The 72,089-nt window shown below is 39.2% G+C and overlaps 1 protein-coding gene across 1 annotated transcript; it reads right to left on the bottom strand.

The window, feature by feature from the left end:
- Positions 1-39,195: 39,195 nt before the first annotated feature.
- On the bottom strand, positions 39,196-39,822 carry LOC145094964 (auxin-responsive protein SAUR32-like). Its single transcript, XM_079032920.1, has one exon. It carries the CDS (start codon positions 39,707-39,709, stop codon positions 39,368-39,370), a length of 342 nt encoding a protein of 113 aa, XP_078889046.1. The 5' UTR covers positions 39,710-39,822; the 3' UTR covers positions 39,196-39,367.
- Between the last annotated feature and the right edge of the window lie 32,267 nt (positions 39,823-72,089).

Below are 72,089 nucleotides of genomic sequence, written 5' to 3'. Positions count from 1 at the left end.
GCGAAGACGTTAGTGGAGTGTGTGTGGTTAACCGGCACACTAAATGGTTCTAAGAAAAGGTAGCAAAGGGTGACTCAATGTTTGTCATAGTTCGGTGGAGCGTGTGTGGTTTACCGGCACATCGAATAGGTGACTGTAACATGTGAGGGCACCATGTAAGTTTGCATGGTTATTCACACCTGCTTTGTGATCCTTGGCATCCCAGTCACAAACTAGAGGGGCATATGGAGATTTAAACATGCCATTGAAATTTCAATGAATCTCAAAGGATCTAGGAGTTTTCATAGATTTAAAACTTAAATTTCTTTTTCGTTTTTCATGGTGGAAATTAGTGAATCGTCATTCACTTACCTTCAAATATTCTGCAATTAGGGTTACGACATCCCTTTCCCGAGTTGTAGAATATTGTGTTGGGTCCTAGCCTTAGTATCTCATTTGGGTGATTTACTAAGGACTCAATCAATCAACTAACGTGAATTCGTTTTCTCCCGTTTTGTAGATGTCAAAGTTCGACAACTATGGTCTTCCCAAATCCCGTGGAACAAGCTTTCCACATGAAGATGATATTTCACGATTCGATCGAGGAACAAGAGATCATACTTCACTTCCTCCTCCTCCTCCAATTATTCTCCCTAACCCACAAGTTCAAAGGCTTGAAAAGTTCAAGATCACTCAAGCCCTTTTGGCAAGTAAACAAAAGAAGGAAAGCCGGTGTGTGCACACGTCCTAGGGATGAAGTCACACATTAAGAGGTTAAGAATGATGGGATCCGTTGTTTGTGAGGAAATGGCTGTTGATTGGGTTCTTCAATCACTTCCTAACTCATATAGTGAGTTCGTAAGAGAGTACTATATGATGAACCGCGACGTGACCCTTATAGATCTCACCTATATGCTTATTGCTGCTGAATCAGCAATGGTTTGGCGCAATAGAAAAGCAAAGTTGATTGGTGAATCTGCGTTCAAGACCTCTATGGATATAGACAATGGCAACGAAAGACATGGTATGATCAAAAAGTTTGATCATAAGAGAAAGGCAATGTCTGAAGTAGTTCCATGTCCTATTCCGATAGAGTCAATTTGCTTTTATTGCCAATAGAAGGGACATTAGAGACGAAGTTGCCCTATTTACCTAAGAGATCTAAGAGATGGGAGAGTCAAAACGTATGGCTTTGCTTTAGGTAAAATCCATTGACTAACTCTTTTAAGCTTCATTCTAGATTCCAAATACATAATGTGATAAGATTGCAATTGATGTTTTGTAGGATCAAAGAAAAGAAAGGAAGCTTAAGTGAAGAAGTGAGCAGAATCTAACCGTGAAGGAATGGATTTCGATCACATTTCTCGAAGATTAGATTCTTGAGCTACTACTTAGAGTTAGAATTAGATTGCTAAGAAAGATGTATTAGCATAGTTTTTCAATGAATTGCATTGTAAGGACAAAATTTTTCCGCAATAAAATAAATTTTGATTTTTATATTATTTATTTATCCTTGCAATGGCGTATATGAAAAAATTGATGTTTGAATGTTTCTATTATTAGCAATAATGGATTTGGTTCTTATTGTGTTATTTATGGAAAGTCGAGAATTTACCAAATAGGGAGAGTTTCTCATCGCCCAAAGTTTCAATTGGACAGAAATTTGGAATCAAGCGACTTGGTTGCATGATGAATGATAAAAATTCATATTTGGGAAATTAGACTAATTCGTTGACAAAGCGTCAAGTGAAGGACTAGGAGATCGAGTACACAAAGTTGCGAATTGATCAAGTCCACAATAAGAGTAACAAAGATATTCGTCATGATTTACTAAAAGTCTAGTAAATATGATTATACTTACAAGATTAAGTGTAATTCTGAATTGATTAAAAATGTTTAAATCAATAGCAGAACGAATAAGAAGAATCAAGTAGGCAGAAAGATAAAAGTTTCTCCATTCTAAGAAGAAGGGAGAGTAGCTTTATGCTTTATGATAGGTCTTAGTGATTAAGAACCATATCTCAATTGATCCTCTAAGTGAGTCTTAGTAGAATTGTATGTTTAAGAAGAGGAATCAAGGATTGAAGAAATGGTTAAATCAAGAAGTCAATCATACTTCGTTCCAATAACAAGTCTTAAAGTTAAGATTGTGACATTGAGTGAAAAGTATTAAGAAGGTTTGTAACATTCATCAAATGTGGAAAGTTGTGATGTCTTGAATAAGACAAAGACCAACTAGGACCAATTTATGAAGAGTTTTGATAAAAGCTACACTAACTCTTGAATATTTGTTTGTCAAGAAATGTTTTGACAAGAGAATCTTATATGTCAAGGAGTCAGTGGGAGTCTTAATGGTCTTGAAAGGTTTCAAGAACAAATCAAATAAACCTTATCGATCATCACTAGCACACGAGTTGAGGTTTACAACCTATCGTGTTGACATTGTTTAGTTTCTGTGCCAAACCAATTGAGTTAATTATGCATGTGAGTCCTATGAGTTCTCATTTGAATGCATAAAAGGCAAGGACCTTGATCAATGGAAAGTACATTGATAAGAAAAGGTGAGTTTCTTAACTACTTGGAAGACATGGTGGGCAGCTGTGTTACCATAAAGGCAAGAAATCAAGATCAAGAAAGTTCGATCCATATGAGTTGAATTTGTCGTAAACTTTGGTTTTGACAAATTCACATGGATAGGAACAAATACACCGTTTAAATCTAAGTGTCATACGATTTCCTCCTTCATGAAAATGATTGTGAGGAAATGCTTTCACTAAGAAAGATTTTAAGAAGATAGTGATTGTAAAATTGCATTCTCGAATTCGATTATGGTTACGGTATCCCTTTCCATGATTTGAATTGTGAGGTTTGGCAATTAGTCTTAATTGTTTAGACATACATATGAACTATCTAAGGCAAAGGTGTATAAGTTTAAGAGGCCTTGATAAAAGATTATCAAAGCATTAAGTATTAGAAACATGGACGTAAGAAATTCAATAGGTATTGTCTTTCTGGAAGTTAAGATGTTTATGAATACATGTCGAAGCTAGTGGGAGCATAAGTGTTATGTTTTATAATAATCATCATGATAGTGGGAGCATAAATGTTATGATTGTATGATTATTAAGGAAAGTATTGCAAGGCTAGCAATATTAATTATAGAAAACAAGAGTCATACTTTGCAAAGTTGTAAGAGTTGAAAGGTTGTTTTGCTATAATTAAGGGAGAGAATATTATGCTTCATTTCAAATCTAAAGGCTTAGGTTGTGGAATGTTAATAAAATTTAGTCAAAGGTACATAGTGTGTTCTTAAAAATTTCGATTATGATTACGGCATTCCTCTTCACAATTCGAATTTTGAGAACATAGCAAATAAAACATTATGCGTCGTGTCCTAAACGCTTCGGGTATAGGATCGATTGCAAATGCTTTAATGTTTGACCATTCTAAAATTTTTCCAAATGTCGAGCGCATTTAGAGGGAAAATGTACTAGAATTGGTTTTTACTAAAGTAATTAAACAACTATCAAAGGACAATCCAAAGTTCGACGAGGATTGGTCGCTTGTGAGTAGTTGGAAACATGGTATTGGATGGACCATATCGACATTGTTATGAATAGAAAATATTCTATTAAGAATAAGTTGTCATATGGAAAATATGGAAATGTTTCCATATTGGATGGACCATATCGACATTATTATGAATAGATAAGATTCTATTAGGAATGAGTTGTCATATGAAAAATATGGAAGCGTGTCCATATTGGGAATTGAATATTGAAAAATCTTTGTCTAGATTAGAAACTTTTATGCAAAAGGATGTTCAAAGGAATGTACTTTGAGTGAGAGAAATCATATGTAAGGAATTGTCTTGTAACAATGTCCGGTAGAGGACTTTGTAATATCATTGGCAATAGTCTTTGTGACTTTGGTGCAGTGACATTACGAAAGGATAATTGCATAGAATGTTAGAATCTAGCATATTCTATAAGTGGCAATAATTTGATATTCTTAAACTTATGAAAAAGGATTTGGAGTTGTGAAATGAGAATGATTGGAAATGTGTTCAATTTGGTCTATTTCACAAAATAAGAACCATAGGTAAACATTGTGTGCATGCTAGGAGCATGGGACAAGTGTAAGAATTCAAGGAAGAAGTTGATTACCCGAAACGACAAATAATGAGTAATCGATATGGTGATAAATGAAAGGTGTTTTATTTATGCTCAAGGGTTTGAGGCCATATGGGATTAGTATTATTCTTGTGTTTCACATTTGCATGTTTTGACTTCCAGAATAATTGAGTTTATTAAGAATAATCGAATTATTCGAACGGGCCACAGTCGTTCATATGTTGGAAGTAGGTATGAATGAAGACTGTCGTGAATTGGTGTGTGGATTGTCTAAAAGAGTATTAGACATAAGCAAATGTTTGCTGCAACGTTCATGAGTGTTTGTTGGGTCGTGTTTTGAATGTTGCGTCTATTGGGCTCGTTTGTTAGTCCGTTTTTGTATCTCCGGTATGGGCCTGACCATTCGTGAGTATCGTAGGGTTTATTATAAATATAGGTGCTTGCATGCATCTTAGGTTAACGATAGAAAAGGTAGAATAGATTGATCAAAGAAGTTTTATTATCGTTCTTGTAACCCTAAATCCTCTACAGCGGAAGTTCTTAGTCGAGCTCTGCTGAGGATTGTTTGAATTAATCACCTCCATCCTCCATCCTCAAAGGCAACTCACACAACCGAACCTCCTCCAGTAGGCCAAGCCTCCGGTTCTGGTGTGAAAGATAAAGGCAAGAACATTGCTGAGGAAGAAGATGAAGATGAAGACACTATCGCTGATATTTTAAAGTGAAAACGTCGAAATAATGATGCTGATATCAGTGCTCGTGTGGCTAGAGAAGCTGAAGAAGCAGAAAGAAAACAGAAGGAAGCCCACGACCTACTTGAGAGTAGGAAAACTCTTTTTCCTGCTTGGACTCTCGAGAGGATGATAAAAGAAGCAATCGACACTCCAAGTATCTTGTGGCTGGAACCTGTAATATCGCTTGATTGTTCCAACACTGTCAACTCTCAATTCGACATGCCTCTGACCCGAAAGGCGTTCATCTTTCACGCCTTCGCCAACGTTTCAGAGTTCCCTCATCCTCATCCACAGGTTGATCGGGACTTGATCAGTTTTTATCTGAAGGCCGCTCACCCTCAATATCAGACTTGGAGCACTCAGAAAATTGTAAACGTTCGGGTCTTGAAGCCGTACAGTGAAGGGAACTTCATCAACATTCGGTTCAAGGTACTTCGGGGATCTGCCAAAACCGAACATGCCATTTCTCTTGCAGATCTTCCGAACCTCAATCCCCATGATTGGATAATATTGCACAACATCCTTCTAACCAATGAAGCTGAATACGGTCCGATCATAGACCATTTAAATGAAGTTGCGCTGATGGATCAGGAGATAGCAAGAGTATTTAAGAAGAAACCAACAATATCTCTTGTTGGCTCTATCAGTGATCTGAACCAAATGCAGATGGGCAAAATTGACTCGAGAAGGAATTCGGTCATGTTCACCAGGAACGAAGGATAGAAATGTCTTTTTGCCTTGGCTGACAAACATCTGTACACTACTGCTTGCTTAGAGCATGTTTTGGGGATCATCCATAGGTCCAAGCAAAACTCAGCGGATGATGTCAAGTACTTCGATGACATGATACACTGGTACATTCGGTTCAGACAGACGATCCTTTCGCTAATCACTCGTCTGTTTGACACCACAAAGAAAGTTCCCGCTGCTGGCCCAAGCAAGAAGAAGAAGTAGTCTCGCTCCAATTTGACGCAAAGGGGGAGATTGTTGGGTCGTGTTTTGAATGTTGCGTCTATTGGGCTCGTTTGTTAGTCCGTTTTTGTATCTCCGGTATGGGCCTGACCATCCGTGAGTATCGTAGGGTTTATTATAAATATAGGTGCTTGCATGCATCTTAGGTTAACGATAGAAAAGATATAATAGATCAAAGAAGTTTTACTATCGTTCTTGTAACCCTAAATCCCCTACAGCGGAAGTTCTTAGTCGAGCTCTGCTGAGGATTGTTTGAATTAATCATTCGACACATTGTGATTCAATCTTGTCTTGTTTATTGTTTTATGTTCTTCGCACTACCTGTTACAAAGATCTAATCGATCTTCAAGTTTATTTAATATCTTATCAATTGGTATCAGAGCAGGAGGCTGTGTAATTGATACACTTCTTTTCTGTGAAAAAGGTTGCGATTAGGGTTATTCTGCATTTACTGATATTTATTGAGCCGTCATCCCATAATTGACATAACTCAACATTTATTTGTGTTGCCCTAATTTAATATATTACAAGTCTGATCTTTTAAACAGGTTTTTCGATCAAGCATGGACGAGTCACAATCTAATCCCATTAACATCTCAAACAACATTGGATCAACGACAAAGATTCCTATCCTTTACACCAGGATTACGAGGTCTGGGCACATCACTTTGAAGATTATGTCATCGGATATGAGGACAATGGATATCTCATCTGGGAAGCAATCGTATCTGGACCATTCGCTCATTTAGCAACTTCAAGAATTATTAAAACTCAGAAGGAGTATAATGATCTTTTGAAAGATGTTAAAGATATTGCTCAAGACGAAAAAGATAAATTTCAGTGCAATATTAAAGCATTGAGACTAATCAGATTCGCTCTTCAATCTGACACTTTCAGGCTGGTGAGTTCATGCAGCACTGCCAAAGAAATATGGGATAGGCTACGAGAGTTATATTCTACGGACGAAGATCACGAGCATTCCATTCAAACCTTGCTTTTGTTCGAATTTGGCGAATTCAAGCAGAGTCCTAAAGAAACTGTAACTCAGACGTTCGATCGCTTCAATCATCTTCTTAGTAAGATGATTAAACATGATATTGAAAGGAAGTTGATTGAACAAAAGGCTACATTTTTAAACGGTCTCAGATCTGAGTGGAGGGCGGTTGTGTCCACTGTTAAAGCGCATGAGCAATTCAAATCTTACTCTTTGGCGAAACTAGTAGGGATTTTGAAATCCCATGAAAAGATTGTGTTACAGGAGAAAAATGTGGTTTCAAGCTTGGGATCATTGGCCCTTCTGTCCAAAAGCAAAGCTGTGATGGAAGATGAAGACCTCAACCTAGAGGATTATGACCTTACCTCTGAAGACTATGCAATGTTGGTGTCGAACCCAAAGAGGTTCATCAAGAAAAGGTTCCCTACAAATAAGAACCAAAATTGGTAGGGAAGTTACAGTTCTGAAAAGGTTAGGGATGAACCGAAGTCAGAAGAACCAAAGAAGGAACTGAAAGTTGAAGGAGATTCGGGTGTGAGCTGCTATTATTGTGGAGGAAAGAACCACTATGCCAAAGATTGTGTTCTCAAGAAAATGGCAGAAAAGGATGAGGAGAAAGACGAAGAAACTGTGTTGTTGAAAAAGCTGGAAGAGATCAAAAGAAAGAAATCCACTGCTAACCCTTCTATGAATGCTTTAATTGTGCAGGGTTCGGTAGCGAATGATGAGTTCGGTGGCATGGAGGTCTGGTCAACCGATTCTGAGGACGATGAAGTCAGGAAGCCATCTCATGGAAAAGCCTATGTTGCAAAAGGTGAAGGGAGCGGTGGAAAGTGTTTAATGGTGTCGGACGTGTCTCAGATGAGGGGATACAACACAGATGGTGGGAATGAAGACACAAAGGAGCGAGAGGACTTGTGCTTCACAGCAAAACCTCTCAGCGTGCAGTTTAACGAGCTTGATGAATTAATCAAGAAGGTACAATCAGTTTTTGTTTCATTCAAAGTCCCACAAAGTTCATATGAAAAGTTATTAAAAAATGTTAATTCAAGAATCTCTCATCTAGATAGCAGTTTAACTCAAACATGGGTCACCAATTCTAACCTAACTGACCAAATAAGCAAGGTATCTTCAAAGAGTGAGGAATGAAGGATGTGGATCGAGCTAAAGGAGTCGGAGTTAATCAAATCCAAGGTTGAAAACATTTATTTACAAAGAGACAATTTAAAACTTTTAAAACAGAGAAATGTCTTTTGTTTAATTGCTAAGCGTCTTTACACTAATATCACTCAACTTCATTTAAACTGTGAAATAGGGCAGAAAATTCATCGCATGATTTTGCCCTTCCTTGAGTTTAAGGAGGATGAAATTGACGCTGAAGCATATAACTGTGAAAGTGTTGTTTCGTCTGAGGATGTTAATCCGACATATATGTATGGTCTAGACAAAATCGAATCTTTCATAAAGTCCAAGGACCATAAAGACATGCTGAAAAATCTTTTGGATGAAAATGATAAACTAAAACTAAGAACCGAAATCATACAAAAGTTTGACTCATTGAATGCCAACCTGAGCTCAGAAAATAAAATTGATGTTGAAAATGCATCTGAGCTCAATGAGGACGATGATATGAGTGAAATTTCTGTTGAAGACACAGTTGACTGTTCAGAGTTTGTCAAGAGTGAACCCAAAAACCACAAAAATCTTATTTCAGAAAATTCTGTGGAGTTTGCTCGTCTGTCCCAACAAAAGTCCCTGATCCTTGAAGAAAAGGCTGTTGTATACCAAAAAGTGAGAACAACTCCAAATCAGGTGTATAAAGTCACAGGCGTAACAGAACATCAGACAGCCGAACTCACAGCTATTGTAAATGAAGATAATGTTGATGGTTGTTCATACTCAAAAACCTAAATCATCAACAGATATGAAAGGAAAATCAAAGTTTTCATCAGTTGAAACAAATCAAAATAATCCCAGAGTCCAAATACCTAAACCAGAATCCAAACCGAAAGAAACAAATCCCAATAAAATTATGGTTTTCACCATTAAAAAGAAAGATGAAACAACGTTAATAAAAAGAACATATCTTGTTGACATCTCTCTTACTATTCATGTTCTCGTGAAAGGCTCACGTGGACCCAAGAAACTTTGGGTTCCTAAATCTGCTTAATTTTTGCAGGTTATTAGTGACGAGCAGTTTGACGAAGAATGGTACATTGACAGTGGCTGCTCACGTCACATGACAGGAAGGAAGGAAGAGCTGAGGGAATTTTGATCTCTTTCAAACGGTGGAAATGTCAAGTTCGGGAACAACTCCTTCGGCACCATAAAAGGTTATGGAAAGATTACAAATGGTGATTTTACGATTAGGAAGGTTGCATACGTTAAAGGACTACAGCACAACCTCATCAGTGTATCTCAGCTTGTTTGAGGTACCGGTCTCAAGGTTTCATTCGATGATGAGGGTTCGGAAATAATTGAGAAGAAAACAAAAAGAATCATCCTCAAATCGGAGTGCAAAGGCGAAATGTTTCCCCTGAACCTCAAACCCATCAAAGGGAATCCAACTATCTGCTTGTTATCCAAAGCACAATCTGACGAAAGCTGGCTGTGGCACCGAAGGCTCTCTCATCTCAACTTTAAGGACATCAACAAACTTGTCACCGGAGGTCATGTTCGAGGTCTTCCATTGCTCAAGTTCGATAGAGAACATTTGTGTGCTGCATGTGAAATGGGGAAGCAGAGTCGTCAAAGTCATCCATCTATTATAAACACTAAAGTTGTTGAACCACTAGAGTTAATTAACATTGATCTGTGTGGTCCATCGTCTATCGAAAGCATCGGCGGTAGCAAGTACATTCTTGTCATTGTTGATGACTTCTCGCGTTTTACATGGGTGTTCTTTCTAAAGCATAAATCTGAAGCAACTCTCAAGCTAAAGGTGTTCATCAAGCAGGTTGAAGTACAGCTGAAGAAAGTCGTTCGCAACATTCGGAGCGACAATGGACTGGAGTTCAAAAACAAAGAATTCGAAGAATTCTTGGCCGACAAAGGAACCAGTCATAACTTCTCAGCTCCCTACACTCCTAAACAAAATGGGATTGTTGAAAGACGAAACCGATCTTTGTGTGAGACGGACCGAACCATGCTAAGTTTTGCTTCTTTACCTTTATATTTTTGGGCTGATGCTATTGCTGCAGCTTGTTTTACGCAGAACAGGTCATATCTCAATAAGCGATTCACTCTCACTCCTTATGAGATCATCAACAACAGGAAGCCAAATGTCAAATTTTTCCACGTGTTCAGCTCACGGTGCTTCATCTTCAATTCTAAAGAACACCGTAACAAGTTCGATGTCAAAGCCGATGAAGGGATATTTCTGGGCTATTCTCTCACTTCTAAAGCGTACAGGGTATTAAACAAGCGATCAAGAAAAATAGAAGAGACTTATTACGTGACTTTTGATGATAGCTATGTCAAAAAGCTAAAGGCCAACGAAGACGTAGTTGGAGAAATCTTTCCTCAAACAGGCCAAGTCACAGCCACGATCGCAAATCTATTTGAGAAGTTTGTCGAGTTATTTGATGAACCAGAAAAGGCTACTCTCTCGGAAGTCAGTACAACAGATAATAAAGTAGATCATTTGAAGTAACTCATCGAAGATGCTGCCAAACAAATGAATGAAGGAGGATCTTGTTCCAATGAACCTCTACAGCACAATGCTTCAATCGAGGGGGAGGATCCATCTTCTTCATTACAGAAGAGTTCACATGTTGAGGGGGAGGACAGTTCTCAAGCTACTCCCGAACGATCAGCAGTACCCGAAGGTTCTACAATACCCGAAAGTGTTACAACACCCGAAGGTGCTACAACACCCGAAAGTGCTACATCACCCGAAGGTGCGTCAACACCCGAAAGCTCGATACCGCCCGAAACCCCTGTAGCTCAAGAAACTCAAGACATACCTAAAAGCTTATCTGTTGAGGGGGAGAATGTTGATATGCTTTATAACGATGACAGTCAATCTGAACTAGAAGAGATGGTAAACGCTGAATTGGATCCATCCTATGATCCAAATTACCCTCCTCTTGTCAAATGGACCAGAGATCATCTTGTCTCCCAGGTTGTCGGTAATGTCTCTGAAAAGGTTCTGACCCGATCACAACTTAAGGCAAAACAAACGTCCTTGTTTTCAAAAGTAGAATTCTGTATGTTTAACTCCTTCGTCTCAAAAGTTGAACCAAAGACAGTTAACACTGCTCTTGATCACTCCGATTGGGTTCAAGCTATGCAAGACGAATTGAATGAATTCGAAAGGAATAAAGTTTGGCGCCTCATTCCAACTCCTCAAGATGCCTGAGTTGTTGGTCTCAAATGGGTCTTCAGAAATAAAATGGACAAGGAAGGCAACGTGATACGAAACAAAGAGCGTTTGGTGGTGAAAGGATACTGTCAAGAGGAAGGAATTGACTATGAAGAAACTTTTGCTCCTGTAGCTAGGCTGGAATCTGTTAGAATATTTCTTGCCTATGTCGCACACAAAAACTTTGAAGTCTACCAAATGGATGTCAAGTGTGCATTTCTAAATGGAGAACTTGAAGAAACCGTGTACGTGGAGCAACCTCCTGGATTCGTAAATGAAAGGTACCCTAATCATTGTTACATTTTGGACAAAGCCGTATATGGACTGAAACAAGCTCCGAGAGCCTGGTATGAAACGCTTACCAAGTTTTTAAAGATGTCCAAATTCAAACAAGGTTCGGTTGACCCAACCTTCTTTTGTAAGAAGGAAGGTAACCACCTTATGATTGTTCAAATTTACGTCGATGATATCATCTTTGGCTCAATGAATCCTAGCTTAACGGCTGAATTCAGAAAGCTGATGGAGACTAAATTTGGAATGAGCTCAATGGGTCCAATTAACTTTTTCCTTGGTTTAAATATTAGACAGGGACCCGAAGGCATCTTTATTGATCAGGAAGCTTACACTAAGACTCTCCTTGCAAAATTTGGCATGATGGGAGATTCGAAGGTTAAAGTTCCAATGGCGTTCGGCACCAAGCTCACTCCATCCTTGGATAAGCCAGCAGTTGATATTACGCTATATCGCCAGATAATAGGTTCTCTGATGTATCTTACTGCTAGCAGGCCTGATATAATGTTCTCTGTATGCTACTGTGCTAGATTTCAGGCGAATCCATGAGAACCTCATATGCTTGCAGTGAAGAATATACTCCGTTATCTCAAGCGAACTACCTCTTTAGGCCTATGGTATCCATCCAACTCAGGCTTCTTCGTTCAAGCCTACTCAGATGCAGACCTTGGAGGTTGTGGACTAGACAGGAAAAGCACCACGGGAGGCTGCCAATTCCTTGATGGGAAGTTGGTTAGTTGGCAATCAAAGAAACAAACCTGTGTGTCTTTATCTACAGCTGAAGCGGAATACATTGCAGCTGCCTCCTGTACTTCTCAAGTGATTTGGATCCAAAGTCAACTCCGGGACTATGGACTCAATATGAAAAAGATCCCACTATATTGTGACTCTGAGAGTGCAATTAGGATCTGTCATAACCCAGTGCAACACTCCAAGACCAAGCACATAGCACTGAGGTATCACTTCATTAAAGATCATGTGGAAGATGGGAACGTTGAAATTCATTTTGTTCGAACCACTGATCAACTGGCTGACATCTTCACCAAAGCTCTTCCTAAAGCGTCGTTTAACAAAATTCTACAAGGGCTAGGTATGATGGAATCAGAGTCCGTACCAAAAATTACCACTCATTCTCAAATGTAAAAAGCGAAATAGACCGAACGTTCGGGTTCGGGTCTTGCACTAATGTACCAAAATGAACCGAACGCTCGGGTTCGGTTGAATCATCTGGTTTTCGCTCCTAAATCAAAGGTAGTTCTCTTGGTTGTAAATCTTTTGTATCATTGTTCCAAATGCATTTCTCTTATTGTCAAAACTATTCTCTTTTTGAAAATCTATTTTCTTTGGTAACCGAAATAGACCGAACGTTCGGGTTCGGTTTCAAAATTTTTCTCACCCAAAATAGACCGAACGCTCGGGTTCGGTTCCAAAGTTTTTCACAACCGAAATAGACCGAACGCTCGGGTTCGGTTCCAATTTTTTTTCCTTTGTTTTTTTTATTATCAAAAACTCCAAAAATATTTTATTATTTATTTTCTTTTTGGCTTTAATTTTATTTGTGTGTTCGTTTATGGGGAAATTGTTGAAATTAACTAAGTGTCCCTAGAAGCATGCTGCTGTATGTGTCCAAAGCCTCACCTGATTCTGAATAATAGCCTTAATGACTTGGTATACACAAACCTTGTCTTCCCAATTAGGCTATCATATTTATTCTAATCATGAGCTACCTAACTCTCTTCTCACATGAGATAAGAGTTTTCTACTTGGTCCTATTTTTCGCAGCAGAGGTACTTTGATTTCTTACACCATCTACATTTCATTTCTCCATCACAATCGTTTCACAAACGTAACCCTTGAGACTCTCAGAAATTACCACTGAGGTTTATGGTTACACAATAACTGTGTTCATGATCTTAGTTTCGTGCCACTACGAGCTAAGTGAACCCCAAAATTCAATACCCAATACGAATTGACGGTGAACAATTAATTTGCTCTAGTTTTCACCATTGAATTGACAGATGTATCTTAATGCTATCTCAAGTTTTTTCTTTTGTGATTCCTATGAAATTTTTACAACCAATAACATTTCTTCCCTTGGGATCCAGTTTTAATTTTTTTTGAGATTTTATATTCCCAGCCAGTTTAAATTATTCCCAACTTACTTGTTCAACAGACTACACTGGTCTCACAAGTACTTCGTTCACTTTCTATCTTATATCAAGATTAGGAATGTTGAATCGAAGCGAAAGCCACCCTAATAAGCCTAGTTAAAAGGAGCCTTTCAACACTTCTTAATAAGTGTTTGATCGTTATTCAACGGGAAACCACACAAACACTTTAAGGTCTCTCTTGACTTTGGAGGAAGAGATTTGTGCCCGGGATCATTTGTTTCGTGTCTTTATTGACATCACATTTTTCCTAAAAATTATTGCTTTATTTCTTTTCTTTTACACTCTTAGCACGAAAATCTTTCATTTTCCAAAATTCAGGTTCTATTAATTACAGGTATTTTCATTGGATTAATGGTTGATTAAAGGCTGTGGTTGATTTTAATCCACATGGGGGATTTTTTTTCGATGGGAGGCGTGTTCTTAGGGGTCTGACACTCTCTCTCATGCGTGATCATCGGCTACCCCAACTGTCACGCATCAGTCAACTCCGGAAAACTCTTCGCTTTTCAATTGAAGATTTGGGAAGATCTTTCTCTCTCCGAAATCCCCAGTATAAAAGGCAACATAATCCTTCATTTACCTGTTTACCGCAATTAAAATTCCCAGAGAGCAAAAATTCCTTAATACTTTCCTGTTCATCATCTTCTCAACTCTCTTCAAGCAATGGCAGATTCTTCTTCTATTCACGCAACATCCCACATACTACCCGTTCGTCCACAACAAAGCCTCATCATTGATTTAAATCCTCAGGCTTACGACGCCTTCATGTTCCCCATTGTCGAGTGCTTGAATTTTTCTCCGATCGCTCCTGCACTTACAAGAGCTGAATCTGTTCCGATGGAGTTCTTGTCGCAAATCTTTGCGACTGCTCATTATGACAAGGCTATTGACAGAATCTTCTTTGATGTTTTTCAGCACAAAGCCTCAATTTCAAAGCAAAGGTTTTGCTCCCTGTTAGGGTTTGAAGCTGATTCTACGAGGGTTAACCCTGAGACGATTCCACTGGGGCACTTGTTCAACATGTTTTACAATATGGGTTATACGGAGGTGCTTACTTCAGTCGCGAAGTTCAAGAAGTCGTCCCTACCTCCACAGTGGAACGGGATGTTCAATGTTCTATTCAAAGGGCTTTCTAAAAGAAGTGCTGGATCTGATGGTGCCAGTCGGTTATTTTTATCAATAATGTATGGAATCTACAATGGCATCAATGTAGATTATGGGTCTGTTCTGTGGCAACAACTCATCCAAAGTCTCTCCTCTACTTCCAGGCATTCAGAGGTTTCTTACGCTAGGTTCTGGACCTTGATCACGAAATGGGTGATGGACAAGTACCATGTCCCCATTGTCGCTGGTACTCCAATGTCTTCAATTGGTACATTCCATACCACGAAGATCATTGTCTCGGACGCTTCCAAGTTTCCATTCAACGGTTCAATTCCGGAAACTATGTATGGCGACGTTCCTGCTGATAGCCGGATTATCAGAACATACAAAGAATTCAAGCGTTCTGGTCCGAGGGATCTCACTCCGGAGATGTTGAAGTCCATTCATGACGCCGACAAGCCTGCTCCAAGAGGCAAGAAGGCTGATTAAGGGAAACAGGTGGCGAAAGGGGCTAAAGGCCCTTCTCCAAAGAAGAGGAAACCAACCAAGGCTGCTCAGTCTCCGCAGCAAAAGCGCCGAAAAACTCAGCCCAAACGAAAGTTGATCATCGCTTCCTCCTCAAGCGAGTCTGAGGGTGAGAGTTCGGATTCTGACGAATCTCCACGAGGCAACACTCCACCCAGATCTCCTATACCAGAAGTTCATGTCTCTACTTCTCCCATTAATTCTCCACCTAGAACCATTCCTTTTTCTATTCCCCCCATAACTTCCACTACTTCAATACCATCCACTTCGATCCCCATACCAACACCAATATTCACCGAAGCAACCACAACATCCACTGCAGATGTTAGAGCCAACGTATCTGATACGGGGGTTCATACTGATGCACCCGAACCTACTCCAGCACCCGAAACCACAAAAGCACCCGAACCTACACCAACGCCCAAAACAACCCAATCCGAACCTACTCACACTTCAGCTCCACCAGCTTCATCCCCCCCACCCTCTCCTGATCATGCTTCAGAAGGAGAAGAACCACTCCTTGGCGGAGAGGATATGACGTTTGACTCGGTCTACTACAGTCCGTTTCAAGTTCAGAGTGACGACGATGACGATGCTCCCGTAACCAAGCGACATCTCAAGGAGCTCCATGCCAAGATTGACTTGCTCATCGCCTCCTCTTCCACTACTCAGTCATCCCTTTCTGAAGATGCAGTTCAGAAGATTTTTGATGCTTTCTCCAAGGCTCAGCAAGATTCCATTGCGTCTGCAACCTCCGCCATCGACGCCTCAACAAAAGCTTGTCAGGATGCGACCGAAAAAGTCGATAAACTATTTTCTGATGCCTCTGTCTTGTTACAGTCTTTACAGGAGAGTGCAAATGTTGCTAAGACTACGTTGGAACCAATTGTTCAACGGTTGACAACGTCTGTCTCAATTGAGTTGAAGTCCTTCGCTTCATTTCGTCAAACGCTTTCCGACGACAACTCAGCAGTTCGTGCAACCATTGACGAGTGTCTATCGAAGCTACAAGAAGATTTGGCTGCTGAGAACACTTTGATGGATGTTCTGGCCAAGAAGACCACTGCTCTGAAGGTCAAGAGTGTTCAACTCTCTCACTCTCAGCAAGAGATTGACTCTCTTCGGTCCGAAAGGGAGGTGATAAAGTCGTGTGTTTCGGATGTCCACTCCGCCATCTCCAACATCCTCGAAGCACATGATCCCATCCTTAACTACACTATGCGGCGTGGCCTTGCAGAGAAACTCGCTCCAGCCCTTGCCCTGCTAAGCAAACTTGAAGGGTTACTTGATTTCGTGTCCATTCCGAAACAAGGGGGAGAGAAGGACTCCATGTCTCAACCACCTCCATCCTCAAAGGCAACTCACACAACCGAACCTCCTCTAGTAGGCCAAGCCTCCGGTTCTGGTGTGAAAGATAAAGGCAAGAACATTGCTGAGGAAGAAGATGAAGATGAAGAGACTACCGCTGATCTTTTAAAGCGAAAACGTCGAAATAATGATGCTGATATCAGTGCTCGTGTGGCTAGAGAAGCTGAAGAAGCAGAAAGAAAACAGAAGGAATCCCACGACCTTCTTGAGAGTATGAAAACTCTTTTTCCTGCTTGGACTCTCGAGAGGATGATAAAAGAAGCCATCGACACTCCAAGTATCTTGTGGCCTGAACATGTAATATCGCTTGATTGTTCCAACACTGTCGACTCTCAATTCGACATGCCTCTGACCCGAAAGGCGTTCATCTTTCACGCCTTCGCCAACGTTTCAGAGTTCCCTCATCCTCATCCACAGGTTGATTGGGACTTGATCAATTTTTATCTGAAGGCCGATCACCCTCAATATCAGACTTGGAGCGCTCAGAAAATTGTAAACGTTTGGGTCTTGAAGCCGTATAGTGAAGGGAACTTCATCAACATTCGGTTCAAGGTACTTCGGGGATCTGCCAAAACCGAACATGCCATTTCTCTTGCAGATCTTCCGAACCTCAATCCCCATGATTGGATAATCTTGCACAACATCCTTCTAACCAATGAAGCTGAATACGGTCCGATCATAGACCATTTCAAGAGGATGCTCGTGTGCTACATCATGGAAGTTGCGCTGATGGATCAGGAGATAGCAAGAGTATTTAAGAAGAAACCAACAATATCTCTTGTTGGCTCTATCAGTGATCTGAACCAAATGCAGATGGGCAAAATTGACTCGAGAAGGAATTCGGTCATGTTCACCAGGAACGAAGGATAGAAATGTCTTTTTGCCTTGGCTGACAAACATCTGTACACTACTGCTTGCTTAGAGCATGTTTTGGGGATCATCCATAGGTCCAAGCAAAACTCAGCGGATGATGTCAAGTACTTCGATGACATGATACACTGGTACATTCGGTTCAGACAGACAATCCTTTCGCTAATCACTCGTCTGTTTGACACCACAAAGAAAGTTCCCGCTGCTGGCCCAAGCAAGAAGAAGAAGTAGTCTCGCTCCAATTTGACGCAAAGGGGGAGATTGTTGGGTCGTGTTTTGAATGTTGCGTCTATTGGGCTCGTTTGTTAGTCCGTTTTTGTATCTCCGGTATGGGCCTGACCATCCGTGAGTATCGTAGGGTTTATTATAAATATAGGTGCTTGCATGCATCTTAGGTTAACGATAGAAAAGATAGAATAGATCAAAGAAGTTTTACTATCGTTCTTGTAACCCTAAATCCCCTACAGCGGAAGTTCTTAGTCGAGCTCTGCTGAGGATTGTTTGAATTAATCATTCGACACATTGTGATTCAATCTTGTCTTGTTTATTGTTTTATGTTCTTCGCACTACCTGTTACAAAGATCTAATCGATCTTCAAGTTTATTTAATATCTTATCAATTGGTATCAGAGCAGGAGGCTGTGTAATTGATACACTTCTTTTCTGTGAAAAAGGTTGCGATTAGGGTTATTCTGCATTTACTGATATTTATTGAGCCGTCATCCCATAATTGACATAACTCAACATTTATTTGTGTTGCCCTAATTTAATATATTACAAGTCTGATCTTTTAAACAGGTTTTTCGATCAAGCATGGACGAGTCACAATCTAATCCCATTAACATCTCAAACAACATTGGATCAACGACAAAGATTCCTATCCTTTACACCAGGATTACGAGGTCTGGGCACATCACTTTGAAGATTATGTCATCGGATATGAGGACAATGGATATCTCATCTGGGAAGCAATCGTATCTGGACCATTCGCTCATTTAGCAACTTCAAGAATTATTAAAACTCAGAAGGAGTATAATGATCTTTTGAAAGATGTTAAAGATATTGCTCAAGACGAAAAAGATAAATTTCAGTGCAATATTAAAGCATTGAGACTAATCAGATTCGCTCTTCAATCTGACACTTTCAGGCTGGTGAGTTCATGCAGCACTGCCAAAGAAATATGGGATAGGCTACGAGAGTTATATTCTACGGACGAAGATCACGAGCATTCCATTCAAACCTTGCTTTTGTTCGAATTTGGCGAATTCAAGCAGAGTCCTAAAGAAACTGTAACTCAGACGTTCGATCGCTTCAATCATCTTCTTAGTAAGATGATTAAACATGATATTGAAAGGAAGTTGATTGAACAAAAGGCTACATTTTTAAACGGTCTCAGATCTGAGTGGAGGGCGGTTGTGTCCACTGTTAAAGCGCATGAGCAATTCAAATCTTACTCTTTGGCGAAACTAGTAGGGATTTTGAAATCCCATGAAAAGATTGTGTTACAGGAGAAAAATGTGGTTTCAAGCTTGGGATCATTGGCCCTTCTGTCCAAAAGCAAAGCTGTGATGGAAGATGAAGACCTCAACCTAGAGGATTATGACCTTACCTCTGAAGACTATGCAATGTTGGTGTCGAACCCAAAGAGGTTCATCAAGAAAAGGTTCCCTACAAATAAGAACCAAAATTGGTAGGGAAGTTACAGTTCTGAAAAGGTTAGGGATGAACCGAAGTCAGAAGAACCAAAGAAGGAACTGAAAGTTGAAGGAGATTCGGGTGTGAGCTGCTATTATTGTGGAGGAAAGAACCACTATGCCAAAGATTGTGTTCTCAAGAAAATGGCAGAAAAGGATGAGGAGAAAGACGAAGAAACTGTGTTGTTGAAAAAGCTGGAAGAGATCAAAAGAAAGAAATCCACTGCTAACCCTTCTATGAATGCTTTAATTGTGCAGGGTTCGGTAGCGAATGATGAGTTCGGTGGCATGGAGGTCTGGTCAACCGATTCTGAGGACGATGAAGTCAGGAAGCCATCTCATGGAAAAGCCTATGTTGCAAAAGGTGAAGGGAGCGGTGGAAAGTGTTTAATGGTGTCGGACGTGTCTCAGATGAGGGGATACAACACAGATGGTGGGAATGAAGACACAAAGGAGCGAGAGGACTTGTGCTTCACAGCAAAACCTCTCAGCGTGCAGTTTAACGAGCTTGATGAATTAATCAAGAAGGTACAATCAGTTTTTGTTTCATTCAAAGTCCCACAAAGTTCATATGAAAAGTTATTAAAAAATGTTAATTCAAGAATCTCTCATCTAGATAGCAGTTTAACTCAAACATGGGTCACCAATTCTAACCTAACTGACCAAATAAGCAAGGTATCTTCAAAGAGTGAGGAATGAAGGATGTGGATCGAGCTAAAGGAGTCGGAGTTAATCAAATCCAAGGTTGAAAACATTTATTTACAAAGAGACAATTTAAAACTTTTAAAACAGAGAAATGTCTTTTGTTTAATTGCTAAGCGTCTTTACACTAATATCACTCAACTTCATTTAAACTGTGAAATAGGGCAGAAAATTCATCGCATGATTTTGCCCTTCCTTGAGTTTAAGGAGGATGAAATTGACGCTGAAGCATATAACTGTGAAAGTGTTGTTTCGTCTGAGGATGTTAATCCGACATATATGTATGGTCTAGACAAAATCGAATCTTTCATAAAGTCCAAGGACCATAAAGACATGCTGAAAAATCTTTTGGATGAAAATGATAAACTAAAACTAAGAACCGAAACCATACAAAAGTTTGACTCATTGAATGCCAACCTGAGCTCAGAAAATAAAATTGATGTTGAAAATGCATCTGAGCTCAATGAGGACGATGATATGAGTGAAATTTCTGTTGAAGACACAGTTGACTGTTCAGAGTTTGTCAAGAGTGAACCCAAAAACCACAAAAATCTTATTTCAGAAAATTCTGTGGAGTTTGCTCGTCTGTCCCAACAAAAGTCCCCGATCCTTGAAGAAAAGGCTGTTGTATACCAAAAAGTGAGAACAACTCCAAATCAGGTGTATAAAGTCACAGGCGTAACAGAACATCAGACAGCCGAACTCACAGCTATTGTAAATGAAGATAATGTTGATGGTTGTGATGAGTTCTTCTGGTCTGCTCCTATCGACAATGCTGACGAAACAGTTGGTCTGTCAGAAAGGACTTCATGGAAAACCAAAGGCAGATATGTGCCAGAACCTTTGAACAAGCCTGATAGCTTCGACGTGCCAAGTACGAGTGGTACAAAAAATGTTCCTGAAGAAAAAGGAGTATCAGCAAAAGAAGTCACTCCGTCAAACGACACATCATCAGTTCAAAGTGAATCAGCTGAAAGAAAGCAAAAACAAAAAGAGAATGTCCATCGTCAGCCGAAGCAGGTGAGAAATCAAAAACAGCAAAGGAATCAGAGATACAAGAAGAATCTCTCTGAAAGAAAACAGTTCTGGCAATCTCAAAATGCCCATTTCTCTTATCATGACAGAAATTTAAAGTCAGAGAACAACACTGTTAGGTCACAAGAGAGTCATAACAACCGAAGAGAGAGGTTCGGTTATGAAGGTCAAAACAACCGAAAGGATACGTTCGGTTCTGAAAAATTTGACAACCGAAAGCAAAGGTTCGGTTCAGAAAACACTATCTACCGAAAGCAGAGGTTCGGTTCCGAGAGCAAAAGAGACCAAAGATCTAGGTTCGGTCCCACTAATGATCAAAAACAAAAGGGTCACTTAGAATCTCAAGCCAAGAAATCATCTCAGTCTAACTTCTCTCGTTCCTCTTCTTCTAATTCTTCTAATTCCTCTCAACCTCTTTCTAAATTCAACTATGTTCATACTCAAAAACCTAAATCATCAACAGATATGAAAGGAAAATCAAAGTTTTCATCAGTTGAAACAAATCAAAATAATCCCAGAGTCCAAATACCTAAACCAGAATCCAAACCGAAAGAAACAAATCCCAATAAAATTATGGTTTTCACCATTAAAAAGAAAGATGAAACAACGTTAATAAAAAGAACATATCTTGTTGACATCTCTCTTACTATTCATGTTCTCGTGAAAGGCTCACGTGGACCCAAGAAACTTTGGGTTCCTAAATCTGCTTAATTTTTGCAGGTTATTAGTGACGAGCAGTTTGACGAAGAATGGTACATTGACAGTGGCTGCTCACGTCACATGACAGGAAGGAAGGAAGAGCTGAGGGAATTTTGATCTCTTTCAAACGGTGGAAATGTCAAGTTCGGGAACAACTCCTTCGGCACCATAAAAGGTTATGGAAAGATTACAAATGGTGATTTTACGATTAGGAAGGTTGCATACGTTAAAGGACTACAGCACAACCTCATCAGTGTATCTCAGCTTGTTTGAGGTACCGGTCTCAAGGTTTCATTCGATGATGAGGGTTCGGAAATAATTGAGAAGAAAACAAAAAGAATCATCCTCAAATCGGAGTGCAAAGGCGAAATGTTTCCCCTGAACCTCAAACCCATCAAAGGGAATCCAACTATCTGCTTGTTATCCAAAGCACAATCTGACGAAAGCTGGCTGTGGCACCGAAGGCTCTCTCATCTCAACTTTAAGGACATCAACAAACTTGTCACCGGAGGTCATGTTCGAGGTCTTCCATTGCTCAAGTTCGATAGAGAACATTTGTGTGCTGCATGTGAAATGGGGAAGCAGAGTCGTCAAAGTCATCCATCTATTATAAACACTAAAGTTGTTGAACCACTAGAGTTAATTAACATTGATCTGTGTGGTCCATCGTCTATCGAAAGCATCGGCGGTAGCAAGTACATTCTTGTCATTGTTGATGACTTCTCGCGTTTTACATGGGTGTTCTTTCTAAAGCATAAATCTGAAGCAACTCTCAAGCTAAAGGTGTTCATCAAGCAGGTTGAAGTACAGCTGAAGAAAGTCGTTCGCAACATTCGGAGCGACAATGGACTGGAGTTCAAAAACAAAGAATTCGAAGAATTCTTGGCCGACAAAGGAACCAGTCATAACTTCTCAGCTCCCTACACTCCTAAACAAAATGGGATTGTTGAAAGACGAAACCGATCTTTGTGTGAGACGGACCGAACCATGCTAAGTTTTGCTTCTTTACCTTTATATTTTTGGGCTGATGCTATTGCTGCAGCTTGTTTTACGCAGAACAGGTCATATCTCAATAAGCGATTCACTCTCACTCCTTATGAGATCATCAACAACAGGAAGCCAAATGTCAAATTTTTCCACGTGTTCAGCTCACGGTGCTTCATCTTCAATTCTAAAGAACACCGTAACAAGTTCGATGTCAAAGCCGATGAAGGGATATTTCTGGGCTATTCTCTCACTTCTAAAGCGTACAGGGTATTAAACAAGCGATCAAGAAAAATAGAAGAGACTTATTACGTGACTTTTGATGATAGCTATGTCAAAAAGCTAAAGGCCAACGAAGACGTAGTTGGAGAAATCTTTCCTCAAACAGGCCAAGTCACAGCCACGATCGCAAATCTATTTGAGAAGTTTGTCGAGTTATTTGATGAACCAGAAAAGGCTACTCTCTCGGAAGTCAGTACAACAGATAATAAAGTAGATCATTTGAAGTAACTCATCGAAGATGCTGCCAAACAAATGAATGAAGGAGGATCTTGTTCCAATGAACCTCTACAGCACAATGCTTCAATCGAGGGGGAGGATCCATCTTCTTCATTACAGAAGAGTTCACATGTTGAGGGGGAGGACAGTTCTCAAGCTACTCCCGAACGATCAGCAGTACCCGAAGGTTCTACAATACCCGAAAGTGTTACAACACCCGAAGGTGCTACAACACCCGAAAGTGCTACATCACCCGAAGGTGCGTCAACACCCGAAAGCTCGATACCGCCCGAAACCCCTGTAGCTCAAGAAACTCAAGACATACCTAAAAGCTTATCTGTTGAGGGGGAGAATGTTGATATGCTTTATAACGATGACAGTCAATCTGAACTAGAAGAGATGGTAAACGCTGAATTGGATCCATCCTATGATCCAAATTACCCTCCTCTTGTCAAATGGACCAGAGATCATCTTGTCTCCCAGGTTGTCGGTAATGTCTCTGAAAAGGTTCTGACCCGATCACAACTTAAGGCAAAACAAACGTCCTTGTTTTCAAAAGTAGAATTCTGTATGTTTAACTCCTTCGTCTCAAAAGTTGAACCAAAGACAGTTAACACTGCTCTTGATCACTCCGATTGGGTTCAAGCTATGCAAGACGAATTGAATGAATTCGAAAGGAATAAAGTTTGGCGCCTCATTCCAACTCCTCAAGATGCCTGAGTTGTTGGTCTCAAATGGGTCTTCAGAAATAAAATGGACAAGGAAGGCAACGTGATACGAAACAAAGAGCGTTTGGTGGTGAAAGGATACTGTCAAGAGGAAGGAATTGACTATGAAGAAACTTTTGCTCCTGTAGCTAGGCTGGAATCTGTTAGAATATTTCTTGCCTATGTCGCACACAAAAACTTTGAAGTCTACCAAATGGATGTCAAGTGTGCATTTCTAAATGGAGAACTTGAAGAAACCGTGTACGTGGAGCAACCTCCTGGATTCGTAAATGAAAGGTACCCTAATCATTGTTACATTTTGGACAAAGCCGTATATGGACTGAAACAAGCTCCGAGAGCCTGGTATGAAACGCTTACCAAGTTTTTAAAGATGTCCAAATTCAAACAAGGTTCGGTTGACCCAACCTTCTTTTGTAAGAAGGAAGGTAACCACCTTATGATTGTTCAAATTTACGTCGATGATATCATCTTTGGCTCAATGAATCCTAGCTTAACGGCTGAATTCAGAAAGCTGATGGAGACTAAATTTGGAATGAGCTCAATGGGTCCAATTAACTTTTTCCTTGGTTTAAATATTAGACAGGGACCCGAAGGCATCTTTATTGATCAGGAAGCTTACACTAAGACTCTCCTTGCAAAATTTGGCATGATGGGAGATTCGAAGGTTAAAGTTCCAATGGCGTTCGGCACCAAGCTCACTCCATCCTTGGATAAGCCAGCAGTTGATATTACGCTATATCGCCAGATAATAGGTTCTCTGATGTATCTTACTGCTAGCAGGCCTGATATAATGTTCTCTGTATGCTACTGTGCTAGATTTCAGGCGAATCCATGAGAACCTCATATGCTTGCAGTGAAGAATATACTCCGTTATCTCAAGCGAACTACCTCTTTAGGCCTATGGTATCCATCCAACTCAGGCTTCTTCGTTCAAGCCTACTCAGATGCAGACCTTGGAGGTTGTGGACTAGACAGGAAAAGCACCACGGGAGGCTGCCAATTCCTTGATGGGAAGTTGGTTAGTTGGCAATCAAAGAAACAAACCTGTGTGTCTTTATCTACAGCTGAAGCGGAATACATTGCAGCTGCCTCCTGTACTTCTCAAGTGATTTGGATCCAAAGTCAACTCCGGGACTATGGACTCAATATGAAAAAGATCCCACTATATTGTGACTCTGAGAGTGCAATTAGGATCTGTCATAACCCAGTGCAACACTCCAAGACCAAGCACATAGCACTGAGGTATCACTTCATTAAAGATCATGTGGAAGATGGGAACGTTGAAATTCATTTTGTTCGAACCACTGATCAACTGGCTGACATCTTCACCAAAGCTCTTCCTAAAGCGTCGTTTAACAAAATTCTACAAGGGCTAGGTATGATGGAATCAGAGTCCGTACCAAAAATTACCACTCATTCTCAAATGTAAAAAGCGAAATAGACCGAACGTTCGGGTTCGGGTCTTGCACTAATGTACCAAAATGAACCGAACGCTCGGGTTCGGTTGAATCATCTGGTTTTCGCTCCTAAATCAAAGGTAGTTCTCTTGGTTGTAAATCTTTTGTATCATTGTTCCAAATGCATTTCTCTTATTGTCAAAACTATTCTCTTTTTGAAAATCTATTTTCTTTGGTAACCGAAATAGACCGAACGTTCGGGTTCGGTTTCAAAATTTTTCTCACCCAAAATAGACCGAACGCTCGGGTTCGGTTCCAAAGTTTTTCACAACCGAAATAGACCGAACGCTCGGGTTCGGTTCCAATTTTTTTCCTTTGTTTTTTTTATTATCAAAAACTCCAAAAATATTTTATTCTTTATTTTCTTTTTGGCTTTAATTTTATTTGTGTGTTCGTTTATGGGGAAATTGTTGAAATTAACTAAGTGTCCCTAGAAGCATGCTGCTGTATGTGTCCAAAGCCTCACCTGATTCTGAATAATAGCCTTAATGACTTGGTATACACAAACCTTGTCTTCCCAATTAGGCTATCATATTTATTCTAATCATGAGCTACCTAACTCTCTTCTCACATGAGATAAGAGTTTTCTACTTGGTCCTATTTTTCGCAGCAGAGGTACTTTGATTTCTTACACCATCTACATTTCATTTCTCCATCACAATCGTTTCACAAACGTAACCCTTGAGACTCTCAGAAATTACCACTGAGGTTTATGGTTACACAATAACTGTGTTCATGATCTTAGTTTCGTGCCACTACGAGCTAAGTGAACCCCAAAATTCAATACCCAATACGAATTGACGGTGAACAATTAATTTGCTCTAGTTTTCACCATTGAATTGACAGATGTATCTTAATGCTATCTCAAGTTTTTTCTTTTGTGATTCCTATGAAATTTTTACAACCAATAACATTTCTTCCCTTGGGATCCAGTTTTAATTTTTTTTGAGATTTTATATTCCCAGCCAGTTTAAATTATTCCCAACTTACTTGTTCAACAGACTACACTGGTCTCACAAGTACTTCGTTCACTTTCTATCTTATATCAAGATTAGGAATGTTGAATCGAAGCGAAAGCCACCCTAATAAGCCTAGTTAAAAGGAGCCTTTCAACACTTCTTAATAAGTGTTTGATCGTTATTCAACGGGAAACCACACAAACACTTTAAGGTCTCTCTTGACTTTGGAGGAAGAGATTTGTGCCCGGGATCATTTGTTTCGTGTCTTTATTGACATCACATTTTTCCTAAAAATTATTGCTTTATTTCTTTTCTTTTACACTCTTAGCACGAAAATCTTTCATTTTCCAAAATTCAGGTTCTATTAATTACAGGTATTTTCATTGGATTAATGGTTGATTAAAGGCTGTGGTTGATTTTAATCCACATGGGGGATTTTTTTTCGATGGGAGGCGTGTTCTTAGGGGTCTGACACTCTCTCTCATGCGTGATCATCGGCTACCCCAACTGTCACGCATCAGTCAACTCCGGAAAACTCTTCGCTTTTCAATTGAAGATTTGGGAAGATCTTTCTCTCTCCGAAATCCCCAGTATAAAAGGCAACATAATCCTTCATTTACCTGTTTACCGCAATTAAAATTCCCAGAGAGCAAAAATTCCTTAATACTTTCCTGTTCATCATCTTCTCAACTCTCTTCAAGCAATGGCAGATTCTTCTTCTATTCACGCAACATCCCACATACTACCCGTTCGTCCACAACAAAGCCTCATCATTGATTTAAATCCTCAGGCTTACGACGCCTTCATGTTCCCCATTGTCGAGTGCTTGAATTTTTCTCCGATCGCTCCTGCACTTACAAGAGCTGAATCTGTTCCGATGGAGTTCTTGTCGCAAATCTTTGCGACTGCTCATTATGACAAGGCTATTGACAGAATCTTCTTTGATGTTTTTCAGCACAAAGCCTCAATTTCAAAGCAAAGGTTTTGCTCCCTGTTAGGGTTTGAAGCTGATTCTACGAGGGTTAACCCTGAGACGATTCCACTGGGGCACTTGTTCAACATGTTTTACAATATGGGTTATACGGAGGTGCTTACTTCAGTCGCGAAGTTCAAGAAGTCGTCCCTACCTCCACAGTGGAACGGGATGTTCACTGTTCTATTCAAAGGGCTTTCTGAAAGAAGTGCTGGATCTGATGGTGCCAGTCGGTTATTTTTATCAATAATGTATGGAATCTACAATGGCATCAATGTAGATTATGGGTCTGTTCTGTGGCAACAACTCATCCAAAGTCTCTCCTCTACTTCCAGGCATTCAGAGGTTTCTTACGCTAGGTTCTGGACCTTGATCACGAAATGGGTGATGGACAAGTACCATGTCCCCATTGTCGCTGGTACTCCAATGTCTTCAATTGGTACATTCCATACCACGAAGATCATTGTCTCGGACGCTTCCAAGTTTCCATTCAACGGTTCAATTCCGGAAACTATGTATGGCGACGTTCCTGCTGATAGCCGGATTATCAGAACATACAAAGAATTCAAGCGTTCTGGTCCGAGGGATCTCACTCCGGAGATGTTGAAGTCCATTCATGACGCCGACAAGCCTGCTCCAAGAGGCAAGAAGGCTGATTAAGGGAAACAGGTGGCGAAAGGGGCTAAAGGCCCTTCTCCAAAGAAGAGGAAACCAACCAAGGCTGATCAGTCTCCGCAGCAAAAGCGCCGAAAAACTCAGCCCAAACGAAAGTTGATCATCGCTTCCTCCTCAAGCGAGTCTGAGGGTGAGAGTTCGGATTCTGACGAATCTCCACGAGGCAACACTCCACCCAGATCTCCTATACCAGAAGTTCATGTCTCTACTTCTCCCATTAATTCTCCACCTAGAACCATTCCTTTTTCTATTCCCCCCATAACTTCCACTACTTCAATACCATCCACTTCGATCCCCATACCAACACCAATATTCACCGAAGCAACCACAACATCCACTGCAGATGTTAGAGCCAACGTATCTGATACGGGGGTTCATACTGATGCACCCGAACCTACTCCAGCACCCGAAACCACAAAAGCACCCGAACCTACACCAACGCCCAAAACAACCCAATCCGAACCTACTCACACTTCAGCTCCACCAGCTTCATCCCCCCCACCCTCTCCTGATCATGCTTCAGAAGGAGAAGAACCACTCCTTGGCGGAGAGGATATGACGTTTGACTCGGTCTACTACAGTCCGTTTCAAGTTCAGAGTGACGACGATGACGATGCTCCCGTAACCAAGCGACATCTCAAGGAGCTCCATGCCAAGATTGACTTGCTCATCGCCTCCTCTTCCACTACTCAGTCATCCCTTTCTGAAGATGCAGTTCAGAAGATTTTTGATGCTTTCTCCAAGGCTCAGCAAGATTCCATTGCGTCTGCAACCTCCGCCATCGACGCCTCAACAAAAGCTTGTCAGGATGCGACCGAAAAAGTCGATAAACTATTTTCTGATGCCTCTGTCTTGTTACAGTCTTTACAGGAGAGTGCAAATGTTGCTAAGACTACGTTGGAACCAATTGTTCAACGGTTGACAACGTCTGTCTCAATTGAGTTGAAGTCCTTCGCTTCATTTCGTCAAACGCTTTCCGACGACAACTCATCAGTTCGTGCAACCATTGACGAGTGTCTATCGAAGCTACAAGAAGATTTGGCTGCTGAGAACACTTTGATGGATGTTCTGGCCAAGAAGACCACTGCTCTGAAGGTCAAGAGTGTTCAACTCTCTCACTCTCAGCAAGAGATTGACTCTCTTCGGTCCGAAAGGGAGGTGATAAAGTCGTGTGTTTCGGATGTCCACTCCGCCATCTCCAACATCCTCGAAGCACATGATCCCATCCTTAACTACACTATGCGGCGTGGCCTTGCAGAGAAACTCGCTCCAGCCCTTGCCCTGCTAAGCAAACTTGAAGGGTTACTTGATTTCGTGTCCATTCCGAAACAAGGGGGAGAGAAGGACTCCATGTCTCAACCACCTCCATCCTCAAAGGCAACTCACACAACCGAACCTCCTCTAGTAGGCCAAGCCTCCGGTTCTGGTGTGAAAGATAAAGGCAAGAACATTGCTGAGGAAGAAGATGAAGATGAAGAGACTACCGCTGATCTTTTAAAGCGAAAACGTCGAAATAATGATGCTGATATCAGTGCTCGTGTGGCTAGAGAAGCTGAAGAAGCAGAAAGAAAACAGAAGGAATCCCACGACCTTCTTGAGAGTATGAAAACTCTTTTTCCTGCTTGGACTCTCGAGAGGATGATAAAAGAAGCCATCGACACTCCAAGTATCTTGTGGCCTGAACATGTAATATCGCTTGATTGTTCCAACACTGTCGACTCTCAATTCGACATGCCTCTGACCCGAAAGGCGTTCATCTTTCACGCCTTCGCCAACGTTTCAGAGTTCCCTCATCCTCATCCACAGGTTGATTGGGACTTGATCAATTTTTATCTGAAGGCCGATCACCCTCAATATCAGACTTGGAGCGCTCAGAAAATTGTAAACGTTTGGGTCTTGAAGCCGTATAGTGAAGGGAACTTCATCAACATTCGGTTCAAGGTACTTCGGGGATCTGCCAAAACCGAACATGCCATTTCTCTTGCAGATCTTCCGAACCTCAATCCCCATGATTGGATAATCTTGCACAACATCCTTCTAACCAATGAAGCTGAATACGGTCCGATCATAGACCATTTCAAGAGGATGCTCGTGTGCTACATCATGGAAGTTGCGCTGATGGATCAGGAGATAGCAAGAGTATTTAAGAAGAAACCAACAATATCTCTTGTTGGCTCTATCAGTGATCTGAACCAAATGCAGATGGGCAAAATTGACTCGAGAAGGAATTCGGTCATGTTCACCAGGAACGAAGGATAGAAATGTCTTTTTGCCTTGGCTGACAAACATCTGTACACTACTGCTTGCTTAGAGCATGTTTTGGGGATCATCCATAGGTCCAAGCAAAACTCAGCGGATGATGTCAAGTACTTCGATGACATGATACACTGGTACATTCGGTTCAGACAGACGATCCTTTTGCTAATCACTCGTCTGTTTGACACCACAAAGAAAGTTCCCGCTGCTGGCCCAAGCAAGAAGAAGAAGTAGTCTCGCTCCAATTTGACGCAAAGGGGGAGATTGTTGGGTCGTGTTTTGAATGTTGCGTCTATTGGGCTCGTTTGTTAGTCCGTTTTTGTATCTCCGGTATGGGCCTGACCATCCGTGAGTATCGTAGGGTTTATTATAAATATAGGTGCTTGCATGCATCTTAGGTTAACGATAGAAAAGATAGAATAGATTGATCAAAGAAGTTTTATTATCGTTCTTGTAACCCTAAATCCTCTACAGTGGAAGTTCTTAGTCGAGCTCTGCTGAGGATTGTTTGAATTAATCATTCGACACATTGTGATTCAATCTTGTCTTGTTTATTGTTTTATGTTCTTCGCACTACCTGTTACAAAGATCTAATCGATCTTCAAGTTTATTTAATATCTTATCAGTGCTTATGAATATGATTTGAGCATTGGATTAAACCCACGCTCACTTGTATCACTCCATGAATTGTATCACGAGTAATTGGTAAGACGATAACATCTTATATTCTTGAAACCGAGATGTGTGAGTTGTATCTTGCGAATTGGTTGCACATTGATAATATGTAAACGCACTAGTAACTTGGTGTTATAAAACATATTGTTGTCTGTGATTCGGTGCGTGAGTGCAAGCAAGCATTGTATCAAAGTTTATCCGTTCCTTTTATCCAAAGTAGGATAAAAGCGATATCTTTGGGCCCCTCGATGATTTAGTGATGACAAACGTAAATGCTCGGCCGGGCTAGAGCTAATTTGATTTGTTCAATTAGTCAGTCGTCATAAATCGGGAATCGAGATATAGTACAAAGAGAATGATTTGAAATCATATCTCATATGATATCTAGAATGGAGGAATATATGATCCCTTATCTAAGGACACGCGTATCTGATAAGATCGGAGTTGACAGCGGCTTTGGAAAGCTACGATTGCAGATCAGGATCTGAAGTCATATGCAGAATAGTTATTAGACTATTTTTGGTATGTACTTGACCCGATGGTGCATGGTCCTTTTGGGTTGCCTTCACCAAAGCAACTTGATAGGATGAATTATGGAGAGAAAGGATTAAATATGATTTATTAATATATTATGAGAATAATATATTAAAGGAGAAATCATATTGTTTAATTAATATTAGTCAATAATTAATTGGTAATTAGTTTTGTGACTAAAAGAGATTAATTAAACTTAAGGGACTGGAATTGTAATTATAAGATAATTGCAATTTGGGCCATGGATTGCCTTTTATTATAAGGTGAACGAATTCTATGGGGGAAGCCCATATGAAATCGTCCAAGGCTTTAAGAAAGGGCTCCATGGGTTGCTTAGGGCTTAAGCATCCAAATTAGGGTTTCCTTGTTAGATAACCCTAATTGCCTCAATATATATAGATCCCTTAAGGACCAAAAATGGGGCTAAGCTTCTTGCTAGGGTTTCACACGTTTTTGGGCAGCCTCTAACCTCTCTCCTCTTCATCCTCTTGCTTATGGTGTTTGTGAACCATTAGAGGAGTGACACTTGTGACTCTAAGCCTTCCAAAGTCAATACAAGGAGATTTGGGATTGTTATTGCTACATAACAATCAAGGTAACATTATAAACCTATTCTAATATCTAATATGATTACTTGTATGCTAGAATTAGGGTTTATAGTCTTGGATAACATGTATGTACAATAGAGAAACCTAGATCCAAACATTAGGGTTTTTATGAGCACATAGGGTGTCTTATGACCAAAACCCATCAGCAACAAGGACCAGCGGTATGTTCAGTAGCAAGAGCTAGGCGTTACCTTCAGCAGGGTTGCGCAGGATATGTCGCCTATGTTATGGACACCTGGGAGGCGGGTAAGGCGACGGTGGGCGATGTGCCCATGGTGCGTGAGTTTATAGACGTATTCCCCGAGGAGTTGCCTGGGATACCTCCGGAGAGGCAGGTGGAATTCAGGATCGACCGAGTTCCCGGTGCGGCTCCGATAGCCAAGGCACCCTATCTGCTGGCTCCTCCTGAGATGCAGGAGTTGTCTATACAGCTGCAGGAGCTGTTAGACAAAGGATTCATTAGACCCAGTAGTTGTTAACTCTGCACCGTAGGGTGTGGGTCCCGTATCACGGGGGTGTGTGCTAGGTATTGATGGAGGAGGCGCACAAATCTCGATTCTCCATTCACCCCGGGGCGACGAAGATGTATAGGTATCTTCGTCTGGACTATTGGTGGCCCTGCATGAAGCGGGATGTGTCATGGTACGTGGAGCGGTGCTTGACCTGCAGGAAGGTCAAGGATGAGCATCAGATACCTCACGGCAATATGCAGTTGTTGGATGTTCCGCTGTGGAAATGGGAGGACATCACGATGGATTTTATCACAAAGCTTCCCAGGACCGCGCGGGGAGTGGATTCGATCTGGGTCATCATCGATCAATTGACCAAGAGCGCCCATTTTATCCCGATTCAGGAGAGTATTTCGGCCGAAAAGTTGGCCGACATTTATATCAGGGAGGTGGTGGTGCGGCACAGGGTGCCGGTATCGGTGATTTCAGACAGAGATGTTCGGTTTACTTCCAGGTTCTGGAAGAAGTTCCATGACGAGCTGGGAACTCGTCTGCATTTTAGCACCGTTTTTCACCCGCAAACAGATGGACAGAGTGAGCGGACCATCCGGACTTTGGAGGATATGCTGCGGGCGTGTGTCTTAGCCTTTGGAGGTAGTTGGGATATTTACCTTCATTTGGCTAAGTTCTCGTACAACAACAGCTATCATGCGAGTATTGAACATCCTCCCTTCGAGATGTTGTACGGGAAGAAGTGCAGGACCCCGATATGTTAGGGTGAGGTTGGTCAGAGGGTTATGGGGAGTACCGAGGTGGTACTCAAGACTACGAAGAGAATCCAGCAGGTCCGAAGCAGGCTTCAGACTGCTCAGAGTTGGCAGAAAAGTTATGCCGACAAGCGCCGATCAGACTTGGAATTCCAAGTCGGGGATATGGTTCTCCTGAAGGTGTCACCTTGGAAGGCTGTCATGCGATTCAGGAAGCGAAGCAAGCTGGGCCCCAGGTATATTGGACCTTTCAGGGTTATAGCCTGGGTGGGCAAGGTTGCGTATAGGCTGGATCTGCCAGCCGAACTCAGTTAGATTCCTAGCATTTTTCATGTCTCCCGGTTACAGAAATGTTTGGTGGACGAATCAGAGGTGGTACTCTTGGAGGATATTCAGGTTGACGACAACCTGAACTACATCGAGAGACCAGTGGCGATTCTTGACAGGAAGTTAAAGGATCTGCGGAACAAGAGGGTGGATCTGGTAAAGGTTCAGTGGCAGCATCGAAAGGGCTCGGAATGAACTTGGGAGCCGAAGGAAGAGATGAGGGAGCATTACCCAGAGCTTTTTCAGGATCGAGCGACAGACTTTGAGGACGAAGTCTAAAATAAGTGGGGGAGATTTGTAACACCTGGTATGTTTTCTTCAATATATGTATTTTTCTCTGGGACTCGACGAGTTGGAGGATCAACTCGTCGAGTAGGGACATGGCTGCGGACATTTTAAGTGACTAACTCGACGAGTCGGGAGACTGACTCTGCGAGTAGGTGCTGGATAAGTGAAACCCTAAATCTGAGGGTTTGCACCCTATATAAACAACTTAACTCAGCCTCCCTTGTCAGTAACACTCTCTTGAAAGCTTCATATCAAACCCTAGCCGTTTGTGTGTGGGTTAAGGCCATTTCTGGTGTTCTTGTGTGGATTGTAAAGCTTGGAAGGAAGAAAGGAGCTTGGAAATCGAGTTGGGGCTTGTAGATCCGGAGATCTTACTTCATTTTTAGCAGCTTCAAGGTAAAATGCCCCTGTCTTGACTCATCTATGTGGTTATTCATCTTTATGGATTTCTAAGTCATATTTCGGATTTGGAAGTGTTGAGTGAGTTTTGACTTCAGATCTGGGCCTTAAGAGTGGTCTCATGGCATAAAGGTGCCAGCTCTAGGGCCATGAGAGCCCCATGCACATTGTAGGACACTTTATATGGATTTTTTAGCTAAAAACCCCATGCATGTGCATCAAGTTTGGATATTTACGTATAAAATGGACATCAGGAGGCCAGATCTATGATTTTGGTGTGTTAGACCTCATTTAAATCGACTATATGAAATTGGTCAAGGTTGGACTCGACGAGTTGTTCTTGGCACTCGACGAGTCGGTGACCATTTGTGCACCAAACCTTTTCTGTGAATGGGTAGGTGTTAGGAAGGAAGTCCCTTGTGGGTTTAGACGCGAAAAGGGACCTGGAATCCATGGTACTTAGCGAGTGGTATGAGCAAACTCGGCGAGTCCATAACAATCTCCCAATCTTTGAAGATGGACTCGATGAGTTGTTCATACAACTCAGCGAATCATAGACTGGACAAGTCCTTATGTTGGAGATGAACTCGACGAGTTCAAGAAGGAACTCGACGATTCAGATGAAGATGGTCCCGATGTTATGATTGAAGGAGAAACCGTCGAGTTTTGCTAGACTCGACAAGTGGAGTCGGGGTTTTGTGTCGGATTAGAGAAGCATGGACTCGACGAGTTGGTAGGCCAACTCGGCGAGTCAGGTCAACTGAATGTTGACTTTGACCAATGTTGACTTTGGCTGAACATGGATTGAACCTGTTTAAGGTTGTATGTGATGTGTGTTGACTTGAAGGTTGTCGTGTAGGGATGGAGGAGTCGTAGGGAGTCGACTTGTGCACCGAGGATAGTTCAGACACTACACGACATTTAGGTGAGTTACCTTCCAGTAGGGGTGGGTCTAAGGCCACAATGCCGGCCCACCAAAAGGGGGTATTTAGAAGATAATGGTCTTGGTGATAATTATCTTGGTCTGGTTATTTGTTGGTTATGAGGTTTATCTGGGTTTATGTTATGTGTGTGGTAGGGATTAGTTTCCCTAACAGTGGTCCTTAGGACCCAAGGGTAGGCCAGTACCCGGATATGCCTGATTGTACGCTTATATCTGTTGATTGTATGCTAGTGGTAGGGGTGAAATAGACCCCAGTTACTGGTTGAAAGATACCGATGTCAATTATCGGTTGAAAGATACCGATGATGGTTACCGGTTGAAAGATACCGATGAAGGTTACCGGTTGAAAGATACCGATGCAGGATACCGGTTGAAAGATACCGACGATATTGTATGGTATGTGGTATGGTGGGGGAACTCACTAAGCTTTGTGCTTACAGTTTTGGTTTTGGTTTCAGGTACCTCTCCGTCGAAGGGGAAAGAGTCGGCGGTGTAGCAGCGCATCACACACATACAGTTTGGAATTAATTTGGAAACTATGGTTTTATGTAATTTATGGATTTTGGAATTAATTTAAAAATGAAAATTTTGTCTTTGATTTTTGGGATATTACACCCAGAAGTCCTTTCTCGTCCCTTCCATTAAATGTGCCATGTTTACATAATAAAAGAAAAGGAAACCAACAAGTAACTATCGTATGTGAGAAAATATTATTTGCTACATAGCCACCAGAAAATCACCACAACTATGTGTTAAATAAAAACTTTCATCTTTTCTTCCAAGTTATAGCAAGGGTTTCCTAATTTATCATGATTCTGTAAATGGATGTTCTCTTCAAAGAGTGGCGACCTTAGAGTTATCAAGTAAGAAATTTGATTTTTTGACATGTTTTATTGAGATTTTGCTATGATTTTTTACACAACCAGTTGTTCGTATGGACGAAATTGAGATTCTTTTTATTAGAAAAAAGTTTGTAACACCCGATTCAAGATACTTTTCATTTTTGACCCTTGATGTGTATATTGTTTGTAGATTTGGTCCCTAGTGGGTATTATTGTCATTTTCAGAAAAGTGGGGGTAAGCTGGGCGTACGCACCCAGGGGACAAACCCTAATTTTTAGGGTTTGGACCCTATTTAAGCAACATTATGACCCATGATCCGCTCATTTCTCAACCTCCATTACCCTTTGAGTCTCATTTTGAAACCCTAGCCCCTCTAGAGAAGATTTGACCCTCTTTGTGTGTGTTGGTTAGCTTTGAGGAAGAAGAGATTTGATCAAAATTTTATGTTACTACTAGACATAACTATTATTAGCCATTTATATAAAATTTTATACATAGTTTTCACAAAAGAGATTACAAAACAAACTGATGACATAATACATGTCATAAAATGTGTAACATGAAACTGTTAAAACGTGTGTCATGAACTGCATCTCATGAAACCTGTAAAATGTGTGTTATAAAATGCTTGTCACAAATTTACACTAGTGATGTCAATTCGTTATACAATAAAGGGAGTTAAAGTTCGCACAAATCCGTTAATGCTCTAGTGAGACATCATCTTCACCGTACCTACCTAGAGTACATTTTAAGTCATGCGTTAAAATCAGAGTCTCCTGGAGGGAGAGCGAGATAGTTATGTATAGATCTATACGTGGATTGACAACCCCACACCTGAGCTGTTCGCTACAGCCAGACGGGCCAGTCTAGGGTGACAAATATATTACCGATTCCGACGCCTGAAGAACATCGTAAATGCATAACAGTCACACTAGTATGGTTATAATAACTCACAGATTAACAATACTATTTTGGTTTATGGGAATCTTACACTTCATCGGTTTTATTAAATTGTAAAACTACTTATTTTTTTTCAGTATACTATTCCGGTCTTAGGGTTTAAGACTACAAATTTTTATACAACATAAAATATTGGATTTTCTGGGAACTTACAAAGAAACACGCATACATACATTTTTCTGTCATTGGTATAAAACATACAATTCAGTGTTATAGAAAATATCGAATTTTCTGGAAACATACAATACATTTCAAACAAAACAGATACAAACCGTTTTCATACAAAAATGCTTATGAACTCACCAACATTCATTGTTGACGATTTTCAAAATGACTTGTATTTTCAGGTAACCAATAAGCAGGTACTTAAGTCATCGGGAACTAGATTTTTGTTACATTTTGGAATTGTTACGTTTCAGTCAATGTTGTGTAAACTTTGATCAAATACACTATGTAACAATGTAAGTTTGTATCTCTTAATGTATGTTGTGTGGGTTTCTATGTCCATTTATATTCAATTGTGATGATACTTTACAATGACGTCATCCACCCCCGGACGTCTCTACCGTCCCGGTTCGGGGGTGTGACATGTTAGTCGAACTTTGCTTTCATTTACGCCAACTATTGTGCCTTTCTATCAGCTTCGCCCGCGTGACGTTGAGTGCGCTTTGCTTTGTCGCGCTCGATCGATTGGCGTGGGGGGAGGGAGATCTCTTCGATGTCGTTGTGGATGTCATCTGTGTCGGTGTTGAGGTCGATATTAGTCCACTTGTCGGGAACATCAAGTTCACAAGAATTGCGAGACCTATTTGATTGTGCCTCCATCGATGTTAGCACCTTATTCCATTTTGGATCTAGTCTAACAATCTCCCATATTTTTTCAAACTCAAAAGCGTGCTCCATTTCGACTTGATATTGTTCCCTCATAGCTTTGTGTACATGAAAATCATTCACACCACTTTGCTTTTGCGATTATAGTCTCATGAAGTCTCGCACCACGCCACCGCCAACGCGTACTCCTCCTCTGGTGTCCACCATAGTGGAGGTTCTTCTTCACTTGTCGTGCCTGCCTTCCCTTTCCTTTTTCCTTTCCCTCTCCCTTTCCGATTGCCTCCCACTTGTGTTTTGAGAACATTTTCTAGCGTTGGTTGTGTGGTTGTTTATTTGCATAGAAATGAAAGTAATGAAAATATTTTGTTGAAAATTTTAGGTTTTTTTTTGCATGTAAGGGAATGTAGGAAATTGCATTGGGAGTGAGTTGAGATTAAAAAAGTTCCCTTGAAGCGCTATTTGTGGTGAGTTTGTGTTGAGTAGGTTCATATAACTCCCGTACTGTGCGAACCCCATCGAGACATATGTGTTTGTGTTTGGGGGTAGGATGTTCGGGTTTTGGTCCATATTTAATTAAAAAGAAAAGTGGTTTTCTTTGTAAGATGAGAGAAAATTTGTGTGGTTTAAAAATTGTGTATATGTGTATTTATATGTAAAATAAAAATAATTATTTTTTAACTGTTGACCATTCACCAACTCGTTCACTCAATTTAACTGGCGTTACATTACGTTATTGGGGCAACAGAAGGCAACAAAAATGACGATAACAGGCGATAGCGAGATAAGGAGCAGTGTTTTGGCATGGTAGCGCCATTTTCCCCACTCCACGTCAGAAAAACGAGTGTAGACGCACACCGAGAACTCTAAAGGAACCTAACTCTTTTTAATTCATCACCACCGTAATTTAACATGGAATCCCAAATACAAATTTGTAACACAATCCCATATTCCCACCAAGCTAGGAACTTTTATATATATATATATATATATATATATATATATATATATATATATATATATATATATATATATATATATATATATATATATATATATATATATATATATATATATATATATATAGGGTTAGGTTTATATGAGACAGTCTAATTTTGTGAGACCGTGAAACCATTTTTTTAAAAAAATATTCTAATATTCTAAAACAGTAATTTTAACATATTTTACATAAAAATATTTTAAAACATATCATGTGAGAAATATATATAACATATTCTACTTTTACAAACAATAGAATATTAAAATATTTCAATAAAAACATGTTGGTTTTATAGTCTCACAAAATTATATTCTCAAATGAACTTTTTATATATATATATATATATATATATATATATATATATATATATATATATATATATATATATATATATATTGAAAAACTACAATATCACCCATCAACCATAATATATATAGTCATCGACAAGTAGGATGTTTAATTTCTAGACGATGGCATTACAAAATTTGTCCATACCCAGATCCTACGACGCATATGGTATGTGAATATATATATATATATATATATATATATATATATATATATATATATATATATATATATATTAAAATCCTATCCTAAAACACCCACCAAGTTGATGATGATGATGATGATGAAAGCCGTATTCTTGATCAATCATGCCTTGGACAGCTCGAAACTCCTGGATATTGCAAGGAATGGTGATGGTACCTTTTTGTGCAAACCCAAACTCTTTCTCGGCCTCCTTCAAGAGCTGCATGAAGAGCGGATGATTAAAATACATCACAGGAACCACAAATCGTTGTTGCTCTTCACCTTGTCCAACTTTTACAGCCAAACACCCCTTTGGTACTGGTGGCTTCTTCCCATGGCTATGGCTTTGACTGATCATATAAGGAAGATGAATTAGATGTTTGCTACCCATCATCGATTGATCCTTAGCTTTAATTGAGTTTTTCTATGCTTTCACACCAACGTATAGAGATATTTTTTGGAGTATAGCATATATATTGCGTTTGTGTGGTGTTTATGAAGTGGAAGAGGGAATGTTGGGATATATAGTACGTTGTAAGGCAAGAGAGGGGTGGGACCAGTGTTAATTTAAGTGGAACATTAATTATATATATTTGATGCTCACAATCAACTTCAAAACTTGGTCCATCCATGTTGTGGGGGAATTCAATATATCACCATACATATTTGTTCTTTTCAGATGTATCACTCTCATTTCATGTTCTGGATTCTACTTAAATGGCTCCCAATTTGTGTGGATAAAAGGCAAGAACTCAAGTCAGCTTGTGGTGTTCATGAATTAATTCTTAACCTTTTAAAAAAAAAATTGGTTTTATTCCGACATATTACTCCCTGATTTTGTAATGTTTATTAAACTTATAATTTACCATTAATCTTATAATTTATTAAAAAAAATAACATTTTAAAAAATACATATTATTACATAAAAATGGGTTTTCCATCATTATTACTCCCTGATTTTGTAATGTTTGGGTATAACATTCGTAAAATTCTTGAAAATTTAAAATTTTAAAATAAACCCTAAACCATCATTGTTTACAAATTGTTTTCAAAATAAGTTTCACATAAGAGAAATCCCAAAATCGTAGAACAAAATATGAGGAGGTGCACGATCACGTCTTCTCTTTCCCGCGATCCTCTGAAGTACCTGAAATATATTCCAAAACTGTAAGTCCATAGTTTAGTGAGTTCTCCTAAAATATCGATACATAACAAATAGCAGAAATATAATAACAACATGTAATTCGTCCACAACTTAACAGATTGGATTATCCATGAGCTCACAACATAAGTCTGGCTTGCTCCCCGGCCTGACCAACATAAATGTATGATGCTGTTGCAAAAGGGAGTGATTAGTATCATTGTAAAAAACGAACGCTCTCACCCAAACCTTTCAAAATCAGGGAGTAACAATGATGGAAAACCCAATTTTAGGTAATAATATGTATTTTTTTGAAATGTTATTTTTTTATTAAATTATATAAGATTAATGGTAAAATTTGTACCAAAAATTTTAATGGTAAAATATGTACAAAATTTTTTTAATGGTATAATGTGAACAAAAAAAGTTTACTGGTATAATGTTTACATAATAAACAGTAAAATCCACGTTAGCAGCTACGTGGCGGGTAATGTGACAACCCAAAATTTCTATCTTGTAAAGTCATTCAATTCAAACAAAGGTCAGACTAGTTTCTGTTACCTTTTAGCCTTGCTAAGGGTTATTTTAGAAGTTTTTAAGCCTTGTGCACATAGGACTTAATGCTATGAATTGTAAGTAAGGAATTTATGAGTTTCAATTTGAGCCAAGATCATCCATCAAGGGATGTTTACGGACCAAAGTGGGTTTACGGCCATAAACCCAAGCTTGGCCGTAAACCCCTTCCTACTAGTATAGAATTCCTTCAATTTTTCCTCATTTCTCATATCTTTAATGCTGAAAACTTATTTCTCACTCAAGTATCATCAAGAACACTTCCATTTCTCTTCAAAGTTGTAAGTGATTCTTCCATTCTTTCTTGATATCCTTCTTATTCAAGTGAAACCCTATGATTTCATTCATGAATTCATCTCTTTTGGGTTTAGATCTTCAAATTACCAAGAACACCAAGAACACACACTTGTTCTTTGGGTCGTAATCACCCTATAAGCTTCCAAAACGTAAGTATCCTTTCCATATACTTGTTATCCATTAGAAGCTTTTGAATTCTAACCTATAAGCAACCACTTTATGCGTGATCTTCAAGAGTTTACGGTCATAAACCCTTCAAGTTGTCATAACCCTTCATAATTAAGATCATGGTGGTCGTGAACCCTTCAACCCATGGCCATAAACCCTTCAAGTTCATATGGTGGATGTGAACCCTTGAACCCATGGCCATAAACTCCTTGGCCATAAACAATTCATGTGTGGCCGTGAACACATCCTTGTGTGGCCGTAAACACCCTTTCATACAATCATATGTGATTGTAACACTTCATACCAAGTGTTTCCTAGCACCTAAGGTTGTTCCCGTACATGATTAGTTATTATATACACTAATTATATACATATATGTGTCATTATATGCTTAATAGGATCCGTTTGTGCTCGAGACTTCACTTGGCATACTTAGCATCCTAATCGATTTTTCATTTGAATCACTCACTGCAGGTGAGTTCATACCCCTAAACTTATATTTTAAATGATTTTAAATGCTTTTAGGGGGGGTTACAAGTAGAAACCATTATAGTTATAGTATCAATAAAATGTGATTTATAACTATCAAACAAAAGGATTTCTTAGACTTCAAAACTGTGTTATCAAACAAACTATTTCAAATCATTTTATAAACTGACATCAAGTCATTAATAACCATTCATATGGTTAAAACTCTTTTATATGATAAACTCTTTATTGTTTTACAAAACTCTTTAAGCTTATATATTGTCAAAATCATGTCTATATATAGTTATATAAATAAGGTTGAAAGGGCTTAGGACTGATAACTCGCTTTATTTCCTATTCCTTGTTTGGTTGTGGACTTAGGCTATCGGTTGTTTGTCCGAGTGTCGTTTAAGTCTTAGTTATATATTATGTATATGTATGTAGATATAAAAGTTCTTCCAATCAGTTCAATACCTTTGGGTAGCAAAGGCGTGCAAACATGAACAGTCATTCAAACAACAGTACTAGTAAACTATAACAGGTATAGTTTAGAGGATTACTACTCACTATTTCTAGAACAATGAAACTTAAAAGAGTCAGTTCATACATGAGTCAGTTTAAGCATACTATAACAAGAACAGAAAGAACATACTATACACTAGAACAGAAGGAACATACTACACTAATACGAGAACAATATAACATTAATGTGAGCCACTACTGTTGGATAAGGTGTCTAAGTCCATAACTATTTCTGGTAAGTACTTGACACGACCCGACATGGTCCATTTGGGTTGCATGGCACCATGCAATTGGATAGACTAAATGAGAGAAATAACACTTGCAGATTATTAATATATTATAAGTTCTAATATATTAATAATATTATTTAATTAGTTTGATCAAGAATTAATTTAGAATTAATTAAGTGATCAAAAGATAACTAACTAAATATATGGGTTTATTATGTAAATCATCCATATCTTGTATAGTGGACTAAGAAGCTCCATGGTTTATCAAGTTGGGTTCCACCCATAGGATGCTCCATGGATGCTCCATGGGAGTTACAAACCCATGGGTCATGGAAATGAAGAGTCATGACACATTAGAGTTTACATGGTGTAACCCTAGATGTGTCAACACTATATAAGAGTCCCATTCTCCACCAAAACCGGCTACACATGAAACAAGAGGGCTAGGCCAATTTTAAGAAGTGTGTGTTCTCTCAAAAGTCTTTGCAAGAGCATTTGGTGTTCTGTGAAGCATTTGAGGCATCACACTTGGGGTGCTAGGCTCACAAGGTTTCAAGGAACATAAGCAACAACAAGGTAAGTTATTCTATCTTTCATTCAAGTTTATAAATTGTTCCCCATGTATGCTAGATAGGAATATAACTTTGGAATTCAACTTTGCATGATAATTAGACAAACATAGATCCAAGGTTATTAGGGTTGCATGTACACTTAGGAAGTGTTAGAATGCTCAAAACCCATCAGTGGTAACAGAGACTAGGCTTGGTTGTTTGTTATTTGTGCTAAATTGTTGAAAAAAGTCGATTTTGTGCAATCTTCCTGATGAACTCGCCGAGTCCATGGGGGGACTCGCCGAGCTCATGTGTATCTTCATCCTACTCGCCGAGTAGGTTCGTGCACTCGACGAGTAGGAGCCTCATGATGCAGATTTTCGACTTTTGTTGCTGGAAATGGACTAGGCACATTACCCTAAACTGTTTTGGTACTTTAAAACTTGTTTTAGATTGTGTAATGTTCTTGCTAATCCATTTACAATGACAGTTATCAAAATTACAAAGTTTTACGTGTAATTTTTGATTCATGAAAGTGTTAATATTCATGTTCTTGATCTTATGATGTTTAGATGATCATAGGAATTGTTTGTAACCTATGTGGTAGATTAATTCTTGATCATTATGTGTTTTAATGGAGTCCATAACTTGTCCTCAAGTTATGGAAAACCAAAAGTCACTTTGTTTTAAAACCATTAAAAGATCACATGGGTTATAAAAATGAAGAGTCTTCATTTTTAATACCCTAATTAACTCATAAGTTACAAGAAATGAAAAGTTTTGAAAGTTTAAAAAACTTGCCCTCAAGTTTTGGAACAAGTAAAGTCATGTTAAAACTTTAGTTCCAACCCTTATAATTTTAAAAGTTAAAATTCAACCCTTATACTTATAATATTATAAGTCAATAATAATATATATGTGTATAAGATCAAAGTCGTCTTACCGCTAGTACGCCTCATTCACGAAGCATGTCTATAAGGTGGGTATAAGGTTCTTGCCTATAAAATGGCAACTTAATGGGTGTCCACTCTCACCCACCGCTTGCTTGACTGGTGGAGGTTCGTTAGCCGAACGGGTAGGACAAGGACTTATAAATTCTAATTAAAAGTATGATGAATATTATAAAGTAACTAAATGCTTTTATTAAATTCCCAATCTTAGTTACTTTAGGAAAAATGTGAATAAGGTGCTAATCCATGAAATTACACTTTACACTTTGTTTAAGTCGTTGATGGAGCGTGTGTGGTTCACCGGCACACTAACTTGGACTTAACGCGGTAGTTAAAGGGTGACTTAAGGTTTATCATAGTATCGGTGGAGCGTGTGTGGTTTACCGGCACATCGATTGAGTGATAAACTTTAAGGGTACCAAGTGATTTGCATGGTTACTTTACACCTCGTTTTGTGATCCTCGGTATCCCAGTTACAAAACTTGGAGGGCACACTCGAGATTGAAACATGCCTTTGAAAAGTTCATTGAATCTCAAAAGAATCTAGGAATTTCTAAGAACCAATCAAAAACCTAATATTTAATATTTCGGTTTTCGTGGTGGAAATTGGTGAATCGTCATTCACCTACCTTTCAAATATGTTATAGCTTGGATTACAGCATACCTCTTCTAAGTTATAATATATTGTGATTGGATCCTAGCCTTAATATTACATTTGGGTGTTTTATTAAGAACTCTCTTAATATCTAATCTAATCTTGTCCTCTTCCTTTAGATGTCTTCAAACAATGCTGCTTCTGGTTCTAATCCTAATGGCTCCTTTACCCTTATGAACTTGTGTGGGAAAGTCACTTTTGATGGATCCAACTTCAATGAATGGATCAGAAACATCAGGATGATTACCCGCTACGAGGAGAAAGAATATGTCCTCGATAAGGAGCTTAAGGAGATTGATGAGACCAATGCAACTCCCCAGGAGATCGCTGACTTTCAGGCACATGAAAGGGATGCTACCAAAGTGGCATGCATCATGATGGCCACGATGACAGCGGAACTCCAAAAGTCCTATGGGGACCTCTACCCTTTTGAAATGAACCAAGATCTAATGGAAAGATACCATCAAAGTGCACAACAAGAGAGGTATGGAATCATCTGCTCCATGATAACAACCAAGATGAAGGACTGGGAATCCTTCACGAGCCACATGCAGAAAATGCAAAGGTATGTGGATCGGTTGCTGAAGCTTAATGTGAACTTCCTTGAGGAGCTTGCAATAGATCCTAAGGGGAAGTCGGTTGTTAACACTCCTACTCCAAACTCCGCTCTGGTTTTGGCAATCGGGAAAAGTTGAGAGAAGAAGAGAAAGAGCTCTTCGAAGGGTACCAAGGCTAGGACCCTTGATGGCTCTTCTTCAAGTGGAACCAAGAAAGGTTTCGTCACTCCTTCTTCTCACCCAAAAGAGGTTGAATGCTTCTATTTCCATGACAAAAGACATTGGAAGCGAAACTGCCCAAAATACCAGCAAGATGTGAAGGATGGGAAAGTTAAACCCAACCAAGCATGTATTTACACTATCTTATCTAATAACTCACCCCATTCTAACTCTTGGGTCCTTGATACCGGTTGTGGTATTCATATCTGTTCTGATTTGTAGGGACTAATAAGAAGTGAGAATGTGGAGCAAGGAAGAATAAACTTAATCATGGGGAATAGGAAAGCTTTACCTGTCACCAAGATTGGAGTTTACTCTTTATCGCTAAGTAGTGGGTTTAGTTTAAATTTGAATAAGTGTTGTTGTTTGCCAGAAATGGGAAGAAATATTATTTCCCTTCATGCATTGTATAAACAAGGTTTCACCTTTTCATTTGATAATGAAGTTGGTTCTATTAATGCTTTCTTTAATAATGTTCTTTATTTTAAAGCATTACCTTGTGATGGCATGTATGAAATAGTATCTGTGGTTGATAACTCAGGAAATAATGCATTGTGTATTGATTCTGTTAATAATAACTTGGATAAAGCATCATAATGGCATTGTCGTCTTGGACATATAAGCGAGAAACACATAGGCCAAATCCAAAAGGATGGAGTCTTGGAGTCATTTGACTTAAAGTCAGATGATAGTTGCGAATCATGCTTACCTGGAAAAATAACAAAGTCACCCGTCACAGGTTCTTGTGAGAGGGGTGAAGGTTTGTTGGATCTTGTACACACGGATGTGTGTGGGCCCTTCAAACATGCCACAAGGGATGCTAATCATTATTATTTGACTTTTACTGATGATTACAGTAGATATGGATATGTGTACTTAATCAAGCATAAGTCAGAGACTTTCGAAAAGTTTAAGGAATTTAAACAGGAAGTCAAGAATCAATTGGGCAGGAACATTAAGATGCTTCGATCCGATCGAGGTGGTGAGTATCTTAGTTCAGAGTTCCTCGACTATCTTGTGGAATGTGGGATTGTCTCACAATTGACACCTCCCAGGACACCGCAATTGAATGGTGTGGCTGAGAGGCATAATCGAACCTTGTTGGATATGGTTCGTTCCATAATGAGTCGAGCTTCGCTACTAATCTCATTCTGGGGGTATGACTTAGAGACTGCCGCCCATATCCTTAATCTAGTCCCTACAAAGAAAGTTGCCAAAACTCCTCATGAGATGTGGACTGGTAAAGTACCCAAACAGGACCATATTATGATTTGGGGTTGCGAGGCTTTCGTGAGACGCGAGACTCATGATAAGCTCGAACCTCGAAGCGAGAGGTGTATTTTCATCGGCTATCCACAACAATCCTTTGGTTACCTCTTCTACAGACCTAGTGAAAATGTGGTCTTTGTAGCCAGGAGGGCTTTCTTTAGAGAGACAGAGAGAGAGAGTTTATAAACCAAGGAGACAGTGGGAGGCAAGTTGATCTTGAAGAAATTCAAGAGTCAAGCGGTGAAGGAACTTCAAACCCTAACAGTCAACTTGAGGAGGAAACTTCTGTTGAGCCAATTGACAAGTCTGTACCTCTGAGGCGTTCCACAAGGGTTAGGAATGCACCTGAGCATTACTATGGATTCCATATGACTGCAGAAGGTGATACACTTATCAGTGATGAGACACTGATAGGTCTGGATGAACCTAACATTTACACGGAAGCCCTGGCAGGCCCTGAGTCAGCCAAGTGGAAAGAGGCAATGGATAACGAGATACAATCCATGTATGACAATCAAGTTTGGAACTTGGTTGAGAATGTACCAGGTCGTAAGACAGTAGGGTGAAAATGGATCTTCAAGAAGAAGACCGACATGGATGGTAATGTAGACACTTATAAGGCTCGACTGGTTGCAAAGGGCTTCTCACAAACTCCAGGAGTTGATTATGATGAGACCTTTTCTCCAGGGGCCAAGATTAAGTCTATTAGGGTTCTGTTAGCCATAGCTGCATTTCATGACTATGAAATATGGCAAATGGATGTCAAAACCGCTTTCCTTAATGGAAAGTTGGCTGAAGATGTTTACATGAGGCAGCCAGAAGGTTTTGTCAGCAACGAGTACCCTAATAGAGTGTGTAAGCTTAAGAAATCCATTTATGGATTAAAGCAAGCACCTTGCAGTGGAATCTTTACTTTGATGAGAAAGTCAAGGAATTTGGCTTTTCTAGGAGTGCAGATGAATCTTGTGTGTATGTCAAGGCTAGTGGGAGTATTGTTAGCTTTTTGGTATTGTGTGTGGATGACATACTACTCATAGGAAATGACATCCCAACTCTGCAGGAAGTTAAGTACTGGATTGGGAAGTGTTTCTCTATGAAGGACCTAGGAGAAGCTGCCTATATTATAGGGATAAGGATCTTGAGAGACCGGAGTAAAAGACTAATTGGACTTAGTCAGAGTACCTACTTGGATAAGGTGCTGAAGAGATTGAGCATGCAGGACTCCAAGAAAGGAGAGTTACCCATCCAGAGTAATGCCAGATTGAGCAAGACACAAAGCCCAAGCACTGAGGCTCAGATAGCATAAATGAGTCGAATACCTTATGCTTCGGCTGTAGGATCGATCGTGTATGCTATGACGTGTACTCGACCTGATGTAGCCTTTGCCGTGAGCATGGTTTGTAGGTATCAGGGGAACCCTGGCAAGGCACACTGGACTGCGGTAAAGAATATCCTCAAGTACCTACGGAGGACTAAGGACTAGGTTCTTACCGTCGGTGGGAGTGATGACTTGAGAGTTTTAGGGTATAGTGATGCTAGCTTTAAGACTGATAGGGATAATTTCTGCTCTCAGTCAGGCTGGGTCTTTACCCTAAACGGAGGAGCAATTTCTTGGAAGAGTTCCAAGCAAGAAATAGTGGCTGATTCAACTTGTGAATCAGAGTATATTGTAGCTAGCGAGGCAGCAAAGGAGGCGATATGGTTGAAGAACTTCATTGGAGACCTTGGAGTTATACCAGCTATTAAAGAGCCAATGGAAATTTTCTATGATAGTGAAAGCGATGTTGCCTTAGCCAAGGAACCAAGGGATCACGGGAGATCCAGACACATCGACAAAAAATACCATTTTATCAGACATCGAATAGAAGAAGGACTCCTCGTGGCCAAGAGGGTATCATCGGATGAGAATCCAGCAGATCCCCTCACGAAGGGACTGACTCGGGTTAAGCATCTCCAGCATGCTCGGAGCATAGAGCTGAAGGATGATATTAGATTTAGTAGTTAGACAACCTCGAAATTTGTAAAGTGTAATTGACATTAGATGATGAATAAAAGGTTTTTTATTTATGAGTAAAGTGTTGCTATCTCTTGTCGATCGTTTACTATATTTCTTTTGCATGTTTTGACTTCCAGAATAATTATGTTTGGTATGTTATATTATTCAAACCTCCACAGTCGGTCATATGTCCGAAGTAGGTATGAATCAAGACTGTGATGATTGGTTGTAGAGGTCTAAGGTGTTGGACATGGCTACAACAATCATGAGTGCTCATAAGTTCTGAGCATTGGACTCAACCCACGCTCACTGGAATCACTTCATGGAATTTATCTCGAGTGATCGTGAGACGGTAATATCATATAAGTCTTCAAACCTAGAGATATGATTTGTTACTTACAAGTTGGTTATGCATTGATTGTACGAAAACGCATTAGTAACTCGATGTTATAAAACGTGCTTTTGTGTATAATTCAATGAGTGGTAGAACAAACATATGAGTCAAAGTTTATCTGTTCCTTCTTGGATTAGAAGCTGATATTTGGGCCCCTCGATGATTTTGTTTTGACCAATGTACCGGGCCCGGTCAGAACTAAGTTGATGTGTTCAATTAAGTTCTTTGTCAAACAAATCGGAAATCGAGAAACAAACTGCTGGACAATAATTAAGACATTGTTCCATGTATTTGTCCGGCCGATATCTAGAACAAAGGATTATATGATCACTTATCTTAAATGGCGTATCAACATCTTCTCAGTTCCGAGAGACCTTGAAAGAGCTACAATTGCCGATCGGTTCCTGAAGTATTGCAGTTATAGTTATTAGACTTATCCAAGTGGGAGACTTTTGGATAAGGTGTCTAAGTCCATAACTATTTCTGGTAAGTACTTGGCCCGACCCGGCATGGTCCATTTGGGTTGCATGGCACCATGCAATTGGATAGACTAAATGAGAGAAATAACACTTGGAGATTATTAATATATTATAAGTTCTAATATATTAATAATATTATTTGATTAATTTGATCAAGAATTAATTTAGAATTAATTAAGGGATCATAAGATAACTAACTAAATATATGGGTTGATTATGTAAATCATCCATATCTTGTATAGTGGACTAAGAAGCTCCATGGATTATCAAGTTGGGTTCCACCCATAGGATGCTCCATGGATGCTCCATGGGAGTTACAAACCCATGGGTCATGGAAATGAAGAGTCATGACACATTAGGGTTTACATGGTGTAACCCGAGCTGTGTCAACACTATATAAGAGTCCCATTCTCCACCAAAATCGGCTACACATGAAACAAGAGGGCTAGGCCAATTTTAAGAAGTGTGTGTTCTCTCAAAAGTCTTTCCAAGAGCATTTGGTGTTGTGTGAAGCATTTGAGGCATCACACTTGGGGTTCTAGGCTCACAAGGTTTCAAGGAACATAAGCAACAACAAGGTAAGTTATTCTATCTTTCATTCAAGTTTGTAAATTGTTCCCCATGTATGCTAGATAGGAATATAACCTTGGAATTCAACTTTGCATGATAATTAGACAAACATAGATCCAAGGTTATTAGGGTTGCATGTACACTTAAGAAGTGTTAGAATGCTCAAAACCCGTCAACTACTTCATGGCATGGCAATATACTACTGTGTCACGTTTTGTAACCAGAGTCTCCTAGAGGGAGATCGTGAGTTTGTGTAGAGATCTATACGGGTTGACCATCCTACACCTTGCTGCTAGCTACAGTGGGACCTGCAGGTGTACGGGTGATGAATGTCATACCATTTCGATGTCTTCGAATGTCGTGTTTACTAGTCAATCAAGTATGGTTATAATCTCGTCACATTTGCCTTAATTAAACAATTGGTTTAAGGTAGTTAGTACATCTGTAGTTACTATATACAATACTACTATACATCATCATTTTCCCATTACATTCATATAGCAATCTTCTCACATAAACAGTAATGTAAACTATTTCTGATAAAGATAGTCATATACTTGGGAAGACACTCACTTTTACAAAAGAACAAACATACAAAACATTCAGGTCTTGGTAGAAGACTACTCTCCTTTTTAGTAGAAAATATAGGATTTTCTAGGAAGTATACAAACATTTACATCAAAAACTTACAAACTTTACATCAAACACTTACAAACACTTTCATCAAACTTATGCAAACATTTGACACTAAAATACTTATGAACTCACCAGCTTAAATGTTGATCTACTCTTTCAAAATAACTTGTATTCTCAGTTCACCAGTAGAAAGGTACCAATGACCATGTTTTGAGAAGACGGAGTATGTTCAAGACTCGTCTTATATTTTGATTCATATTTTGGTGTCTTTCACACTACATACAGAACACAATTGTATTAAATTATATTATTAATGCAATGGATGATGTTGTTGCTTGTTTTACTATAGTGCACTGTTATGATACTGTACATGACGTCCTCCGCCCCCGAACGTTTCCGCCGTTCTGTTTTGGGGGTGTGACATGTAACCTACTATTACCGGGTATTGAGCACTTAATAGCCATGCAAGATCATAAAGTTGGAAACTTTATGATTAAGGACATCATCTGTGGACTAGATATGGCTTTTGGACAAAATAGCTTAAGGGATTAAGCTCTTAATAGAAGGAAAAAGAGGTAGATTCGTACGTTAGGGGTACCTGTTGGGACGTCGTGCGTACTGTTGGGTTTTATGTACTTTAACACTCCTATGGTGCACATACAACCCTAATGCTTTAGATCTATGTTTTCTTTAGTTATACATGCAACAAAATTATCCAAAGCATGAAACCTATCTAACATACAAATTTGGTACATGAATCATAAAACTATTTAGAAGAATACCTCTTATTTGTAGCTTGTAGTTGTTGGCCTTTCAAGAGCTTAGCACCTCAAGTGTGATGCCTCAAACAAGTCACAAACACCATGAACAAATGGAGGACTTTGAGAGAGAGGCTAGAACCACCAAAATTGGCTAGGCATTCACCTTAGGAGTCTTAGGGCCGATTTTAGCAAGCTAGGGGTTCATTTTATAGTTTGGAATTCCTAGGGTTTCAACTTGTAAACCCTAATTTACTTGGGCTTTTAATCCAATAACTCATTAGCCTTTTGGACCAACTTTTCATGGACTCTCACAAAGATTTAGTCCAATCCTAATCAACATGGATCTTTAGCCCAAACCATAAGTATTATTGATTTACCTAATCAGTCCCCGTAAATTTAAATAGTCTATTTTAATCACTAAATTAATTCCAAATTAGTTCTTTATAAATTTAATCTATTTTTCTTATAATATATTAATAAATCACAAATAACCTCTTTCTCAAATATCCATCCTATCAAATTGTTCTGGTGAAGCCAACCCGAAATGGACCATACTACTCTCCGGTCAAGTACATACCAATTATAGTTATGAGCTTAGACACTTAATCCAACACGTACAAGGTCAACAACCCTATTTTTAGTCAACACCCTAGTACGCTGTGCGTACAAGCTGATTACACTTGGCATACTTAGCTAAGTTGACTCATTTGACTTCTTTGACTTTTGACTTTGACCATATTTTGACCTAGTGTGACCTAGGGGTATTTTGAACTATAGACTGAGATTTGGTCACTATTTGTTGAAAAGGTGACTGGTAGAGTTCGTACTCAAAGCAGCGTGTTATTAAGCTATTTCGTCAGAATGTGAGGTGAGTTTTCCTCACTATACTTGTTGGGTCGAAGGCACCAATGCCGACCCACTGGATTATGTATCCTGCTATATATGATGTTGTTATATTGTATTCGTCTGTATATTTGCTTGGTTATCTGTGTGGTGGATATAGGATTATCTGTTATGTATATGTTGACATTGTATGGTTGAGTTGAGGCAATCCTACTTTGTACATAAACCAACAAACCTGGGAGCAAGCAAGACATAATTTGTGGGCCTTAAAGGTAACCCAGACTTATGTTGTGGGCTCGGGAGTAAGCCAGTCATGAGATGTGGGCCGGAAAACAAGCAATATTCATGTTGTGGACTCAAGGGTTATATAGTTTGTTAGTTGTGGACCCGGTATGCACATTGTTATATGTTGATTTATGATCATTACTTTTGGAACAATGTTTTGTAAACAATTATAGTCTTTGGGTTGTCTTTGAAAAAATGAAAATTTTACTCTCATTTTTGGGATTTTACATAGAAGTACGAATATTTGTTTTTATGTCTGTATAAGTGTATACATATATTTTTAGAAGTGCAAATACATACTTTTATACTTTTTTTTAAAGTATGAATATATTATAAATACGTATTTAGAAGTATTTAGAAGTATATATATATATATATATATATATATATATATATATATATATTCTTCTAAAAACTATATCTATAAAAAGGATATTTGTAATTCTAAAAACATTGTTTTACGTTTTAAATGGTATAACCACACAAAAAACCTATATATATATATATATATATATATATATATATATATATATACGCATACGTGTTTTCTTCAAGTATACATATAATAAGAAAAATAATATATATTTAGGGTAAAAGCATAAAAAAAATTATAAACTTAAGGTTAAATATGTAAAAAAAAACTGCAAGTACGACTTCAAAACCCGACTAGCATTCGGAGCTCTCAAAAGTGGTTGTCGAACTCTGACCTAGTCAATGAAGCATCCATTAGATAAGGGATCATATATTTCTCCATTCTAGATATCATATGGACATGAGACATGGATTATAATCTTTCTCTATTTCCATGTGTTGTTCCTCAATTTTCGATTTATGTCAACCGACTATTTGAACAAATAAAATCAGTCCAGGCTTGGCCAAGTGTTTAGGGTTGTCATCACTAAATCATCAAGGGGCCCATCATCAAATTCTCAGGGTAAAGGAATGGATAAACTTTGACTCATATTCTTGCTCTATTTACTCATCAAATCACACACAACGATACGTTTTATAACACCAAGTTACTGGTGCGTTTACCCATCATCAATGTGCAACCAACTTGAAAACTACAACTCATATATCTCTGTTTCAAGAATATAAGATATTATCATCTCATAATCACTCATGATAAAATCCATAAAGTGATTCAGATGAGAGTGGGTTTAATCCAATACTCAAATCTTTTTACATGAGTACTCATGAATACTGCAACAAACTTGTGCTATGTCTAACACTCAGACAATCTACAGACGGATTCATGATAGTCTTCCCTCAATACCTACTTCTAAAGTATGATCGACTGTGGATGGTTTGAATAATCTTATCATTCGGGAAGTCAAAACATGCGAAATTAAACACAATAATAATCGAATCCAATATGGTCTCAGAACTTTTGAATATAAATAAAACACCTTTTATTTAATCACCATATCGATTACACATTATTCATTGTATAATGTTTTGACTGATCAAATTAATACTTAAATTAAAACAATAGTCATCCCATGCTCCAAGCATGCACACTATATTTACCTATGGTCCTTACTTTGTGAAATAGATCAATGGTAAACATTTCCAATGACACTCATTTCACAATTCCAAATCCTTATCGCAAGTGTAAGAATACCAAGTCCTTGCCACTTACTGTAATATGTTAGATTCTAAGCTTATATGAACTGATCCTTTTGTAATGACTATATACACAATTATAGAGGCTTTGCCAATTACAAAACTTTCCGTTGGAGATTGTTACAAAAAAAGTTCCATAGATACGAAGTCTCATATTCAAAGCACATTCCTTTGAACATCCTTCTTGTATAAAAGTTTCTAACTTACTCATAGATTCTTGGTATCCAACTCCTATTATGGAAACATTTCCATATATGCCATATAACAATTCATTATAAATAGCATCATGTCTATTCATAATAATGTCAACATGGTCCATCCATTACTATACTTCCAACTGCCCACAAGTGACCAACCCTTAGCGAAACTTGGATTGTCCTTAACAATTGTTAAATAACTTTCAGACATATCCAATTCTGGTCCCTTTTCCCTCTCAATGCCCTAGGCATTTGGAAAATTAGAACATGTGAATATTATAGCTTATGCAATCTATCCTATACCCGAAGCATATGGAACATGATTCACAATGACTTACATAAAAACATGATACATGACCAGTCTTTTGCTATAATATTTCCATATATAGAATTTCCAATGTTGAAATATTTCAACATGGTATTCATATATCCATGACCAAGTTTGATTAATACTTCAACCTAAACTTTTAGATTCGAAATAAAGTATAAGTATCCTCACCCTTACTATAGCGAAACAACTTTTCAAATTATTTTTCTTAACTTTGCAAATTCTTAACCTTTGTTTCCCATAACCAGTATCACTAACTTGCAACACTTCACATAATAATCCTGCTCCGACTATCATGATAATTATATTCTTACTAGCATAACACTTATGCTCCCACTAGCTTTGACATGTATCTAAAATCAGCTGGACTTCTAGAAATGAATACTTTATTAACTTTCTTACCAAAGTTCAGATTTATGATACGACATGCTTCGATAAGCCATTATCTAAGCTCATACACTTTTTATTAGAAAGGCCATATGTATGTCTAAACTATTTCAGAACTTACAACAATAAGTTCCGAATGTTCAAACTATTTGCCATTTCTCACAATTCGAACTATGAAGATGGATGTTCTAATCTTAATCGAATTTGAGAACGCAATTAACACAACTGCTATCTCCTTAAAATCTACTTAGTGAAAGTGTTTCCTCACAATAATTTTCATGAATTGAAGAGGGAACTTATGTCACTTAGATTTTATGGTGTATGTGTTCCTATCCATATGAATTTGTTATTTCCAACCATTATCATAGGATAAGGTCACTGACAAACTCAACCTTATATGGACTAAACTTGTTCAATCTTAATTTCTTGCCACTTGGCAGCACAAGGGCCTACCATGTCTTCCATGTTGTTAAGCAGCTTACCCTTACTGATTGATGAACTTTCACTGATCAAGGTTCTTTGCCTTATGCGAAGCATACTAAGCAAAGTCGCATCCCAATTGTGAAAGTACGGTGGAACGCGAAGCGTGGGCCAGAATTCACATGGGAACGCGAAGACCAAATGAAGCAAAAGTACCCTCACCTATTCTAGCATTCTCAAATCTAGCTTTCAAACAGAATTTCAGGACGAAATTCCCTCTAACGGGGGGATGATGTCACAACTAGAATTTTTGTGTCTTGTAATCACTACACTCAAGTAAAATGTAGAATCAAAAACTTAAGAGCATGTATGATGCTTACTCTATGACAACAAAAATTTCAATTCAATACACCATATAAGTACTACAAATAGTCAACAAACGATTGGAAACCCTAGAAGTTCTTGTTTAGGTCCATTTTGGACTAGGACTTTCTTATTGGACTCAATGGACCAATAAGCTTCCAATTTGACTATCATGGGCTTAGAACCTTTAAATGGGCTCTAATTGGACCCACTTTCATTTATTTCAACATTTTGGGCCATATTGGGCCTAGAATAGAATAAATTAAATATTATGAACCATTATGAACCATAATTAACCAAAACTAGCCTAACAAAGTATAAAAATCACACTTATATTTTATAGGACCAACAATCATTCAACTTAACTCTTATATGGGCTTAGGGGCAATAAAGCCCAAAAATCTCTTCTCCCCTCTCCAATCTCGGCCCAAGCCCAAAGAAAAGGAAGAGTTGACCTTTGTTGCCACCTCACAATTATTCAAGGGTCTTCCATGCATCTTATCCCATATATCCATGCATACATCACTTCAAGATCTCTCTTTTTCTCCCTCTCTCTCATTCTCGGCCGAACACACACACACATACACTCACAAAAATTCATTTCATCCTCTCTAAGTTTTGAAGAACATCTCCTCCCTCCTTCTTCTAAATTTTCGAGATTTAAGGTCATTCCAAGGAGATTTTTCACAAGGACTACCATACAAGAACCATCTATGTCTGAAAATCTCCTCAAGAAGTTGCTAGGGCCGAAAAACATCAAACTTCTTCCATTCTCCTCCAAAACCGAAACCACACCCAAAGGTGAGATTCATACCCCTATTTTTCGGTTTTTATAAGTTTTGTGGGGGGGGGGGGAATAAAGCAAATGTGTAGATCTATGAGTATATGTATGCTTTGTATGATTTCTATGTTTATTTACATGTTCTTATGTGATTATGGTGTTGAAACTAGTCAAAAAGTCCTCAAAATCGAGATTTGCATTAGGATGTATGAATCAAGTATTAAACATATTATTACACACAAATCGTTTCTAGAAAAATAACCAAGTTGGTTAAGATGAACTCCTTGGGCTAAAAATCCCATTTTTGGACTCAAAATGTTAAAAATATAAGGTTAAAGGGCCCAAAATGACAAAATACAAATTCTGATGGATGAAATGAGTCAAAACAGTTTCAATAATGTATTTTTCTGGAAATATTCTCTTTGAAGAATTAAATGTGAAATTTTTAAGCATAATGGGCCAAAAATGAATTTTTCGGCCCAATAAAGCCCAATATGCGAGATTTTCAAATTAGAGGGGCTGAAACTGTATTTTTCTGTAAAACAGGGGACTACTAGTGCTCCAATTCCATTTCAAGGGTTAAAAATGCTTTTCATATTTAAAAGGGACCAAAGATGCAAAAAAAATTCTACTTTGGGCCAAAAGTGTAAAAATTGCTAAAATAAGGGTTACAGCCGAGAAAAATTTCATTTGATGGACTAAAACTGTTTTTCAAATAACTTTGAGCTGAAAAATAACTTTTCTATAAGTTTGATACTAAAGTGTCAAGAAAAATGGTTTGAGGACAAAAATAGAATTTTTTTATACAAAGGGTTAAAAGTGTAAATTATCCAAAAGAAAGGGGCTGCAATAATGAAATATCCTAATGTTTTAAACAATAAATCCGACATGATGAATTACTAGCACCTCGACTATCGGCGAATTATAATACACCTTCAACACCAAAAATCGTTATCAAACGAATTGATTCGGTCTCTAATCAATAATGAATCCGAAATTACTAACACGACGAAACTTCAATACACACTCGGAAATTTCGGGAAGTCAATACACACGTGGGAATACACCAGACGTCGATACACCGTCTTTGGGCCCGAAAGTTTCAAATCGTGTTTGTTGGGCCTAGCTAGCCCAATGACATGATCTTTAGGCCCGAAGGAAACTCGCTTACATGTAGTTGGGTCTTATATGACATAATTTCGTGTAAAAGGACTTTTACAGGCTTTGTGCTGTTGGACCCCAAGGGCCCTCTGGTGCTGCTAGTAAAGTCGAGAATTCACCAAATGCGAGTCGGGCTAAGGGCCCTTCGCATTCATGATAGCCTTGAACGACTTATGACAAATATCGGGGCTTCGCACCCTCTTTTCCTCCTCGGTTGTGGGGCTAGGAGAAGTCCGGGTGTTTGGATTAAGTGAATAGTGTGAGCGACGCCTAAGGGATCGTTTGTATGGTTGTAAACTAGTCATTTTCATTAATGTGTGTTTATAACAATTCACAATCCATAATTAATCCAACGTCACCGGGACTCAACGAATACACCCGTCGTAACGAAATAACAAGATACAAATCATTTGATGCAAAGTATTAGGAAAACATCGGGTTTTCCTAGGGTTTTCCATTAATACACCTACGAGATTACATACCGAGTTTTACAAATCGTACTTTTACATTTATAGAAACAAACAAGCATACTTACGGATCTTCACACTTTTTATACTATGCTCTTTTCAGAAAATATCGGATTTTCTGGTGATTTTCAAAACAATACAAACCACTATATTTCAAACATTACTTATGAACTCACCAACATTTCATATGTTGACCGTTTTCAAAATACTTGTATTCTCAGGTAACAGGTAAATCGAAAAGGAAATATGTATTCAGTAACATCTTGCTGTTGTTTTAAATAGTATCGAACAATGTACTTTTTGGGCATGTAATATTATGGACCAATGTACTGAATGTAAACGCTACCAGTTGTAACATTTCAATGCTTGGTAATGTATGATGTTATGTTTCATGTATATTCATTGTGATGGTATTCAATTGATTCACAATAGCCCTCGGACGTTTCCGCCGTCTGGTTCGGGGGTGTGACACAGAGGGTCTTATGTGTGATGTATGAGATTATGTGCTATGTGATATTTGTATGTTGTATGATGATATAGACCCGACCAGAGGGTCCAATGAGCTATGAACGGACCTAAGGGTCCAACGAGCTACAGGATTGGAGTGTCCCGCTGAGACACATTGACCGGAGGGTCGTATTATAGCCTCGAGTGGCGTATGTGTTGTATGTGGTATTTTGGGGAACTCACTAACCATTTATTCTTACAGTTGTTGTGTTATGTGTTTCAGGTACTAGTGATGAGCGCGGGAAAGCGCCGGCATGATTCGTACACACACGCATTGGAGTTTTTGTAGAGATTCTGGGAAGATGTTTTGTAACAATAACTTTTGATACAATGTGTTTGACATTATTTATGAATGAATGAATGTTTTAAAAATGAAAAATTCTTTTGAAAATTTTCGTTGTTACAAGTTGGTATCAAAGCCTTGGTTTGAGGGATTTGGATGCATCTTCGGGCGTGTCTGAACTCAAACTGAGGATTTGAGGAAAATTTTGATAATGAAGTAAAATTTTTGAAAAGAGTAAAAAGAGTTTTGAGATAAACAGAGCAGAGCCGTGTGTACGACCAACCAGCGCCCGAACGGTGAATCCCCAAAATTACCCTTACATTATGTGTTATGAGATATGTTATGTTACATTATGCATGCTAGAGTAGGCTAGGTATACATATTAGGACTAGAGTGGCCTGATTTGTGATGCCTTAGCCTAGGAGATTTTTGTCGCTAAGATGCTTTGAGAGCGAGTAGATAGCAGTTAGGAGCTCATGAGAATAGAGTACTTGTAATCCAATATCCTAGGAGGAGGACTTGGAGTGAATGCTGATGTGGTGGGGTCAGTAGTATTGGGCCCGTACTACTGAAGACACCGGATCAGTGGACATTCCAAGTAAAAATCTTTTGGACAACGGAGGACAAGTAGGGTTGCTTCATCTAGTATGTGAATGCTCGATCGAGTCTCTAATAAATTTTGTTGTATTTCAGTGGCATCATGGTTGGGACTCGACACACACCCGAGAGTAGTGGGGTCAGCGACGAGGAGATCCGTCGATTGATTCATGAGGAGGTGGTTGTTGCCATCCGGGCTGAGATTCCTGAGATGTTTGGGGACATCAAGACCACGTTGATTGAGACTTTTGATGAGCGGTATGCAGCACTGACTGAGGCTGCTGCAGCTGCAGCTACTGATGCTATTGCTGCTGCCAGGCCTCAGGGGGGTGACTCGTTGTTGTTCCGGGAGTTCAGCAACACGAAGCCACCAGAGTTCGACGGGACGCAGGACCCGATTGCCGCTATGAGGTGGATCTCCGACATCGAGGGATGTTTCTATACGTGTTCTTGTCGAGAGCACTTGAGCGTTCGGTTCGCCTTGAACCAACTCCGCCTGGGAGCGAAGGATTGGAGGAAGTTCGTGACGGCGAACTTCACTTTGGCTGAGATTTCCGAGGTGATCTGGGAGAGGTTCACCACTATGTTCAGAGATGAGTATGTTCCCCCGGTCGAGAGGGAACAGTTGATCCAGGAGTTCTTGACCCTAAAGTAGGGTACTGCTTCTGTGACCGTGATCACCAGGAAGTTTCATGAGAGGGCGATGTTTTTCCCTGAGCAGGTGTCTTCTGAACAGGCTCGCATGACCCGTTATCTGGGTGTTCTGAGGAGAGATATCTGGGAGTTCGTGGCGAACTCGACATACCGGACATTTGCTGAGCTTCAGGCAAATGCCCGGAAGAGGGAGATTGAGTTGGAGAATCAGGCCAGGGAGGAGGCCGAGTCACAGAGGGTGGATCGGTGACCGGCTCAGTCTCATGCGGCAGCCAAGCGGGCTAGACCTGCTGATTCGAGATCTGTGGACGTGAAGGGCCGCACTTGTGGAAAGTGCAGTAAGAGCCACGAGGGGTCTTGCAGGGCAGGGGTATGCTACAAGTGTGGGAAGGAGGGGCATATCGCGAGGGATTGCCCCAAGGGATTTTCGGTTTGCTTTCATTGCAACCAGATCGGCCATCGTAAGGCCGAGTGCTTGCAACTTCTTCAGGGATCAGCGCAGGGATCTGCGCCTGCTGCTAGGACTACCGAGATCCGGCCGGTGAAGGCCGAGGCCCCGAAGGCTCGTGGGAGAGCATTTCAGTTGACCATGGAGGAGGTCCGCGCGGCGCCTGATGTTGTGGCTGGTATGTATTCTGCTTTCATCTTTTATTTGAATTGAGTTTTATGCTTATATGATGATATGCGTAGGTACTTTTCTTGTGAGTTATGTGCCCGCTTTGGTATTATTTGACTCGGGTGCGAGTCGGTCGTTTGTTTCGATAGCATTTAATCAGCATATCAGTACCCTTTGAGAGGCGTTGGATCGGCCTCTGCGAGTTTCCATAGCTGATGAGCGAGCAGTGTATGCTTCGGATGTGATTTGAGGATGTGTCCTTGAGATCTTTGGTGTGGAGTTCCCGATAGATCTAGTCCCGATCGCGATGGGGGGGCGTGTGTGTGATAGTGGGTATGGATTGGTTGAGCCGATATGGAGCTGTGATAGACTGCGAGCGTCAATTGGTGACGATTCAAGACCCTAGTGGGGGAGTTCTTACGGTGTACGGCGAGGGTACACATACGGGGTCAGCATTTTGTTCGGCCGCCAGAGCGAGGCAGAGTATACAGTAGGGCAGTAGGGGATTTGTGGCTTATGTGATAGATATGAGGGTGGGTTCAGAGGGACCGGAGTCAGTGGATGACGTTCCGATATTGCGTGAGTTTCTGGATGTGTTTCCAGAGGAGTTGCTGATGGGTTTTGGTCATAAGAGCATCCTATGTGCTCATACAAACCCTAATGCTTGGATCCAGGTTTCTCTATTGTACATGCAAGTTATCCAAGACTATAAACCCTAATTCTAGCATACAAGTAATCATATTAACATAAGAATGGGTTTAAGTTATTACCTTGATTGTTATGTAGCAATAACAATCCCAAATCCTTCTTGTATTGACTTTAGAAAGCTTAGAGTTACAAATGTCACTCCTCTAATGGTTCACAAACACCAAGAGCAAGAGGACGAAGAGGATAAGAGAAGGAGGCTGCCCAAAACATGTGGAAACCCTAGAAGGAAGCTTGTCCACGTTTTTGGGGCATAAGGGCTCTTTAAATAGTGAGGCTATTACGGTTATCTAACAAGGAAACCCTAATTTGGATGCTTAAGCCCTAAGCAACCCATGGACTCCTTTCCTTAAAGGCCTTGGACGATTTATAATGGGTTTCCCCATAGAATTCGTCCATCCTTATAATATAAGATAATCCATGGCCCAATTGCAATTATCTTATAATTACAATTCCAGTCCCTTAAGTTTAATTAATCTCTTTTAGTCACAAACATTATTCTTATTAATTCTTGACTAATATTAATTAAACAATATGATTTCTCCTTTAATAAATTATTCTCATAATATATTAATAAATCATATTTAATCCTTTCTCTCCATAATTCATCCTATCAAGTTGCTTTGGTGAAGGCAACCCAAAAGGACCATGCATCATTGGGTCAAGTACATACGAAAATAGTTATGGACTTAGACACTAATCCAACAGTCTCCCACTTGGATGAGTCTAATAACTATTATGCGTATGACTTCAGATCCTGATCTGCAGTCGTAGCTTTCTAGAGCCGTTGTCAACTCTGATCCTATCAGATACGCGTGTCCTTCAGATAAGGGATCATATATTCCTCCATTCTAGATATCGTATGAGACATGATTTCTAATCATTCTCTCTGTACTATTTCTCGACTTCCGATTTATGACGACTGACTAATTGAACAAATCAAATTAGCCCTAGCCCCGCCGAGCATTTACGTTTGTCATCACTAAATCATCGAGGGGCCCAAAGATATCGCTTTTATCCTACTTTGGATAAAAGGAATGGATAAACTTTGATTCAATGCTCGCTTGCACTCACTCACCAAATCACACATAACAATATGTTTTATAACACCAAGTTACTGGTGCGTTTACATATTATCAATGTGCAACCGACTCGCAAGATACAACTCACACATCTCGGTTTCAAGAATATAAGATATTATCGTCTCACCAATCACTCGTGATAAAATCCATGAAGTGATCGAAGTGAGCGTGGATTTAATCCAATGCTCAAATCATATTCATAAGCACTCATGAACGTTGCAGCAAACATTTGCTTATGTCTAATGCTCTTTAGATAATCCACACACCAATTCACAACAGTCTTCATTCATACCTACTTCCAACATATGAGCGACTGTGGCCCGTTCGAATAATTTGACTGTTCTAAACCAATTAAATTATTCAGGAAGTCGAAACATGCAAAGTGAAACACAAGAATAATACTAATCCCATATGGCCTCAAACCTTTGAGTATAAATAAAACACCTTTTATTTATCACCATATCGATTACTCATTATTTGTTGTTTCGGCTAATCAACTTCTTACTCAAATTATTACTACACCTGTCCCATGCTCCTAGCACGCACACAATGTTTACCTATGGTTCTTTCTTTGTGAAATAGATCAAATTGAACACATTTCCAATCACACTCATTTCACAACTCCGAATCCTTTTCACAAGTGAAAGAATATCAAATTCTTGCCACTTATGGAATATGTTAGATTCTAACATTTTATGCAACGATCCTTTTGTAATGTCACTGCACTAAAAGTCACAATGACTATTGCCAATGAAATTACAAAGTCCTCTATCGGAGATTGTTACAAGACAATTCCTTAGATATGATGTCTCTCACTCAAAATACATTCATTTGAACATCCTTTTGCATAAAGTTTCTAATGTAGACATAGATTTTCAATATTCAATTCCCAATATGGAAATCTTTCCATACTTACCATATGACAACTCATTCTCAATAGAATCTTATTTATTCATAATAATGTCGATATGGTCCATCCAATACTATACTTTCAACTACTCACAAGCGACCAATCCTAGGCGAACTTTGGATTGTCCTTTGATAGTTGTTTAATTATCTTAGTCAAAACAGATTCTTGTCCTTTTTCCCTCTAAATGCACTAGAAATTTGGAAAATTTTAGAATGGTCAAATATTATAGCATTTGCAATCAATCCTATACCCGAAGCGTATGGGACACGATGCATAATGTCTTACATAAAGATTTGATACTTTATCAATCTTCTGCCACAATATTTTATGTGCTACGTTCTCAAAATTCGAACTATGAAGAGGAATGCCATAATCATAATCGATTTTTGAGAAGACACTATGTATCCTTGACTAAATTTATTAACATTCCACAACCTAAGCCTTTATATTTGAAATGAAGCATAATATTCTCTCCCTTAATTATAGCAAAACTACTATTCAACCCTTACAACTTTGCATGGTATGACTCTTGTTTTCGATAATTAATATTGCTAACTTGCAATACTTACCTTAATAATCATACAATCATAACATTTATGCTCCCACTATCAAGATGATTATTATAAACATAACACTTATGCTCCCACTAGCTTTGACATGTATTCAGAAACCAACTTAACTTGCAGAAAAACAATACTTATTGAATTTCTTAAGTTTATGTTTCTAATACTTAATGCTTTGATAATCCTTTATCCAAGCTTATACACCTTTCCCTTAGATAGCTCATATGTGTGTCTAAACAATTTAGACTAATTGCCAAAACTCACAATTCAAATCATGGAAAGGGATACCGTAACCATAATCGAATTCGAGAATCCAATTTTCACATTCAATATCCTTTTAAAATCTCTCTTAGTGAAAGCATTTCCTCACAGTCATTTTCATGAAGGAGGGAATCTTATGACACTTAGATTTTAATGGTGTATGTGTTCCTATCCATGTGAATTTGTTAAAACCAAAGTTTACGACAAATTCAAACTCATATGGACCGAACTTTCTTAATATTGATTTCTTTACGTTATGGTAACACAGCTGCCCACCATGTCTTCCAAGTAGTTAAGAAGCTCACCTTTTTCCTATCAATGTACTTTTCATTGATCAAGGTCCTTGCCTTTTATGCATTCAAATGAGAACTCATAGAACTCACATGCATAATTAACTTAATTGGAACGGCACATAAACAAAATAATGTCAACACGATAGGTTGTAAACCTCAACTCGTGTGCTAGTGATGATCGATAAGGTCTATTTTGATTTGTTCTTGAAACCTTTCAAGACCATTAAGACTCCCACTAACTCCTTGACATATAAGATTCTTTTGTCAATAAACATTTCTTGACAAACAAATATTCAAGAGTTAGTGTATTTTTTTTATCAAAACACTTCATAAATTGGTCCTAGTTGGTCTTTGTCTTATCCAAGACATCACAACTTTCCACATTTGATGAATGTTATAAACCTTCTTAATACTTATCAATCAATTTCACAATCTTAACTTTAAGACTTGGTTTGGAACGAAGTATGATTGACTCCTTGATTTAACCATTTCTTCAATTCTTGATTCCTCTTCTTAGACATGTAATTGTACTAAGACTCACTTAGAGGATCAATTGAGATATGGTTCTTAATCAATAAGACTTATCATAAAGCATAAAAGATACTCTCCCTTCTTCTTAGAATGGAGAAACTTTTATCTTTCTGCCTACTTGATTTTTCTTATTCGTTCTGCTATTGATTTAAACTTTTTTTTCAATCAATTCAGAATTACACTTAATCTTATAAGTATAATCATATTTACTAAACCTTTAGTAAATTCGTGATGAATATGATATGGTTCTTAATCAATAAGACTTATCATAAAGCATAAAAGATACTCTCCCTTCTTCTTAGAATGGAGAAACTTTTATCTTTCTGCCTACTTGATTTTTCTTATTCGTTCTGCTATTGATTTAAACTTTTTTTTCAATCAATTCAGAATTACACTTAATCTTATAAGTATAATCATATTTACTAAACCTTTAGTAAATTCGTGATGAATATCTTGTTACTCTTATGGTGGATTTGATCAACACGCAACCTTGTGTACTCGATCTCCTAGTCCTTCACTTGACACTTTGTCAATGAATTTGTCTAATTTCCAAATATGAAATTTCTCATTCATCGTGCAACCAAGTTGCATGATTCCAAGTTTCTGTCCAATTGAAGCTTGGGCGATGAGAAACTCTCCCTATTTGGTAAATTCTTCGATATTTCCATAATTAAGAATCAAATCCATTATTGCTAATGACAGAAATATTCTAACATCAATTTTTCATACACGCCATTGCAAGGATAAATAAATAATATAAAATCAAAATTTATTTTATTGCGGAAAAATTTGTCCTTACAATGCAATTCTTTGAAAAACTATGCTAATACATCTTTCTTAGCAATATTATTCTAACTCCAAGTAGTAGCTCAAGAATCTAATCTTCAAGTATTGCGATCGAAATCCATTCCTTCACGGTTAGATTCTGCTCACTTCTTCCCTTAAGCTTCTTCTTTTTTCTTTGATCTTACAAAACATAAATTGTAATCTAATCACATTATGTATTAAGAATCTAGAATAGGAGTTTAAAAGAGTTAGTCAATGGATTATACCTAAAGCAGAGCCATACGTTTTGACTCTCCTATCTCTTAGATCTCTTAGGTAAATAGGGCAGTTTCGTCTCCAATGCCCCTTCTCTTGGCAATAAAAGCAAATTGACTCTTTTGGAACAGCATATGGAACTACTTCAGATATTGTCTTTCTCTTATGATCAAACTCTTCAATCATGGCATGTCTTTTGTTGCCATTGCCTATGTCCATAGAGGCCTGGAAGGCAGATTCACTAATCAACTTTGCTTTTTCATTGCGCCAAACCATTGCTGATTCAGCAGCAACAAGCATACAAGTGAGATCTATAAGGGTTACGTCGTTGTTCATCATATAGTACTCTCTTACGAACTCACTATACAAGTTAGGAAGTGACTGAAGAACCCAGTCAACAGCCATCTCCTCACAGACAACGGATCCCAACATTCTTAACCTATCAATGTATGACTTCATCCCTATGACGTGTGCACACACCGACTTTCCTTCTTTATGTTTACTTGCCAAAAGGGCTTGAGTGAGCTTGAACTTTTCAAGCCTTCAAATTTGTGGGTTAGGGAGAATAATTGGAGGAGGTGGAGGAAGTGAAGCATGATCTCTTGTTCCTCGATCGAATCGTGGAATATCATCTTCATGTGGAATGCTTGTTCCACGAGATTTAGGAAGACCATAGTTGTCATACTTAGACATCTACAAAATGGGAGAAAACGAATTCAAGTTAGTTGATGGATTGAGTCCTTAGTAAATCACCCAAATGAGATACTAAGGCTAGGACCCAACACAATATGCTACAACCTAGAAAAGGGATGCCATAATCTAATTGAAGAATATTTGAAGGTAAGTGAATGACGATTCACTAATTTCCACCAAGAAAAACGAAAAAGAAATTTAAGTTTTAAATCTATGAAAACTCCTAGATCCTTTGAGATTCATTGAACATTTCAATGGCATGTTTAAATCTCGATATGCCCCTCTTGTTTGTGACTGGGATGCCGAGGATCACAAAGCGGGTGTGAATAACCATGAAAACTTACATGGTGCCCTCACATGTTACAGTCACCTATTCGATGTGCCGGTAAACCACACACGCTCCACCGAACTATGACAAACATTGAGTCACCCTTTGCTACCTTTGCTTAGAACCATTTAGTGTGCCGGTTAACCACACACGTTCCACTAATGTCTTCGCAAGGGCACAAAGTATAATTTCATGGAATTGCATCAATTCACTTTTGCCTAAGTAACTAAGATTGGGAATTTGTAAAAACATTTAGTTACTTTTGTACTTCATTATACTTATAATGGAAGGTTTCCGTCCTATCCTACCCGTTCGGCTAACGACCCTCCACTAGTCAAGAGTGCGGTAAGTAAGAGTGGATACCCATTTAATCGCCATTTTATAGCCAATTTCCTTAAACACCCCTTATAGACCAGCTTCGTGAATGAGGCCTACTAACGGTAAGACTGACTTTTACTCATACATATATATAATGTTAGACTTTTAATGTTATATATAGTATAGGGTGTATTTTACACTTTTAAAATATTAGGTGGTCAAATTTAACAATTATACTTTTAATTCAATTAAATTTTAAACCAAAACTTTTATGGATTTATTAAACCTCTTTTAATTACACACCTTAATTAATTAATAAAACCATAAGGGTGTGATTTGAACTTTTCAATACAATACTAGGGTTTTAGAATTTAACATTCCTAAATTAAGCTTTTTAATCAACTTTTAAATTCCAAAACTTGAGGGCAAGTTTTGAAACATTTCAAAACATTAGGTTTTAGAATTTAAATATTTCAAAATCAAACTTTTCAATCAAAATTTAAATTCCAAAACTTGAGGGCATGTTTTGAAACCTTTTTCAAAACATTAGGGTTTCAACTATTTAAATTCTAAACTTTCAAGTTCTAATTTAAACTATAAAACCTAAAGGGATTAATTTGAAACTTTTCCAAACTTTGTCAAGAATATTCTAGATCACATAATTCAAATAAGGCAATTAACTATAATTGGTGGTTATCTAATTAGATCTAGTTCAAATTCTTGCAAGATAATGATCAAATAATTTTCATAAATTAACATTTATCAAATAAGGTAACAATTATCTAATTAGATGACCAAAATCTTTTATTTTGACAAGGATAATCATAAGGAATCAATAAAATTCGAATTTTATTAATTTTAAACAATTATGGCAATTATCCTAAGTCAAAATAGACAAAAATCCCGAACCAGCCTCCTTCTGACGCTTGAACTAGCCGAGTTCCTCTATGGACTCGCCGAGTTGGAGCTACTCGCCGAGTCCACATTGGAACTCGCCGAGTTCATCAGACAGGGGGCCAAAAAATCGATTTTACAGCTTGAACACACAAACAAGGCATCAATACAATAGAAACCAATCAAGGCTCTGATACCACTGATGGGTTTTGGTCATAAGAACATCCTATGTGCTCATACAAACCCTAATGCTTGGATCTAGTTTTCTCTATTGTACATGCAAGTTATCCAAGACTATAAATCCTAATTCTAGCATACAAGTAATCACATTAACATAAGAATGGGTTTAAGTTATTACCTTGATTGTTATGTAGCAATAACAATCCCAAATCCTTCTTGTATTGACTTTAGAAAGCTTAGAGTCACAAATGTCACTCCTCTAATGGTTCACAAACACCAAGAGCAAGAGGATGAAGAGGAGAAGAGAAGGAGGCTGCCCAAAACATGCGGAAACCCTAGAAGGAAGCTTGTCCACGTTTTTGGGGCATAAGGGCTCTTTAAATAGTGAGGCTATTAGGGTTATCTAACAAGGAAACCCTAATTTGGATGCTTAAGCCCTAAGCAACCCATGGACTCCTTTCCTTAAAGGCCTTGGACGATTTCTAATGGGTTTCCCCATAGAATTCGTCCATCCTTATAATATAAGGCAATCCATGGCCCAATTGCAATTATCTTATAATTACAATTCCAGTCCCTTAAGTTTAATTAATCTCTTTTAGTCACAAACTTAATTCTTATTAATTCTTGACTAATATTAATTAAACAATATGATTTCTCCTTTAATATATTATTCTCATAATATATTAATAAATTATATTGAATCCTTTCTCTCCATAATTCATCCTATTAAGTTGCTTTGGTGAAGGCAACCCAAAATGACCATGCACCATCAGGTCAAGTACATACAAAAATAGTTATGGACTTAGACACTAATCCAATAGTTGTCGGGTGTGCCTCTGGAGAGGCAGGTAGAGTTCGGTATTGATTTGGTTCCAGGAGTTGCGCCTATCGCCAAGGCACCTTATCGCCTTGCGCCTTCGTAGATGCAAGTGTTATCCTCGCAGCTCCAGGAGCTGCTGGGGAAGGGGTTTATCAGGCCGAGCAGTTCGCCATGGGGGCGCCCATTATTTTTGTCAAAAAGAAGGACGGTTCGCACCGGATGTGCATTGATTATCGTGAGTTGAGTAAGCTAACGGTCAAGAACCGTTACCCATTGCCGAGGATCGATGATTTGTTCGATCAGTTGCAGGGAGCATCTTGGTTCTCCAAGAACGATTTGAGGTCTGGGTATCATCAGTTGAGGGTGCAGGAGGAGGACGTCTCGAAGACAACATTCCGGACTCGTTATGGGCATTACACCAACGCACCGACGGTGTTCATGGATCTCATGAACAGGGTGTGCAGACCGATGTTGGATCGCTCGGTGATCGTGTTCATCGACGACATTTTGGTGTATTCGAGATCTAGAGAGCAGCATGAGGAGCATTTGAGGGAGATCCTCGGAGTTCTGAGATCGAAGAGGCTTTATGCCAAGTTCTCCAAATGTGAGTTCTGGCTACGAGAGGTCTAGTTTTTGGGGCATCTCATCAACCAGAAAGGGATATTGGTCGATCCGGCCAAGATTGAGGCGATTATGAGGTGGGAGGTGCCGAGATCACCCACCGATATCAGGAGTTTTCTGGGATTGGACGGCTATTATCGGAGATTTATTAAGGATTTCTTCAAGATCGTCGTGCCACTCACCAAGTTGACCCGAAAGGGTGTTGCGTTTTCTTGGGGTCTGGAAGCAGACCTCGTTCGAGACACTTCGCCGGAAGTTATGCGAAGCCCCAGTGTTAGCCCTTCCGGAAGGGATGGAGGATTTTGTGGTATATTGTGATGCATCGATATCCAGATTGGGAGCGGTGCTTATGCAGAGGGGGCACGTGATAGCGTATGCATCGAGGCAGCTTAAGCCTCACGATTCGAGATATCCCACTCATGATTTGGAGCTGGGAGCGGTAGTGTTCGCTCTCAAGATCCAGCGACATTATCTGTATGGGGTTCGGTGTACAATATAACGGACCACAAGAGCTTGAAGTATCTGATGGATCAGCCCAACTTGAATATGCGCCAGAGGAGGTGGTGGGACGTGGTCAAGGATTATGATTGTGAGATCCTATACCACCTGGGCAAGGCTAATGTTGTAGCCGATGCACTAAGCCATAGGGCGGAGAGCGCCCCAATGCGAGATGTTTGTTTGAGATTAACGGTGATGACCCCAGTGTTGGATGCTATTCCTGGGGACCAAGCTGAGGCTGTGGAGCCCGAGAGCCAGAAAAGAGAACGAGTTGTCGGGTTGGTATCAGTGTTCGTTACCGATAGTCGGGGGCTTATGACATTTTAGGGACGGATTTGGGTACCATCCGTGGGCGGCACGCGTACAATTTTGATGGAGGAGGCTCATCGATCGAGATTCTCGATCCATCCCGGGGCCACTAAGATGTATTTGGACCTGAAAAAGGATTATTGGTGGCCCTATATGAAGAGGAATGCCGCATGGTTTGTAGAGAGATGCTTGACCTGTCGTAGGGTTAAGGCCGAGCATCAGCGTCCACATGGTAAGCTGCAGCCATTAGAGATTCCCGAGTGGAAATGGGAACAGATTACCATGGACTTCATCACCAAATTGTCGAGGACTACGAGGGGTGTCGATGCAATTTGGGTGATTGTGGACAGGTTGGCAAAGAGTGCCCACTTCCTGGCCATCAGTGAGAGCTCTTCCGCGGAGAAGTTGGCTGAGATGTACGTGAGAGAGGTGGTATCGCGGCATGGAGTGCCGATCTCGATTATCTCAAATCTATATGTACGTTTCACTTCCAGATTCTGAAAGAAGTTATGAGGAATTGGGTACGAAACTGCATTTTAGTACCGCATATCACCCACAGACCGACGGGCAGAGTGAGCGGACGATTCAGACGCTCGAGGACATGCTCCAAGCATGTGTGTTGGATTTCAGCGGGAGTTGGGATACGTATTTGCCCTTGGCGAAGTTCTTTTACAACAACAACCATCGTTCGAGCATTGGCATGCCGCCCTTTGAGCTGTTGTATGGGAGGAGGTGTCGGACCCCTATTTGCTGGGGAGAGGTAGGGCAGCGTGTGA

Source organism: Lactuca serriola, chromosome 3 (assembly GCF_051521515.1).
Source record: "Lactuca serriola cultivar US96UC23 chromosome 3, Lser_US96UC23_V15, whole genome shotgun sequence".
Classification (NCBI taxonomy): Eukaryota; Viridiplantae; Streptophyta; class Magnoliopsida; order Asterales; family Asteraceae; genus Lactuca; species Lactuca serriola.
The sequence above is the reverse complement of the archived record's forward strand: the minus strand, read 5'-3'. Positions and strand labels throughout refer to the sequence as shown.

Coding starts and splice junctions, on each gene's coding strand:
- LOC145094964 (XM_079032920.1), bottom strand. CDS start 39,709: ATGATGGGTAGCAAACATCTAATTCATCTTCCTTATATGATCAGTCAA.